The sequence below is a fragment of the Amphiprion ocellaris genome, chromosome 16 (genome assembly GCF_022539595.1).
Source record: "Amphiprion ocellaris isolate individual 3 ecotype Okinawa chromosome 16, ASM2253959v1, whole genome shotgun sequence".
NCBI classification, from domain to species: Eukaryota; Metazoa; Chordata; class Actinopteri; family Pomacentridae; genus Amphiprion; species Amphiprion ocellaris.
Window position 1 is genome coordinate 24821441 of NC_072781.1, and position 71621 is coordinate 24893061.

Consider the following 71621-nt stretch of genomic DNA (forward strand, 5'->3'; position numbering starts at 1 on the left):
AAAAAATCAACTCTTTCACATTTTGAAATGAATCCTATCACATTAGTACTAATCACCAGCATTTTTCACCAGCATTGCAACATTTTTAACAGATCATAACAACAAATCATTACATGTTTTCAACAAATTATTTCACCACATTTTTATGTAATGGCACGGTGTTTTGAATGACAACATATGTTATCTCTTTCTTTGTCTGTAAATGTGTGTTAGTGGGAAGCCTGGCATTGCAGAGCTTATCATATCTTACCTTTACCTTGCAGCTCACAGGTCAGATGGTTCAGTTTCTCAGTTATGTCCGTTAAAAATACAAGGTCAAGAATCCACTCAGTGTCCTCAAGCAGCAAGGTGTCTTCCCCTTTGGATTGCATGAACTCTTTGATTTCGTTCAACAGTGACAAAAAACGCTGCAAAACTGGTCCCCTGCTGATCCATGGGGTTTCTGTGTGTAGTAACAGGTCACCATGTTCAGCTAACAGCTCCTCCAGCAGCACCTTCAATGTCTGGATCACCTCTGCATCGTACAGTGAAGCCTGCATGCCGACGCGTCATGGAGGGAGCCCCGTACGTCGCCACTGAAACACGCTTTTCTAATGGTACATTTTTCTCCACGAAGAAACTTTTCGCCGCGTTGTAAATGCCAAACCTGCCTTTAAGTCCCGGGCTTTTCCTGTCGGTAGTGCGCATCCAGTCTATGTGCGCTAGCAGGTGGCTAGTTAGCATGGAAGCTTTGTAGCGGCTAAAGCAGCGTCTCTCCACATTGTGCCGCTTTGCCGGCGTAATAGTCGCCCTGCAAACAGGACACATACATTTATCTTTCACTGTCGTGAAAAAGAACTCTTCCTCCCAGTCATCGTGAAAACAGTGTTTTCTCTTTCTCTTCTCTGTCATGTTTTGGGCGTAAAAACCACATCTAGCGTCACAAAGTGTCTGCGTCCGGACGCTTCAGCAGAATGACGTGGTGGTTTGACATGCGCAGTGAACTTTGACTCGGACATGGTCAAAGTTCATTTACACCGAAGACATTTTAGTTTTTTTTTTAAATTATAATACATATTGTAATTTAAAATCTGCATTAATGTAAGTATTTCTGATTTAAAAAGAATAGCAACTATAATTTTTTATAAGGAATTTCATGGTGACTAGTGTTATTTTTAGAACATGTGTGGAGGGCAACTCACATGGTCTCTGGGGGCAACCAGGCGCCCGTGGGCACCGTGTTGGCTACCCCTGACATAGAGACAAACAATCACACTCACATTCACACCTACGGACAATTTATAGTTACCAATTAACCTCAGCATGTTTTTGTGACTTTGGGAGGAAGCCGGAGAACCCGGAGAAAACCCACACATGCACAGAGACAACATGCAAACTCCATGCAGAAAGATCCTGGGAAGGCTGGGATGCGAATCGGGGATCTTCTAGCTGCAAGGCAACAGTGCTAACCACCGAGCCACTGTGCAGGCTACCTTAATTGATGTAGGGCTTAAATACATATGCATAGTCATCACAAAGTCTGTGAGTGTAATTTAGATAGGTTAAAAGAAGAGTTTGGCAATTTTGGAAATGACTATTTGCTTTCTCAGTGAGTTTGATGAAAACAACACCACTCTCATGTATGCTAAATAAGCAACAATGCAACTCAGCTAAGACTGGGAACAGGTCATTTGGATCTGTCTAATGGTATCTACTCTCACATAGCCAGACCATCCTCCAGTGCAGACACAATACTGTATAGAATGATCTGACTGCACCTCATCATTATTCAGCTATAGGCATGAGAAAAATCTCTGCCATGTTTGTATATTTTATGCTGCAATGATTTTCAATGAAAATACTGACGGAGAATTGTTTTGGGGGAAGATTTGCATCCACGGAGACGAACGCTGTCATTAAAATGGCTAATTTCCCAAAGAAAAACTACAAGGATAGCCTCACTGTACAAAATAAACCTTCTGCAAAAAAATTCAGTTTGGTAGTTTGCTACCCAGAGGTGGATGTTGAAGGGGATTTTGAAAATGGGAGGGGAAATGTCCAGACTTATATTGCAGACTTATTTCTGCAGTCTACATCTGGTGAGTTGGACTAAAAGGTGACTAAATGTGCCTACTAGCACCTCCAAAGCTCATAATAACTCGTGGTGTGTAATGTGTACAAAAACTGACATGGTGAAAATGACCAGATGTGGCCAAGAAATAGTCTGGCATAAATCTTATCTCAGAATCACCACATTTACATTTTTGGTGCAGATCAGACGAACAGATTCAACGCAAAGCGATCAAGTCTTTGCTGCAGCTGCACCAACACCTTAATGATATGAAAAAAATGTGCTGAATTATTCTCACATTGTTCCCACACCACCATCAGCCTCATTTTTTTTGGACATGCTCTGAGGCTCATTTATGAGGCTGAAATTGCCGAGCACCAGGCCTAATAACACCACGGTAAACAGCAGCTTGGCCAGCAGCATGTTCTCTTCCATCAATCACTCCCAGCTCAACTGATAGGCCTCCAGTACTGTTGGTTCACGTCCACGCACACGGCGACGGTCCCAGCACCATTACCCACCTAAACAATGGCCCCTCTTGTTCGCTAACAGTCGCCTGTTGGAGCTGATTAAACTTTTAAATGTCATTTAATAGAAGCGTAATCTTGCTCCAGTGCGTCTGTCGGCAGCTCGAGGGGGGTTAAAAGGATACCTGGTTGCCCTCCTGGTGTGTCACACTGCCCACTGAATTCCTCAGGTTGTTAGTCATCACCCTCAGTGTGGGCTTTGCTGATGAGAGTGAATGTGACCGGGGTTTAAAAGAGGACACAAAGGTGCAGCACCTCTGAACCTGTCACCTCTTTCTTTGACCTTCTTGCTGCTGGCTGAAGTTTCTCAGGTGCTCATGTTGAACGGAGGAAGGTGGATGGAGCATGGCTCATCTGAGGGCTCAATTTTAGTTCAGCACAATGTCAGAGAACGAACAATGGCTGCACTGTTTCGAGGGTTTGTTTGTTTGGAGACCTTTAGCTGGGACTCAGCATTTGTCCCATACCAGAGCTGGATTAGGAGTATTTTTAAGTAACCTCACATTCTTAGGAAATTCCAGCAGTCTGCCTTCTTCATCATTCTAGAGCTGTGTCACATTTTCTCAGCGTGCTGTCCAGAGTTAGCTGCTAATTTGACGTGCTTGACTCCGGCCCAGCAGCACAGCTGAGTAGCAGGGTCACCTCTTGTTGTAAGTTGCCAAAAATACAGATTTATTCCAGACCCTCTCCGATGTGCTGCACTGCTCGCTGAATGATGACCGGATCTCATTAGGCTGTTCCCGGAAAGCGGACTCAGTGTTTGGGCTGTTTGTATGACCTGTCCTGACACCAGATGTTCTTGTGACCGTAGTAAAACGATCGAAATTCACTGTGCCAGCACATCTTAAATCACACTTAAATCGCATCCCTACCACCCTTCACATGAAATTGTAGCAGAGATGAAAAAGGATCATGTGTTTGCAGTGGGATTTGTGCAGTATATGCTGTGTTGGCTCTACTGCTGGGTGTTGATCATTTTCTCTGTGGGTTTTTATTCAGTAGCTGTCGACACCTTAATGATTTTTTAAAATAATTTTATGTAGAAATAGTTTCAGATACTTAGAATCTTCAGGAATACGCACATGATGGCCCAGTTACTGGTCCACAGAACTCTATGCGCATGTATGTGCACACATGTTTGCAGGTTTGCGCATCAGTTTGCAAGTGCATATTTAAAAACCAAAGGATCACAAGTGCATGTGTGCATGTGAATTCGTTGCATTGTGCGGCTGCGTGCGTGTTCTTTGAAGCAATGTGTGTCTATGAGGAGGAGCTTGATTGACAACGGAAGAGCGGGTGCCTCACCGTGCCTGTGGTGGAGGCAGGCTGTGGGAGATGGAGGGTGTTAAGTCGTCAGTATGAGGCATATGTCAGAGATCAGTGCTGGACTGTGGAGGAGATCACTGAGATGAGAAGGGAGGAAGGGCGCCAGGGGTTGAGAGAGACAGAGATTACTGAAGGCTTGGTGCCTTGACCACAGGCGGAACGGCTGCTTGTTACACACAAACACACACATTCATATCTCTATCATTGCATCTCCCTCACAAGGAGCAGTGGATCCAGAGGTCCAGGCCTCCAGAGGCTGCGTGCAAAGCCCCGTGCTAATAAGATTGTCTCCATCTCCGGGTGTGCTCCTTTGTCTTCACAATAATGACAGCAGGAATAAGAGCCTGGCTCTTGAACCTCTTCAGGCTCTTAAGTGTCAGCAACTGAAGGAAAACAGAGTGGTGAGATTAAAGTCAGCCAAGTAGATGTGCTGTGACAATGTTCTGCACGAGTCTCTTAAATATTGTCCCAAAAGAAACACTCATGTCAATGCAAGTAAAGGATTCAGTTCAAGGCCAAGTTTCCAGAACACTCCTCCGGTCATCTCTTAGCTTAAAAAAATGTTCTTTAAATAACATTCCACTCTCAGTCTATGTTAATGCCTGTTTTCATACAGCTCAGGGGCTCTTCAGCATCTCACAAGAGCAATCCCAGTCAGCTGCAGGGATCTGTAAGGTTAGTGTTGACCTGCTAAGTGGAGATGGTGTTCGCCTGTAACAACATTAACTTATGAAAACCAAAAACAATCTTTAGTAACATCTTTGTCAGTGACAGGTTGAATCTTCAAAGGTACTTTTGTTATCTCACAGATGTTTACTGTCTGTGCTTGTACCTTGATGGTAAAATATTGAATGATACTCTTTGGGGAAATCATTGTGGAAATCCAATATTTTCACAGACTGCACCAGGTTTTCCAATTATATGACTACAAACATGGCTTCAGTTGTCCCCTCACTGGTTGTCTACTGCCGCAGCTGTGCACTTACAGAAGCATTACAACAATTAGATGGTCATTTGGCCATTCAGCTGCAAACACAACACTGCATATCACCTTTATTAATTGGACATGGTAGGCAAACAGCACATCTATCAGACCCAGAGCATTTGGACCACCTAACCAATTAAAGTCCCACATTCACTCCCTGCTTTGGTCTCCACCAACTCACGAGAAACATATTTTGGCTTTGTCTATGTTCAAATACTAGTTACTCAGTCTGTCCATCTGCTGTTTGGTGCTAGACAGTTAACACGGGTAGTTTTTTGAGAACTTTTTTATTCAAACTGAGGAGGATCGTTGAGTCTGAAACAAAATATTAAAGTTCCATACATTAAACCAAAACAAAGAGCTGAAAACCCCCAGAAAACTCCATTGAACTGAAGCATGATGCAGTCTGATGATTATTCCTCTCAGGCTCATCACAAAGAGCCATAACCTTTCACAATATGCAAAGTAATTTAATCCTCTGTGTATTTCAAAATGTTAGTTAATGCAGCTTTAATGTCCATCCAGCAAAGAAATAGAGATGAGAGGAACTGGAGATGGAGATGTTTTTAGTTATGCTTCGAAAAACTGAGGTCACCACTCGGACACAGCGAACTGCTACATAAATGATGAACTGAGGAGACAGTTAATAGATTCATGAACACTCTAGCTGAGTTCAGATCTTCCATCCTCATGCGACTGATTTTCTGTCATTGAAGCAGCTATATTATTGTTTGTTAATGCCATTATGAAGAGTAGTTGCTATACTATTAGACGTGTTGTTATTCATGCTTTAAAATCAATACTAAAATAAAGCTTAATAAGGCAGATTTAATCCTTGGATCAGATAGCGTCGGATATTTGTGCGGAAAGGATGAATATAACTCTCCACTCCCTCAGCGACTGTCGAACTGGCCAAGCCACAAAATTCTGCTGCTCTTTTGCGTTAGTGTCTGTGAACATGAAGCAGCGCTGACAAAGCTCATGCCTGCTCAGCAAAACCCTCAGAAATATACTAATAACAAACATGCAATGTGTTTGCTTTTATTCCTGTACCTATCCCCTTGTTGCACATAATACAGCAGCATTATGCTCCTCATAAAGGTGATTCCTATCTCTGCTGCTCACTGTGTCCCAACATTATTAGCCGTGCTTGTTTGTTTCGTCGAAAGAAAGAGCGAGTATGTGGAGTAGGTAGCGATAAGAATAGCTGTTTTATTGTGTGCCACTGCCTTGGCCCCTAATACTGAATGTGTTATCTGAGGGTGCAGCATGCCACACTAAGCTATGTGCATGTGACGCATGGCTGAGCAGCATTCCTCCTCCTGAGTGCATCGCAGGGCAGAGATAGTAGGAAGGCAAAGCAGCCTGGCTGCCAACAAAGAGGGAGAGAGGAGCGAGAGCAGGAGAGAGGAGAGATGAAGGGAGAGAGCAATACCGGGAACATGTAGTTAAGTGGAATGAAGTACCCTTTGTTGCAGATAAGATCATTCTGCTTCCCTGGCCGGCGTCACTAAAGCGATTTGAGCACAACAAATGTAGCTGATTATGTCGTTGGCAGACCACAAAATCCCTCACTGACATGCAGATAAACATTGGTCCAAGTAATAAAAGACTGGAGGTTTTCCCTCCTTCACACACTGATGGTTTTTACTTTTATTTTTTAAATTAGGAGGGGCACATGTGCTCAGGTTGAACTCAGACAGAATGAGATCCTGGCATTGTGGGAAATAAAGTCCACACTTGGGAATGATGTGGAAAAACAGCTAAATGAGGGATCTGTGACCTCCATAGTCAGACCGCTTCCAGTAAGGTTCATAGGCCCCCGGTCCTGGGGTCTTCTGTGGAAAACACACACACACACACACACACACACACACACACACACACACACACACACACACACACACACAGAGAGAGAGAGAGAGAGGGAGAAATAAACAGCTAGTTTTCATTTCACAAAGAGGTCCCAAAAGAAAAATATTATATATTTAGTTTTTCACTTACTTTCTTCTGAGTATAAAATCACATATAAAGTATTTCCAGAATTAGATCTGTATTCTGTGACCTGTATCCTTATCTGTAAGGTATGTTTTCAGTACTACGATATCTCACATAACTGTGCGATGTTCCGCTTTACAGGCAGGAATTATTCAAATCATAATTAATCTCTTTAAAATTAGATGTTTTCCATCAAAATCATGGTAAGATCACTTATGAATCTAATTTTAAAATGCTTATAATCCACTTTACTTGCTCATCAAGATTTTTAAAATCCTATATTGCAGCTAAGCTGATACAGAACTGTAAAAAAATTTAATTTATGATCCACCCATTATCTGTACACCGCTAGTGTCGAATTTACGGTGAAGGCAGTGGACACCCTGGACAGGTCACCAGTCTATCACAGGGCTGAACAGAGAGATAAACAATCACATTCACATTCACACCTACGAACAAATTAGAATTGCAAATTAACCTCAGCATGTTTTTGGACAGAGTCTCGGTGATTAGCATCGTCAGCTAGAAGATCCCCTGTTTGCATCCTGGCCTGGACCTGGGATCTTTCTGTTTGCATGCATGGGTTTTCTCTGGGTACTCCAGCTTCCTCCCACACTCCATAAACATGCTGAGGTTAATTGGTAACTCTAAATTGTCCGTAGGTGTGAATGTGACTGTGATTGTTTGTCTCTCTTTGTAGCCCTGTGATACACTAGTGACCTGTACAGGGTGTCCCCTGCTTTCACCATAAGTCAACTGGGCTAGACTTCAGCCCCCCTTTGACCCTAATAAGGATTAAGTGGTGTATAGATAATGGCTGGCTGGATGTTTATGAACAGTAGGAGGAAGCTGGAGTACCCAGTGATAACTCACACATGCACAGGGAGAACATGCAAACTCCACACAGAAAGATACCAGTTCCAGGCTGGCGTGAACCAGGGATCTTCTAGCTATGATGCGACAGTGCTAACCACCGGGCCACTGTGCCGCCCTATAAATTTATAGGAACAATGTAAATTTAAATTAGTGGACTCACTGAGTTCACACTGTGGAGTCGAGGCAGAGTAGACTTGAAGCAGGAGGTGATGCCTTTAGCTGGTCTGGTCTGTGGGTTGTAGTGGCATGGAGCAGGTCCCTCTTTCTGAGGTGGTAAGAAAATGTAGTCATTGGTCAAATCATTGGTTTGTGTATTGAGCGATGTGATCAGTCCCTAATATGTTGCAGACCAAGACTAGCATGTATTCTGGCATGTAGTCATTCATAGAGTTGTCTTGTGTGACGACCATGGGGGCAGAGGTAAAGCCAAGGGATGGTCAGGGAAGCCACAGGTACATCAGACTAAAGTCTGGCCCTCACACCAATAGTGAAGCCTGTTAGAAGGTTACACACACACTTCCATGATATATACCAATCGGTCTCAACATTAAAATGATTGACAGGTAAAGTGAAGAACGTCGATCATCTCATTACAATGCAATGTTCTCCTGGGAAACCTTCGGTACTTTGACACCTATCACCCTCCTAAACATTCTTACAGACCAAACACAACCACCCATAGCAATGACATTCCAGATGGCAGTGGCCTTCTCCAGCAGGTCAGTGCATTCTTCCACACTGCAAAAACCGCTCAGGGGCACCTCAAGGAACACAACAAAGAACTCAAGGCCTTGAACCAGCCTCTTAACTCCCCAGATCCCAAACCAGTTGAGCATCTGAATGATGAGTCAGAGCAAGCCCAATCCAAAAAGGATGAAGGATCTGCTGCCGACATCCATAAAGTTTCAACATTATCTTATCTTAAAATCTTACAACTTTGCACTAGCTTATAGCAAATAGTTTGTCCTCAAACCCAATGACCCAGAAGCATCTATATAACTGAGGCAGACTCAATCAACCACAATCTTGATAGCAACGCAGGTTCTTGGGTGTACACAGCAGTTACGGATATAAGACACAGCTAAATACAAGCAGGACTCCAGACTTTACTCAGCTAACACCATGTTGGTGTCAATTATTTAAACCTTTCTGAAGCACAGGTCCTGTTCTCTCAGAAGAGAACATGGAGCTTAATTTTAATGAAGCTTCCAGAATTGGAATGGGATTGTTCAGGCATCCAAACAAAACAAGAAAAAAAGTGTACCGTTTCCCACAGTGTTCAGTCAGCCCACTCCAGGCCTGATGGTGTGAACAAGCTCTTAGAGTTACTGTAAATTTACCTACTGTACATGTTGACCGCTAACATTTTTAAAGCCAAATGAGGGATTAATTCCTCGACCCTTGGATATACTCTTGTGAAAACCTATTGTTATACCATGCTGGTAATCCAGTCATGTGAAGGATGCACCAACAATGTACACCAGATCTATTTCAGGCTCTCATATTCCTGGTTTTAAGACCTACGATATATGATTTCACTCATGGCTTTTTAACCTTTGCCACCAGATCCGTGGTTTCGACATGTTTAGGGTTTGTCTCTGTCAAGTCAGTCGGTCTCTCTCCCTCTCTCCTTCTCCTTGCCTTTCACTTCTCCTTTCCTCTTACCCACTAACACACATACTGGTCATCACCAGCGGCGTGCCATGCAGAAATAGCATCGCCCCTCCTCCACCCTCCTCCCCAGACATAAAACTGTTGCCCTGTCCCTGAACACAGGACCAGCCTTTCATTTTCAGTCACTGATTCTGACGGAGAGGGACAGGATGGTGTCTTTTCCTCTCTTCTTTACAGGGACGGCTACTACCATTACATGATATTTGATCCCAGTTGCCAGTTCACTTGATCCGCGGCAACTGGCCTGTCGGACCCTACTCGCCTGCCTGATGCTCCCAGAGGTGCTAATGCAGGTGCATTACATGGGAGTCGGCGGGCAGCAGCAAAACTTGTGTGCATGTGTGTTTGAGCCAAAGCACCTGGCCTACTTTCCTAGTGTGGCACAGCATGTCAGAAACGTTCCCCTGGGTGGTGAAGGTAACCACCATATGCTGTAAATGTCTCTGAAACTTTGACCTGGTTTTAATTTATGTGAAGAGGATCTTGCTGTTTAGTTTTCCATTCAATCAACTGGAAAATTTGGAGACATTAGGTTCAATTAATTCAATGTATTCTTGATTTTCTTGAGTTATGTAAAAGGGATGCCTTCATAAACATAAAAAATACATCAACTCCAAAGGGCTTTTTCCCAGCAAACAAAAAGACACTGCAGTCTCATTGTAGCTGTGTGAGGCTGTGTTCAGACACAAAGGAGCTTTGAGTCCCAATGACAGAGCTAATATGCTGATCAGGGGTGGATGGATCCAAAAACCCACAGTTCAGATCTTATTGTGACTTCCAAGTGACAGATCAGATGAGGTGGAGGGACATTTCAGTGTTTTTTTTTTTTTAAATTCGTTTGTCTGTCTTTGTTTCTCTGTCATCGGGATTTTGCAAAAACTACCGGGCTGAATGTCATGAAACTCGGTGAAAAGGTGGAGCATGGCCTGTTAAATTTTAATAAAATTGCAAGATAGGGCATTGGCCTTACTGCTGGTTACTTTAAAAAGTAATTATGAAAGTGATGAGAACATGATGATGGTCCAATTTTGCAATGAATCCACTAATCACATGAATGCCAAATTGTAGGTCGAGTTGTCTACAGATTCCAGATCAACTGTGATCTGTTAGACCACTAATGCTGATCACTGCCAGGTGTAACATTTAGCATATTCTTCAGTTTACTTAAGCATGTCATTCTATATTCTATATTTAGTTATTTTTGGTGCAATATAGGCCTTAAAAGGAACTTGCAGGGCTATTTTGGGGCAACGCACATCTTTGAGTGCATTCCAACCGCAAGAACTGCCGTGATAGAACCTCTTTCTGGGCCAATTTCAGGGAAGAAAAAGCAGCTACTGCGGGTTAGGTAGTTCTGAGTGGCTCTGAAACACTGCTGTGTAGGTCTCACCGTTTATTAGTTGAACTCAGAGGGGCTAAGAACCATTTTCTTCCCTCTCCATGTCTTTGACACCATCTTCTATTTAAAATTTACCATATAGACTAACACAACAAACCCATCAATGTTCTATTGCCTACATGCTCAACTGCTCATAGAACTGGAGTTATATTCAGGAGCAACTATTTGTTGTTGTTTTGGCGCACTTAAAATGAAGATCCTGGTTGAAGCTGTTGAATGCCACATCGCAATGGAAACAGAAAGGTTGAAAAGGCCGATCGTTGTTGCAAATGTTTGCACCACATTGTTCCTGCTCCGACGTCACTGAACACAGGGTCCTCCTTGATGATGCAATGAAATCCGCTTTGGAACTTATAATTAACTCCTCCTGTGATGATTTATCTGCCTTTTAGTTTTTATCATATCATTTGGACTGATGACTGATGTGGGAAAGTTTCGTGCTGATTTTAGTAGCACATGTTCTCAAACTATAAGACTACTAATATTTTCTTTGAGAAAAACAAATGGCATTTTTACTTCAGGAATGACAGACATCCCAAAACAGCTTCTCATGCTTCAAAGCTGCATTTAGATATTGAGCTGAAGCTGCCACTACATGAAAAGTGAAAAAGGATTGCCAAATTAATTACAGTTCATCCTGAGGGGAACACAAAAGTCTGAATTAAATTTCACAGCAGTCCATCCAATAATTGTCTACATATTTCTCAAATGTTTTCTCAACCTCATTGTAGCATCAGAGGAAAAGTCAGGAGATTATCAAAGACATGAGGATTCCACCACTGGGCATCCTGAATGTCTGTGCATTTCAAGAAAATCCATCCAATAATTGTTTAAGTATTTCACTCTAAAGTCGTGGACAGATCAAGCGACCAACATGTGTCGAATGTGTCACTTTAAAACTTCCAGGCAGCAGGTGTTTAGATCAGCAAGTTTTCATGCAAAATCACTTTTGTGTTCCAGCAATGGAGAGTAGGATTCATATGAACACGTCAGGGATTATGACTTTAATTCAAACAGGCTTGAATCGCAAGGGAGGATTTGTTCCTTCTGAGCAGCGCGTGCAGTCGATATTGCAAAAAAGCACAGCATGTAAATCTAGGACACACAGTCGCCCCAGGATGGAGAAATTAAGTCAAATCATAAAGGGGGGTGGGGGGTGGGGGGTGGGGTGGGGGGGTGGGGGGGGTTATGTATTGTTTTTGTTCCCAAACATCCACAGCTCACTGGAGGTTTGCTCATGAAAGTGTGGAAATTCTTTTTTTCTGGGCGGTGAGTCAAGACAGAGAAACCTAAACTTCTTGTCTCTCATCTCAGATTTCTCAGGCCAAACATTAAGACACCTCAACTTTGATCTGCTAATGACTGCCACCTCTGTCGGGTCAACCGCCGGGATCATCTGCGGTTTTGGTTAACTTAGCTGTAGGATCGGTGTAGCTGCTTAACCTTTGACAAAAAAAAAAAAAACGTGTCTTAGAGTCACTATGACACCACTAACAGCAGAAAACTGCTCCCAACTCTGCAGTAATAACACCCTCGGGATTTCTTAGCACCTTTCCTTCTCTGTCAACACTCAGCACCTGCCAGCACAGCTCAAATATCCATCAGCTACCAGCACAGACACGTGGCTAAGGCTGCAACACTCTGCAATACGAGCTAAAGCTGACTGGTCAGCCAGCGCAGTGGCAGAACAGGCCCTCCAATGGGGCAAATGATACAATCAGACAGCCTGTGGGATCAGTTTTCTTTGACCCTTGTGGTTGTCATAACTAGCTCTAGTACAGCTCAGACCAGATACACATTAGGTCATGGCTTGTAACCAAAACCTATTGAAAGTATATTGTAATGAAGCCTTTTTGTGGGCAATGGAAACACTGAATGGTACTAATAACTGCTCTTGGTGACCAGATACTTACAGGCAGAAAGCTGATCCGCTGCACAGTCGACCGAAACATCACATGCCTGCAAGAAGAGGAGAGAAGAGAGGAGGAGGGGGTGGAGGGGTTAGCTGTCAAAAAAGAGAGGAAAGAACAATGAGTGGAAGAGTGAGAGAAGAAAAGAATAAGGCCATGCATGATCAGAGGGAGAGAAAATGAGAGAGCAAGTTGGTGATTGCTCCTCCATCTTTGAGCTGCGAGGAAATGAGAGAGTGAAAGAGATGTCGGATGAGGAGGAAGGATTCGGCGATCAAGGGGTGATTCATGGCTCGTCTGCTCTGCTGTGATCTGGGAACTAAAGAGAGGCTGTTTGTTGAGTGCTTACTTGCAGGGAATCTTCTCCACTGGTTTCGCTGTTACGTTGTAGTCGCACGGCGAAGTGTTTATGTCCTGGCAAAGGGAACAAAAGTAAAGAAGTGCTTAATCATATATGACAGTATCGCCATGTGAGTTGCTTCTTTGTGTTTTTTGGCTACTGTGTTACATCACCAGCAACTTCTTCAAAGAGTTGTGTTTCCAGTCTGCTGTTTGTGCATTCTGAAGATCACCTACTGTGCTTTAAGAGAAATACTGGTAAGAATTAAATGCTACGTCCAAATATGCTGTCAAAGCAGTTAATAAATACTGGTGAAGTAAATTACACCCTCAGGCAAAGAAATACAAGGACAGAGGAAGTGTAGACATCTGTGATTGAACAAAACAACAGTTTTTGCTTACTTTACATTGAATGCTAATAGTAAACCTTCTGTCATTGATGCAATAAGTTGTCATGTTATTGATTGTTTTCATACTGCACACTGCAGCCATTTGTGGACCATAAAATAAATTAAATACAAAAAGAATAAATGGTTTAGACTTTACTCTGAAATAAGTTGGAAATGCAAGAATTGAATTGTACTCTAATGTTGGTTTATGTAAGAAAGCCATCGAATGATGATAAAAAATAATAATAATTGGGGATGTTTAGCTTTGTTACAGTATACAGTAAGGTTTATTCTTTCTGCAAATTAAATGAAGAGCTAACATTTTGGGACATACACATATATGCTTTCTCTCTGAGAGTTAAATAATAGTTGAATTACTCTCATGTCTGTAAATGAGGTACAGAATTGGCACACAGAGAGTGAATAGCCTAGCCTAGCTTAAACACTTGCAGTAAAGGGAAACACTTAGCCTGGCACTGTCCAAAGTTCCAAAACACCAATAAAATTCCTTACTGTAATAGAAATGTAAATACAGATACTTGTGTTCTTACAGTTATGTGATGCAACTATTCTATTCTATTTGAAAAACACATAACAGCTTCCAGATATCTTGCCATCTCAATTAAGTTGTTTTGTTTGTCTACAGCGACCAAAACCTTGACATACTACCCAAATGTGGCAGCCCACAAGAGACACTGTACAGAAGTGCTGCGTGGATGGATCATGGACTGTACATAATGAACAAATCCTACATCACTTCACTAATAGTAACTCCTCTCTAGCACTGCTAGTGGTCCAAATCCACAGTGTACATTTAATGACCTGAGGGTGCTATCAAAAATCTCATCTAATGCTCAGAAAGAAAACTAATAAGTGCATCTATATGTGGTGAAATACATGTGCCGAAAGGATTAGTAAAGTTCCTGTCTGAACGTTACCTTGTCTCTGATTCCCAGGGTGATGATATCAGGTCGGGGGCAGTTTTTGAAAGAGTAGGATGCCTGGTTTCTCAGGACTTCCTGAGTGGAGTCGATGTAGTCATACGCCCCGGGAAGCAGCAGATCCCCCTTACACACACCCAGAGTCTGGGCTTTCCTGCCCACACCTTTGAAACCATAAGTCTTTCTTACAGGATTCAGGTCAGCTTCCTCAATGAAGTCCCAGATGTGATAGGTGCCTGGGTTGGGTGTATCCTGGACAAGGGGGACAAGCTTAAGGAATCTTTGACCCACATCACTTGGTGTTGGGATGAACACGGTACTATCCTGTGTGTTTTTGCTTTCCAGCTGATGCTAAAATAAGTGGAGATTGTTAATTTATCTATTACACATACAGCATAGATACATAGATATATAATAATAGTAACAGATATATAATAATTAGGTCCCACTCCGACTGGTCCTACGAGAAACCAGTGCTTGCAAAAGGTTCTTAGGCACGTATTGAATATGCACAAACCGCCATTGGATGAATGGATAAGCTATCTCGGCTGCAGTCTGAATGAAAGTGGTATGTCACGAATTTGTGACAGTGGGCGTCAACGAGTGAAATCTTTTGATCATTTTAACCATTGTAAGATGATAAAATGTTTGTCCAAGTAGTGCTACTAGTATCTACATTACATATATGTACTGTACTCTAAACAGCACACAGTCTGTGGTTACTGGTCTCACCAGTCTCCCTTATGTCTATTGTTCCCTTATGTGTTGTTTGTCTGTTTATCTCTGCTGTGTTTTTCTTTCTTCTCCCCGATACTCTCACCCTGACTGGTTGAGGCAGATAACTGTCCTCACTGAGCCTGGTTCTGCTTGAGGTTTCTCACTGTTAAAGTGAGTTTCTTCTTCTCACTGTTGCCCAAAATGCTGCTCAAAGGGAAGCATTAGATTTGTTTGTTATGATATTGTAAATTCTTCATCAGGGACTGCATAGTGGCTCAGTGGTTTGCACTTCTGCCTTGCAGCTAGAAGATCCCCGGTTCGCATCCCAGCCTTCCTGGGATCTTTCTGCATGGAGTTTGCATGTTCTCTCTGTGCATGTGTGGGTTTTCTCCTGGTACTCTGCCTTCCTCCCATATACCAAAAATATGCTCAGGTTAATTGGTAACTCTAAACTGTCTGCAAGTGTGATTGTTTGTCTCTATATGTAGCCCTGTGATAGACTGGTGACCTGTCCAGGGTGTCCCCTGCCTTTGCATTAAGTCAGCTGGGATAGACTCCAGGCACCCTAATGAGGATTAAGCGGTGTATAGATAATGGATGGATGGATGGATGGATGGATGGATGTTCTTCATCTTACTATAGGAAGTGCCCTTAGATGACTTATGCAAGAATTGGCTCTGTATAAATGAAAATGAATCAAAGCTAACTGAATTAGCCACCATACACTGAGCTCCTGCAGGAAATAAATGCCACTCACCAATTATTTATGCTATGTGCAGTTTAACAGTTAACCTTGCATCTACTCTGGAAACTGTTGCCATCTACCTCTTTGTTGCCACAACTCATGTTTTGTAAATCATTATTAATAGACAGTTGAGGCTGTGACCTTACTGGCTGTAGGTCACATGGTCAAACAGTGACCAATCAAAAGCTCTTTGCTGGCAACAATACCAAACTTTAGACTCATCTTCATCATTCAGTTTAAATGTTCTGGAAGATGATGTGTTATAAATCAGTGTTTGTGCATTTTAAAGCTGCATGAACACTTTGTGTGAAAACCAAAAATCCGAGCCTGTGCACGATTAACAGTGTAGCCTGAGAAATGGGATCACCTTAAGATTAACCAATAATTAATTCTGTCTGTGTGCTATCACCATGAATGCACTGTGGACTCGCTGCAGTAAAAGAGCCCAAATCTGTTTTTTGGCAGACAGCAGACTTTGGAAAGAGACAATGAGATAGTGCTGTGCAATAAAAGCCATTAATGGAAAAACAATACACATCAGGAGAATATGATATGTTTATGAGGCTCTACTCTGTTGTATTATGCTCTAATCACAGCAACTGGAAGCTACCTGAAGAGCAGCTACAGCAGCTGCACAGGGGTTCATGGCTGTATTAACTTGCGGATAGTTTACCACAGCAACCAGTGGTCTTGAGTGAAAATTATTAACTGAGCAGCTGAGGTTATAGAAAAATGTTTGGCCTCAATATTGGTAAGGGTTTAAACATTTAAACCATTTTCAGCAAAAATGCCCCAAGTTCTCCAGAACCACTGTTTTAGGATAGCTTTGAGTTTTGTTTTTTTTTTTTTTAAATTATAGTAACCTCAATATCTTTTGGTTTACTAGTTAGATGATAAACACAAATTGAGATTCCGGTGGTAAACTTACCTTTATTACTATTTTCTGATACTTTACAACCTTGAAAATCTATTTTTAAAGAGCTTCTTAATTTTTTTATTTTTTTCTTTTTCTTTTTTACCTCGTCAAACTGTCCTTTACATTTACTGGAAGACACATCATGAGTGAAATAAGCAGACAGCACCATGGCAGGGCATATTCACCTTGAAACTGCACATATGTACCAATGAAAGTCTCAAACACAGATTCAGATTTCCAGAGTTAGCTATGTAGCAAACCTGTGGAACCAGTTCTGTCAGTTTTCAGGGTGGAACTTTCTGTATCATTATTCTATATGAATCAGGTTCGGCCTGCACAGTGGCTTGGTGGTTAGCACGTTCGCTTTGCAGCTATAAGATCTCTGGTTCGCGTCCCAGCCTTCCCGGGATCTTTGTGCATGGAGTTAGCATGTTCTCCCAGTGCATCCATGGGTACTCCAGCTTCCTCCCACACTCCAAAAACATGCTGAGTTTAATTGGTGATTTCTAAATTGGTCGTAGGTGTGATTGTTTGTCTTTGTGTGTACCCCTGTGATAGACTGGTGACCTGTCCAGGGTGTCCCCTGCCTTCACCCCAAGTCAGCTGGGATAGACTCCAGCCCCCCGCGACCCTAATGAGGATTAAGCGGTGTATAGATAATGGATGGTTGGATTAATCGTTTTCTGCTCAGAGCACGTGGCTGAATTACTACAATCTTAAAACTTGCCATTGTGTAGCACAGAGTTGTTTTGCAGAGCTGGTGTTCACAAGCTGCAGTGAACAGCAGAGGGGTGAGTGGACAAACAGGCAGGGGCTATGTAGGCCTACGCATTCTAAGACGGTAATGGTATAGAGTTACATCTAAGCCGTTTTAAGGCAGGAAGGGAATATTTTCATGGAAAAAAACTAACTCAGATATGTATCTTTGATAAAGACACAAGTTTTTAGTGCTTAAACCAACAACCAGATAGGAAATTTGAACAAAATAATAAGGGATGTTCCAGACTCAGTAGCATTAATACTATCTTGTAGAAAGTTTTCTGTGTGGTAATTACTTGACACATAGAACAAAAAAAAGGGTAGTTTTGTGAAACAAAACAACGTGGACCAAGAGTTCAATATAAATTGAAACAGTTAATGTCTTAAAATGTTTCATCTGATGCTGATGTTCAGCTTCAGTGGAGCAAATTCTCCAAGAAGTTGCAAATGATTAAATTGCATCTACCCAAATGGTAATACAGCCTTGCATGTGCTAGCGGGCCACTTCAAAGTGACAAACTAGTGGCGAGTGTTTGGGCCTGCAATGAAGCCGGTGTAGCAGCCTGTCCTCAGCAGACAGGCTGTGAAACCACGCTGCTGTACGACACCTACTTTCAGTGTTCCCAGCCACCAGCTACACCAGCCACACAGGTCCGCCCTGTCATCACCCTGCAGATAAGAACAAGATACAAGACGAGACACAACTGATTGTTCCTGCTATCATGCCAAGAATGTGTTGATGCATCTCCTACATCATGTGCTCTACCATTCTCCTCATTAAGCACACAGTTACAATGGCTTTAAGGACTGAGCCTTACCTTTTCTCTTCTGTTACAACCCCTGGACATGTCAGTGACTTCACAGATGGCTTTGTTTTTTCATGCGGTCACATCCTGCACTGTACTCATTGTCGTACACTATCTGCTGAACAGGGGATCCAGTGACACCTGACCACCATTAAAACTGTGACTGTTACTATAGCAGCGACTCCGCTATCGATCAATTTTTCAACAAGCGGGCCTGGTAGAGGGCTAAAATTAGACTCCCCGACCAGTTTGCCTGAGAGTAAGACACAATAGTAAGGCAGCACCAAGGTACAGACTGCACATCCTGCAGTTACTTTGTCAGCATCCCATCATGCCACATTTGGAGGAATGCCGAGTATATACAGATAAAACGTTTAAGCGCAGCAAGGCAAACTACAATCAAGTTCAAAACAAAACAAATGGCATGCCTAACTGTTCAGTGTCTGCAGGTAAAGGGAAAGATAACACAGTTGAAAACATTTCAGGTTTGAAATATAATATCTTGAGAAATTCTTTTAAACTAACCCTCTGCTCTGTGTATGAAGCTTTAAGTATCTTACCTCTAGAAGCATATTGGAGTATGGCATCAGGTACAAGCACACATGCACAGAAACTCACTCTCACACTCTCTCTTTCAGTACAGCTGAACCTAAAACCATCACCCGGAGTGAAAATCTCGCTCTGGGAGCAAAAGCGCAACATTCAGCCTTGTTGCCAGGCTACCTGTAACACATGGTTCGAAGAAAGCAAGAATTCATGTTTACTCTGCTTGTCAAGGACATCTCATGTGACCTGAGAGTACCTGAGGAGACACTCAACGAACACACAGAGAACACAGGCAGCAAAGAGGCTGTTGTCTGAGGTTTTCGTCATAGTACCTGATGTACATTCTGCCTTCGTTGCATCTGGACAATGCATGAATGCAGCAGAGGACAGAGACCGTGGTTACATGTGCTGTGTAATTAACAACTTTTTATAAGGAGACTGTGACAACACTTCAAACGCGTTTTAAGTCTTGTTTTGACGAGAGGCACTTGTGTCATCGATTTACACCTGAAATGGCTCTCTCTGTTCTTTTTTTGTTCTGTGCCTTGACCTGAAGCCACTGCAGAGTAAGAAGAAGATTCCGCTAAGATTAAGAAAAATCAAATCAAGGGTACTGCAATTAAATTACCTTCATGGTGTACAAGTTGTTACCTCAGCGCATTTTTGAATGCTCTAAATATTTAAACATGCCTCCACTGGGAGCTCTGAATGACATGCATGACTGGCCAAGCCATAAACAACCTCAGCCCATGTTACTCCCAACGGACAGCCAAAACCATCGCATAACTTCAGATACAAAGGGCGTTTTTCCCAGATTTGTTGTACAGTGCTAATCCAGCCACTGCATGGGATGAAGAGACAAACTAAAGGCAGCTCACATAAAACTGACACAGGAGGCAGAGCAGAGGTCCACAATAGAGCTTTATTTTGTCATTCATCAAAATAACAAACTTAGTATCTCTTCAAGCTACTGTAACAAACTCAATCAGAAAATAACAAAAAAAAAAAAAAAAAAAACAGGTACACCTCTATTTACACTGCAGTTTCTGATGTACGCTCAATCACCTTCACCTCGTGACTAGGGGCAAATGCCGAGTAAGACATGAGGCAGTCAGCTTCTACATGGTGCTGTGCCAACAGTAGCAGACAACACGTGGCCTATGTAGTCAGAAAGGAGGTGGACAGTTCAAGGCTAATCTAATGTTGAGGACCATCGTGTGCACTTCAAAATAGAAGCCTTTGATCCCACTCAGTGCTTTTATTTTAATGACAATACAGATCTGATCTGAGCTTATCTGAACATTAAGAGGCATTGGCTGATGCTCCTCAGTGCTTTTGGAATTTAACAGGGGACACTTTGAATTAGTAAACATTTCATGTGTATTCTAAGTAACAAGAAGAAGATCCTATCAAAACTGGAGCATCCAGTCCTCAATACAAAAATGGGAATTATTACAGGGTATACAAACTCAAGGATCCATTATAACTGAGAAAACAAGACAATTTTCAAATCTGGGTAGATTGTAAATTTTATTGGAAAACAAAAATTTACAACTTGGAATGGATTATTTGAGGCATGACCAGAGGTCATAAAAAAAAGAAAGGAAAGAAAAGTAAAAGTAGTGAGTAAAACATTAAAAAGCAAGATTAGTCATTTTCTGGTATATAGAACAGCAGATACAAAAAGAGTTTGTACGAGTACCTAGGAGATACACCCGTGTCATTTTTTTTGCAGTAGTGCAATGCTGAGAGATTTCCATATATACTTTGTCCGTAGTCCATGCAGAGTTTCAACTCCTCTACATTGTTTCCATGCCAACAGTGTTGCCAAGTGACAACCAGCTGACAGGTTTCCAATGTCGCCATGCGTGGAGAGGCCCCGAGCACACAAGACAGGAAGATTCGAAGTTCTCTGGCTCCCAGGGGCCTCCACGGGCATCTGGTTGTATGACCGTTCCGTCACTCCAAAACACCATGACAGCAAAAGAAAGGGACATGGGGACAAGAGCCTATGCAGTTTACATGCAGTTCCTTTGGACAGCAGAAGGGGCAGGGACGAATGGGGGCTATTAAGATTTTACAGATAAATTACACAAAGAAAAAAAGGCAAATTATTTATATACGAAATCTGTACAAGGCCTTCACTTCGCCGTCATCATTTGTACGAACTCTGCAGGGAAAAGAAAGGGAGAAAAAAATGTTGCAGCCAATAATATATTGAATGAGGAAACCAAACAGATTTAAGATGAAAAGCAGCATCTACCAACCTTCATAGTTGACCTGTCCATCTCCATCAATGTCTGCTTCTCTGATCATTTCATCAACTTCTTCATCAGTCAGCTTCTCTCCAAGGTTTGTCATCACATGACGCAGCTCAGCAGCACTGATGTACCCATTGCCATCCTGAAGATGAAATAGGTCAGTAAACATTTTTTCATAAACTGCTGTGCATATGCACGTGTTTGTCAGGGCAGGCAGTATTTACCTTGTCAAAGACACGGAATGCTTCTCTGATCTCTTCCTCGCTGTCTGTGTCCTTCATCTTCCTGGCCATCATGGTCAAGAACTCTGGGAAGTCTATCGTTCCATTTCCTGATGACAGGAAAAGAAAGCAAAAATGTTTTTTAAAAAAAGGGGAAAAAAGGCATTGACATCCAGCACAGCAATACTATATGTGTGGGTAGCAGGTTTTGACGTCAGACTGAGTTCTCACCATCAGCGTCCACTTCATTGATCATATCCTGCAGCTCTGCCTCTGTGGGGTTCTGGCCCAGAGAGCGCATGACTGTGCCCAGCTCTTTGGTGGTGATGGTGCCATCTCCATCCTTGTCAAAGAGCGAAAATGCCTCCTTGAACTCTGAATGCATCAAATTAAAAAAAAAAAAAAAGTGGATGGACTGTTTTAGTAACAGAGAGATGCCACATTTACAGCTTGATATGCACAAAGTGGTGAGGCGGTAGGACAGTGGTCGTAAACCAAAAGCGGCTGCAGAGGGCTGTACTTATTAAAGAAATACACTGATTAAGAATCAGTGTAAATGCTTTCAGCCCATGTTGGATGACAAACTCCTTATCTTATCCTTGAATCTTTCTATCACATTCAGCCAAACCCTGAATTAGCCCATAACTCAAAAGGGTATTACATCACTTGTGTTTCAGATATAAACTAACTACACCATACTTTCTGTTTTGAGTTCCAACTGCAGTCGTTTCTGGCTAAACAAGGACAGCGGCCATGAGATCGAGCAGCAGGGCAGAGTCAGGCTACATCAGCAACAAATGACAGCATGTGTAGTTTGGTGGAGCCGTGAGGGTGACGAACAATGACACACTCGTCAAGTGTGATGAGGCCATTGGGCAATGTGTAGTGGCACGCAGCAGCTTGTCAGTGTCATAAAAACTACAACCTGCCCTGCCATTTGCAGGGTCAAACACACAGGGCAACACCCTTTTTGTTATGGGGAGAGGCCTTGTCTGCATGAACTGCAGGAAACACCAGGGGGATTTGATTCCTCTGGGGTGGGCCAGTGAAACCCCACATCACTGCATTCATTTACTGCGACTTTCACCGAGTCAACACAGCACATTATTGCATGGTCACGTCATGCAGTTTGCACAAACCAACAATCTAAAAACTGGCAGACGTCAGCTAAACACAAAGCATGGGTTTGCCCACTAAAAGTCAATACCATAAAATACAGCTAGCGTGATCAGCATAATGCGAAACCAGAGAACGAAGCTGGTTCAAATCAACAATAACAGGATGGCATTACAAGGGAAACCCTTACTACTGTTCTGCATTCTTGACATCTGTTTAAACACTGGAAATGATGCATTAAGAAACACTCCTCCTGCATGATTTACAACATCTTGGCCTCATCCTAGGATACCAGTGTAGTAAGCCCATGTTACTGCTGCTTGTTCTTGTAGTATTCCATCTGATGAGTACACACCCAGGGCAAAGGACATATCATGTGCAGCATGTAAACGGTGATTGCCAGCACCTCAACAGAACACACAGCCCTTCCAGATTACATCATTTATTACATGGCAACCATGAAAATGCAAAGTTTTCCATGAGGGAGTCCTTCAGTGCTTCAGAGCGAGCAAGCAACAGCCATTTCTTTCATTCCTGTTTTATGACCAGTAGGCTGCCCTGTGGAATGCCTTAAAAGGCAAAAGTATAAATCCACTGCATGGGATGCAAGGATCCATAATGCAGGCCACTTTGCAGGTTATGAGGAAAGTAGAAGATGAATGCAGCGTTGTCTTACCAGCAATCTGCTCTTCTGTAAGCTGGTCAGCCTGTAAAACACAAGATGAAGCCATTATTAGCACGTGAAACAGCAAAAATCCAGAATTGTTCTTTTCACCTCTAAACTCCCAACAGTCATCCTGGATGGCCTTAAAGATAGCGCCCTCCATGTTATTACAAATACTGCAAATGCATCTCTCTCCTGCTCGTGAAAAAATATCACTAGGGTTACTATGCCTATGGCAGCAGCTCAATCGAGACCACTATACAAAACTGAGACATTTTCGTACCGATTAGCCAACAAGCTTGTCAACGAATTATGGATCGCAAAACAGCTAAACCGTAGGCCACTACATGCTCTGAATGTTAAAAACACCTAAGTTTGAACGATCGATGACAACAGCTCTACCTAAAACAATGAATGACTCACAAATTGGCGGTAAATGTTAGCTAGGAAGAGCTACATTGTGCTAGCTACCGTTAGGTGCCGGCTCATAGACCCAACACTTCACTACACACTTTTAGCAGAATGGCTGACTAATACAAGATTCATCAAAGGTGATACAGCCGTTGGTAAATAGTCACAACGTTTTCGATCGGTCTATGATCACTAGGAGGGACATGAGCTCGAACGCGGTGAGGCTTCCATATCGGAAACATCATAGGAGAACTCAACGGTCGGGCACTATTTCGAGTGTAACATAGAAGGTGTAGCGGCATTAATTCAGACTAACACGTCTTTTGCTAACGCTGTTTTTGTCTAACAAGTTAGCATCACCTAGCAACTAGCAAGCTGTCATTTATTCGCCCGGCACTGCGGTGGTTACAGCGCACAGTTAACGCTGGTTTCAGCTCAGCCCTCGTAGACGTTACGTTTGATTAACGTCAATTCTGCACTAAAAACGACGGGTTCGGAGACTGTTAAAACCTAGACTGGAAAGAAAGTATAACCTCGTTTTTCTTACCATTTCGATGTAGATGCAGTGGCTGGTTCAAGACAAAATCCGTTAATAACCCAAAGCCGTGCTAGCCTGCGCGGACTATCAGCCTCTTTGAACACACTGACACAGAGGCTACTGGACTCAGCTTTAACGGCTATCCTAAACTCCGCCTCTTTTTAATATCGGTCCGCCAACTTCCCTTTTCCTCAGTTACTAAATTCATCATAAATACATTTGAGGAGCTGATTAGCTGCACGGTAAAACCAAAAAACAACTGGAATACGCATATACGACTGCTGTGAAGGTTTCCGTGATGATATTAGGAACGACGTTGCGTATCAGTGGCGGTCTAAATAACGGCGTATGAATACTTTTGCTACTTTGTGATGGGCCACAAGACGTAGCAGAAAGAAATCGCGCTCTGATTGGTGTGTTTGTACCTGCAATGCGTCACTCCCATGGTCTGCCCTGCCGCTGCATCTTGTCCATAGACATCCCAGTCAGTGCTACAGGCTCAGCAGACAAGCTTGTTGCATAGTCTGTATACATATGGGCATCATCTTTAGGGAGGCCCAATAAGATAGTTTTGATAAGTAATTAGCTACCAGGGGCATAGTTTGTTACTAGTAACTGGGGTGTAACTGACCCACTTTGTACTAATCAGTTTCTCTCCTATTGCTTCAGTTTTCTGATTTCTGATTGCACTGCTGATATTTTATTAGCATGTTTATACTTTAAAACTGCTCTTATAAGGTGAACACAAACTAGGTGAAAATTCAGCGTAGTGAAGTTCCTCCTTGCTACTGTGCAAGTCTTCACTTTAGATTTTCTGCATAATTAGATGCAGTGTCAGAGCTGAAGTGTTTGAGTGTAATAGTTTGTAATATTTAATAGCTTGTTCATGTGTGTGTGTATTGTCTGCGTACGTGCACATTTAGATGTGCAATATGTGACTGTAGCAGGTGTTGCTGTCAGGTGACTGGATTCTCAGGTCTAATTGTGCTGCTGGTGTGGATGGGAGTATCTGATAGCCTAATTGCTTATGCCTGACTGCTCCCCTGTCTCCCAGTGACCACCTGTCTGCCCTGATCCCAAAGGAGACATCGTGGAGGAGGAGGTGGAGAAGAGTGGACGATGTGCGAGAAGAATTTGAAGAATCACTCAGAGAATGTACTAGAATCTCCATGTCCCAAAACAGCCCCCCATTCCTCCCAGTATTACTGCCTCCTTCATTGTTAGCCACGGGTGTCATTATAATATAAGTAGAGATCAGGGATTGTAGAAGGCTCAGTATCTCACACATAGATGTAAGAAATCCAAAGTGGTTCCCAGTTCCATCTGCGCTGTTCGCTGAGGTGCTGTTGCCTGTGACATGTGATCTGCTGAGCAGCCTCAGAAGCTGCCTGGCTTTTCCCGAGCCTAACTAATCTGGAGCATATTGGATTCTTTTCATTTAAATCTGTTTTTCTGCTACGGGGTTTTTGTCACTGTACAGATTATGTAATGCCAGAGGTGACGGCACAAAGGCCTAAATCTGTCACAAGAACCAGATAAGCTGATGCATGTGTGAACGACTGTATGTGTAGGTGTATGAATTCACCTTTTGCCTCTTTGAAAATCTTTGACAAACACTGTGAAATGTAACCTTAGATACCAATAAGTGGCTGCCACAGACATTTAGCTGCATTTCCTCTGGTATTCACATGTTTTAGGCAGTAATATGTGATCGATGGTGGATTGCACCAATAAAACCTGTTACGAGACAGTTGGTTTACTGCTGGGTCATAAATATTTCAAAATCAGAATAGCTTTCTATTCAGTCCTCCTGCCCAATTTCTATAGCTGCAAATCATCCAATATGCAGAATCAGCTGTTTGTTTTCTCGATGACATGGCCCTCAATGATCCTTCAATGGTCTCAGAGGAGCTGCTCCAGGTCAAAGGTCAGTGTAGGTTGGAGATTAATATGGAACCCAGGAGACATTACTTAATGGTCTATAAAACTTGAAACCAATCTCCATGATGTAAGCCAAAGGCGGTTTAACTGACACCATGGAGCACAATACAGTATATGTTACAGTACAGTTTCTGCATTGTGGAGGTTAGGTGTTATGGGAACTCTGGAGAATTGTTTTTTTAAACAACTTTTTTTTTGCCTTTATTACAGTGGACAGTGGAGAGAGAGAGACAGGAAATGTGGGAAGAAGAGTGGGGGAAGGACATGCAGCAAATGGCCGTGGGTCAGACTCAAACCCATGTCCGCTGCGTTGGGGACTATAGCCCGTTTATGGGTCGCCCACTCAACCAGCTGAGCTTCCGGGGCGCCCGAGTATTGTTTTTTTTTTTACATGTATGTACACACTATGCTCAAACCACTGTTGAGCATTAGCACTATTATGTTTCCCCTCCCGTTATCAGCTCTGTGAATATATAACTGGCTCACATAAAGCGTTCTTATCAGCCACAACCCAACAGCAGCTTTCATTTCTGTACCGCAGGGGTCAAAGGTGACTTTAGTTCAGTACTCAACCCTCCACCCTCATTAATGTGACCTCCCAGTGGCCCATGATATCACTCCCGCTGATGCAGTTAGCATCGTCCCCTTTACACAAAAGCCTACCATGTGGGTTAGTTCAGTTTTCGGCAATGGGGGCGGGTTGGCACACAGCACGTGAGATACAGTATGTGGTGGTACTGAGCGGCATGGTGGTGTTGCACAGTCATGTTCTAAAATAAAGCAGCTTTCAAGCATAAAAGGCTAATTTGTGTGCCTAAGTGGCATGTGAGGACTTTGAGGGATAAAGTGCTGGTGACAAATATGAGAAGATGTTTACCTGTGTAACTGAAAGACACGGACGCCATCATTAATGGATGAGGATTTGTAATGCACCTGCTGGTCTTGTGCCAAGTGAGTAGATCACCTTTCATGGGAGAGAATGGCAGTTGTCTGGGCATCATGGATGTCAAGCTCATAGTGAAAAGGCCTTTACATTGTGTGAGTGTGCACATGCAGACCTACACCTGCCTGCTTTAGAATGTGTGTTGAACATCTGCACGCCGGGTGTATATGTATTAGCCTATATGCCTTTATGCAAATGCTTCTCGAGATGTTCGGCACAACAGGGAGGAGGTGTGCTCATGTATGCATGTATTTTTTATGACCTACAGGCAATTTCAGCTGCATCTGACCAGTGTCTGACAATTCCTGAATACCAGTAATACTTCCCGGCAACCACGGGCCACACTTCTAGCCCAGTCAATGGAGGAAGTCGATGGCTTACGGCAAACCACTCCTAGTTAGGATGAATGGTTTTACAACCATGCAATAAAGGTGTGAGCTGTATAAAGTTCAACAACAGGCTAGCCGCACATGAGTCGATCCCATTCTGGTCTACCTGTTACTGAGAAAAGACTTGTTTTCCAAAATTACATCATGTGGCAGAAATGATTAATGGCTTTAAATCGGAAAAGAGGATTTGGTGGGGCCTTCTATTCCCTGCCTATTTCAATCATGTTGTGATGAAATGGATATAGTGTTAAGCATGCACTTAGTTTTCTGTCCCCCCCTAACGTGTTTCTGTTCATTGGGCCTGCCACTAAATCATCAAGTGTTTCTAAAGCTGCACATGTCAGTTGTTTTATTTGAAGAGATCTGAGGGACAAAACCACTTACTGGCTGTCAAATAGAATCCCTACTGTTGATCTTCGCTCTCTCACTTTTCATTTCCCTTCTGTCCCCCCCTCTCTCTCTGTCTCTGACTTGATCTGACTCTGTCCTTCTACCTTCCACCCTCTTTCTCTCATTGGCTTGCCTCCAGGTTGTCTACTGCAGTCAGTGTGGAGCTGGAGTTCAAACACTGCAGCCTTCAGCAGCACATGAAACAGTGCTACTTGGAACCTTCCAGAAGTGTGGCACTACAAAGCTGCCTCGGCAAGGTGATTTCATCCTCACTGGCTTTTTTCCCTGTCAGTGCTCGTTACTGTTAGCTGTGCCTTTGTCTATCACAGGTGTCAGAAGCTGTACTTTTTATTCTTTCCCGCAGTTTCCTCTACAAATCCTCTACGTAGTGTTGTGGTGTAATCTCAGTTTACGCTCTCAATCAATCCTGTAGAAAGTGAAACCAGAGGAATCGAGAGGCACTGCAGAGGTTATGCAGGGGTGTTTATGTGGAGAAGTGACAGGGGGGTGAGTGTTTCTGCAGCTCCACGTCCTTGACCCTGCTTGGAGGGTAGGCCAGGTCTGTCTCTGCAGTGGCAGGGACCTGCAGGGCTGCTTCAGTCTGTGCCCCTCTCAGATGATCTCATTCTGCAGGGGGCAGCAGGCTCCACCGCATGCTGTGGCCACTTCCAGATGAAGGCTGCAGAGCAGGTGTCTAGTCATCTCTCTCTCTCTCTCTCTCTCTCTGTGTGTGTGTGTGTGTGTGTGTGTGTGTGTGTGTGTGTGTGTGTGTGTGTGTGTGTGTGTGTGTGTGTGTGTTTGTGTGTGCTGCGTTTCTGCTTAAACCCCACTCATAAACAAATGTGTTTGATCAGCCTTGTGTGGAAGTCTCAGCTGTGACACCTGCTGGCTGGATAAGAAATTGCAGGAAGCTGGCAAAACAGACTGATGTAAAGGGAATACTAATAAGATGTAGTGGTGGAAAATAACTAAATATGTTTAATGAATTGATGTACGTAAATACAATTTTGAAATCTTAGCAGTTTACAGGATTATCTCCATTTAATGCTAAAATTATAGTTACTTTAGGGTCCAAAAAAGTACAAGACATATATCTAACATAAAATATCCATCCATCCATCTATCTATCCATCCATCCATTATCTAAACACCACTTAATCCTCATTAGGGTCGCAGGGGGCTGGAGTCTATCCCAGCTGACTTAGGGTGAAGGCAGGGGACACCCTGGACAGGTCACCAGTCTATCACAGGGCTACATACAGAGACAAACACTCTCATTCACATGTACGGATAATTCAGAGTTACCAATTAACCTCAGCATGTTTTTGGACTGTGGGAGGAAGCTGGAGAACCCAGAGAAAACCCACGCATGCACAAGGAGAACATGCAAACTCCATGCAGAAAGATCCCAGGAAGGCCCGGGTCTGCAAGGTGAAAGTGCTAACCACCAAGCCCCTGTGCAGTCCATCTAACAAATAAAATATAATCGGTTTAAATATTCCACCTAATTCATATCTAAAACACAGTTAAAGTCTCATTATTTTCCATAATGACTACTTTGATTTTGATATTTAAACTACATTTTGCTGACACTACTTTTAAATTTGTATACAGGACTTATATATACTTGTAGTATTTTTTTTTTACATACCTTTCAAGAAGGTATTACTAAATATATATTCTTTACAGAATTGTTTTATTCTAAATTATTTTACAGATATACAGATGGTTTTCTTAGTTGATATGGTGCATTGTAACAGGCAGCATAGATTAATCAGTTATGGGTGACATAGGGCCAAAAAGTTGGAGTTCAGTGGTGTGAATTCTTCTAATAAATCCAAGTATTCTATTTAAATGCAGGCAACAGAAATAGTAAATATGGGACCTTTGGGGTCACTGTCCCAGGATAGCTGCTGCATTGCCATCTATGCCAAAACATATCTAAGTAGTTAAAATGAGCACAATCAGGACTAAATATAACCTTAAAACCCTGTCTACATATAAATGGGTCAGAGTGCATCATGAGTTGGTTTACTTCAAAATTTACGAGCATTGTACTTTGCTCAGTAGATAAATAGCATTTTTAATGCAGAAAAGGCTAGATTTTGACACGGGCCTGCATCACTTTACATAATGGCATACTGTCACACTGAGCTTAACACACTTCAGCTTGCAGGATGATGCTTGCAGAGTTTAAACCTTTGTGCTTCATCAGCCACAGGACTATTCTGTTCTCAACAGAACAAAGCCAGATTCACTGCATTCTCTGCTCTTAAAATGATCACCACATCACAGGGTTGCTAAAGTGGCCTTTTTAGTTATTCACATAAAATATTTACAAATGATTTTAGCTAGCAGACAGACAGCTTTCAGCTGAAACACTGAATTACTCTACTGTGTTAATTGAACTGGGACACAATCCAGCAATGAACAATAATTTAGAGTGTAATTTCCAAAGTAGATAAATGCTTTCAGAAAACAGTGACACCTACTTTCTATGGTTTGAAGTGTTTGCAGAATAATAACACAGATAAATTAAATCAACCATGTTTGGTGGTTATGAATGATGCTGATTTTCCAAATGTGGATACATTACTGATAAGAACCACAGTGACCTCCTACTGAATATAATTGTGAACAGAGGGCAGGAGCCTGACACCAGGTATTCTGATAAACGCTAATGTTGTTATCAAAGAGACTATTGGCTCAGTATCAGCTGGAAACTGAAGACCACTGCAGTGGTTTACTTTTCATCAGCGTCTCTGGCCAAGAGATTGTCGAGTTCTGCTGGGTCAGACTGACTGTAAACTGATGTCCAGGCAGAAAAAACTTCCAGCACCAACTTGGCAGGTCCATCATTCAGCGGAGAGGATTGGAAATAATTGACTTTAAAAGTCACTTGGGTTTAATTACTGATTTTGTTGCAATATAAATAAGGATCATTCATCTTGTCATTATAAAATATATGCTATGACTCCAAAAGTGCTGTGCATTTGTGTTTGCAACTTTTAGAATGTGCTATCTGTAGTGGTGCCTGGGTGTGATGTTGTCAATGATCCGAGGGCTGCTGTGGGTCATGTAGTGCAGAGCCGGGTCTGAGTAGTTGAAGGGTGGAGGGTTGTACTGCTCGTTGATGTAGTCCGGCATCAAGTGGGGAAGGCTGGGAGAAATCAAATAAGCCCATCAGAATGCATGAGAGGAAATATGAAATCACAACAGGTGACAATTCATCAAGATGCTGTAAAGTGATGTGCATATTATTTCTTACACTGTAGATAAGGAGAAGCTGTCTTTAGCTTGGATCAAATAGGTCATTATGTGCTGTGAAGCTGCAGTGTGGTACTAATATTTGCCTCTATCAATGCTAGGTGCTACATTTCTGTACAATTTGTACCTCTTTCTGTGAATCCCTGGCTCTGATTAGTGGCGTCTATATTTCTCCATACAGTAGACAATAATTTCAGGCAAATTTATGGAAATGTTTGGATGGGCAGCAGTTGTTGTGGAATACTCAGTGACTCATGCATATTCATGCAGGCTCTAGCCCAGATAGCTCAAGTGTTGAAAGAGGCTGAAATCTGGGGCTAAAGCTGATTAAAAACATGAAACACACATCGCAAGCGCTTCTCTGGACTCGCCGTTGTCTGATTTGCAGTACAGATGTTTTGGATTGTATATCATTATGGTTGTTCTCTGTGCAAGTATGTATATCCTCGCTGATAATGAGGTACAGACTGTGCAACCTGCTGTATCATGAATCATCCTGTGAATAACAGACCGAAAACAAAAAAAAACACACATCCTGCCAAATGATTCCTTGCAAAGTTGCCCATTGACAGTACAAATCTTTAGAGCCTTTGTTTAATCCTTGTTTGTGTTGTAATGTTTTGGTGCTGCTTGGTCCAAACTGTAGTCCTGAAACTGTACATTATTGTGTATTTGATGCAACTTAATGGGCGCCCTGGAACCTGTGAGTTCAAATCACAGCTGATCCATCATATCACACACATCTGGGACCTTTAGTATTATTATATCATACAGTATAATCCAAGTATCTCTCTATGTCTGTCTTGTTAAAAGAGACAACAGAATAACCACTTCCCTGGCTTTTGCCTATTCACTCTAATCTAACAACATAATCCCACAATGCTGTTGCCCGCCCCCCCACCTCCATTATATCCATAGGGCCTGCAGAAAAAGCAGGCCAGTCATCAGGGGGATTATGTGTCTCCATGGCCCACTAACACCTGGTCCAGATGCCATACATCTGCACACACATGCATGCTGGAGCGAAGGATACATGCACACTGTGATGCACAAAGTCATGAACACATCCTCTTGTACCCACTTTGTGATGCACACATGCATCTGGATATTCGCTGATTCTTATTCGGCGCCGTACAATCAGTTGTGTATTGAAACCCCCGGTGAGCTGTTATTTTTGTATGTGCAATTGAGTGTAGCTTAATCTCTTTATTGTGGCTGACTCTCCAGTTTATGTTGTCTGGTTCAAGGAAATAACACACACTACAGGTTATTATATCTATGTAAAGCAATAGGGTCACTTTCCTACTGAGAGTTATAAAGGATGAATGATGCCGTTCTTCTGTCTGCATAATAAATATGAAGTGCTGAGCTTAGCTTGAAGACTGGAAACACCTTGTGAAGCAGTGCCTGTAAAGTGTTACCACATATTACCATGTTAATTTGTTTTTAATTTGTACAGAAGTGAGGCTGTTGTGGTTCCACCAAAGACATAATTTGGGACAACTGTGGTGCATGCTTACAGTTTGGTTTTTGGATAGAGAGTGAGGTGCAACGTGTTTAATAGTTAGGTGTAGAGGTCACAGTGGATAGATTTTGGTACATTTAGATAGATCTAGCCAAGCTGTTCTCCCAGCTTTTATGCTAAGCAAAGCTAAACTGGTGCTTGCTGTAGCTTCATATTTACCATACAGATGTAAAAATGTATCAGTCTTCTCTCTCAATCTGCAAGAGAGCAACCAGATATTTCAGCTTTTTCGCCAAAAAGTTGAAATATTCCTACAGTTGGATAATATACTGTTTTTGAGATTTTACTTCAAGCAGAGCACCTTTAATGCTGATAATGCTTCAGTTTTTTTCAGCTATTTGATCCTTGTAATTAGCTTGGTTTACTATATATTATATCAGCAATATTCCTCAGCGTTGCCAAAGTGCAGTTTCATAACTCAGACGAAAGCTGTTAGTAGGAAGTGTTTTTGTTTAATATAGTAAGAGAGTGGGCAGTCTGTCCTCCAACTGAGAAGTTAAATAGGAGGAAGACAGTGCTGCAGTAGCACAACAGTGGTCAGGATTTAAAGCCTTCAAGTTGCTGTTGAGAATTGGCTACTACTGTACCTCTGTCTGTGTGTGTCTGTGTGTGTGTGTGTGTGTGTGTGTGTGTGTGTGTGTGTGTGTGTGTGTGTGTGTGTGTGTGTGTGTGTGTGTGTGTGTGTCTGTGTGTGTGAGGTCGTTCTCTGCAGCAGTACATTTTGTGATGACCTGCGTTGAACCCTCACTCTGCCCAAAGGAGCTGCTGACCCACCTAAAAACATGTTTTACTCATTAGCGTTTAGTGCCCCGTGATGGTCTGGCCATTGTTTTGCAAACGTAAACTTTGTCTTAGCATACCTTTGGTGAGGCTGTAAAGCTCATTACAGAACATAACATATGATGTCTGATGTGTGGTTCACACTGTGCACCACACAACATTGTTGTGTAGATGAAAAATGGGGAGACAAAATTACTATTCATAAATCTGGTGGGTAAAAAGACATGAAGTATGGTAGAATATGTTAATACATCAATCAGAAACGCAGAAGCTAAATGTCTCCTGCTGTTTTGGAGTCTCCACTTGGTCTCCTCTTGGGACTCCATAGATACATGTGGACCATCATGGAGAGACCTGATAGTGGCAACATAGTTGTGTGCAGCAAATGTAAATGTCTAACCACAGGAGGTACAAATGGAAGGTTTGTACTCAGCCATATTTAGTAAAACTGTAACTTATAAATACATACTATGTGGTATTGTACAGGATTTTGTTTTTGAATCTAAATAATAGCAATAAAGCATAATAATCAGAAGATGTGATTAAGTATTATTATTATTGCTATTATTATTATTACACTTACTCTCCAGTAACAGTCCTCTTGCAGTAGCAGCAGAAGCAAGCCAGTACAACCAGAAGCAGCAGCAGGAACAGAGGGATGCCAATACCCAGAACCAGACCCAGAACAAGCTCCAACTCCGTTCTGTCCGCTTTTCCTCTGTCTGTAACAGATTCATCAGTACTGAGTCATCACAAACTCCTTCTCTCATCAAAACAAGTCAGGAATGTTTTACAAAGGGAGAAAGTTTGAAATAAATGCCAGCATCAGGCCTGCTGCTCACCTATTAGGCAGGACTGGGTTTTATCCACGTCAGCTGTGCCATTGCAAACACACCTGTGGCCCCCGTAGGTGTTGGTGCACTGGGCAGGGTGGACACATGCCGCCTCCTTGGCCTTACACTCATCCAAATCTGCAGGCAGTCAGACAGTTTTATTAACATGTGAATGGGTGCGGTTCTATATTTTAACTTCATATTACAGGATGTTACATTTATTATGTTGTGTGTAGATTTAATTTGAACATTTTGGGATGGGGGCACATTAAGCAGGGGACTGGGTCCTGAAAATTTTGAGCATTAAACACCTAATTTCTAGCAGTGCAGTGAAATTTTGTGCACTCATTTTTGCCTCTGGTACAGCAATTTATGATGGAAATGTCTTTATGTCAAAAAAAACCAACCCCACAGATACAAAAGGCAGGCAAACGTTTCATTCTTTCTACATAGTGGTGGATGTGTCCCCTGTATCCCCCTTGAAATCTGTGCCCATGTTCACTACTCCACCTCTGTTGCAGGAAACATTATGATTAAGCGCCCCATAAGTCATTTTTCCATTTTTTAAAATGAAAATTTTTCTTTTTTCTAGTTTTTTTTCATAAAACACAATTAAAATACAATGAAATTAAAATGGATCAAAAACATAGAGTACAGCTACTCATTTTATTCAGTAGTGTGAAAGGTATCGTGTCAGCCAACAATATCTGTAGGGAAATGTTTTATGGATATATTTTAGGATTGTATTTTTAGAATAGCTTTATTGTCATCATCATACATGAGGGCGTGATGAAAATATAAATTTAATCATTGCTTCCAATTTCAATTACAAAGAAATCACAGATAAATGAACAGAATGTACTTTACCATCAATGTCTATGCGTCTAATGCCATAGTTGCTGCTGACTCTGGTCATGTAGTCCATGATGTACCAGTGGGGTGTGTCACTGGACACGGCGATACGATATTCATCTGGTCTGGATCCCTGTCCTGGATCTGTCTTAGTGATGTTGTAGTATTTGTTCTCGAAACCTTTCCTGAGAACGTCATCCAGCTGAGGAAGAAACAGATGATCACTATGGGGTGTAGTTGTTTGTTAAACATTGTTATTACCGCTACATGTTACTTGTGTTACCAACATACCCACACACATCTCTCACCTGTTTGAGTCCATCAGCGCTGTTCTCACTCCAGGTCACGGAGACGTTAAACAGGTTATATCCTGTTGACACAGAACAGCAGCAACAGCTGTGTGATGACCTCTTCTTACCATATATGGGCATGTTTACCATGGTAACACCAGAGAAAGAATGACGTGTTAGAGGGAACGGTGAGGGAGCTCATACCTGGAGGATTGGGAGCGTCACCTGCAAAAAAACACACCAGCTGCATTAGAATGCACTGCTGACACATGAAACAATTGTTGTACAGCACAATTACAGATTTCACAAATGCACAAACTGCAGTAACTTAAATGTATTTTTAAGAGCATCTGGTGACATTTACCGAGAACAACACTTAGCGAGCACTTTGAGGTAGTTAGATGCTGGCAGAGATGTACACTTGACACTGCTGTGGAATATAGTGCATCAATGAAAGGTGGTAATTTCTTTTGGAACACACACACGTATATATATATATATATATATATATATATATATATATATATATATATATATATATATATATATATATATATATATATATTGCATTCATCAAGTCTGTTATACGAGGGAGAAATGATTTCAATTTTTGCACATTTGCCTTGTGCAGTGATGTTCTGCTGCAAGAAGAGACATGTCAAATGCAGCATTCTGAATCCTACAAGAGGTATGTTGGGAGCAATATGAGGTCACCATTAATGGGACATGCAGTACAATCAAAAGTTAACACACATTCGCTCATTCAAGGGTCTTTCTACAGAACAGTACAGAAGACATCCAAACTATAAAAACAACACATGGGATTACGTAGTAAACAAAGCATGTTTTCAATCCTAGATTCTTTTAATCATCCCCCTTCATTCAGCTGGGTTTAGGCAGGGTGACTCTCCCTCAAACAGTCCTTACAGAGCTGACGGTGTGTTCTGGATCAACGCTGGTAGCAAACCAGCAAACCAGATAGGATGGTGTTTTGCTACGTGCCTTGAATTCTAAATAGGTTTCCAACAGTATCACCCCCAACGCCTCTCTCTCAACAGTTGATGCTGAGATTTGTGTGCTGCTGAACCCTGTGAAGCATTGATATTCTAATGAGAGGTGCTGTTAGTTGGTGTTTTCTTTGGCTGTGAACTCTAACGACCTACTCCTCGGCAGCAGAGGGAACTCTTGGTCGTCTTTTACCATAGTGGTCCTCAAGAACCAGTTTCCTTGTTTGCTGTTTTTTGTGAGTGAACTTTTCCATTCTGGCTGTAGTAATGATAACAATGATGGTTTCTCTTGACATACACTGCCCGGCCAAAAAAAAATGTTCGAGTATGGCACTCATTTGCTGTGGCATTTTTCGATATTTGTCGTCTTAGAATATGCCTGTGCCATCAGGGAAGAAAAACTCCATTGATGGAAAGACCTGGTCAGTCAGCTGACCTCATCCTTTGGGAACATAATGTTGCTGAATCTGACCAACCTTATATCATAACTCTAACCCCCACAGGCTTGTAGGCACTAGCCATGATGAGTGCATCACTTCAGCCGCCTCTCTTCTTACTGTGATGCGTCCATCACTTTGGAACAGGATAAATCTGAACTCATCAGACCACATGACCGGCCACATTTCTTACTCAAACATGATGGTTCATCATCACCACTATCCTTCAGGTTTTAATAATGCAGACCAATAATTTGACCCTTGTGAGACAGATTAACATCCTTTCCATGACCACAGGATATGTCTTCCAACACGGTTGTTTAAGAAATGAGAAGCTGCTCACTGCATCAGCTAGGGTTAAGTAAGTTGTTTCCAGCTGAAACATATTCCTCACTGCAGCAATTATCCAGTGGAAAGCTCTTACCTTATTGCTTGGTTAAATCCAGGTGGCGACTTCTTTTCTGGCCAGGCAGTGTAATTCTTGCCCTAAATTGGCTCACTACAGTGGCTGAATAGGGATATTTGCTTTAGAACAACACTACCTCAGCTTAACACAACTGATGGTCTCAAATTTCGCAAAATAACTTCTGACATGGTTCACTAAAACTAGCCTAAAACTATTCCAGGTGACAGCCTCACGAAGCTGCTTAATTTATCACCATTTGTGTTGAAAGTTGTCATCAAGGCAAACGGCAGCTACTTTGAGAGCTCTTGGAGGCGATGTAAACTCGAGTGTTTATGCTGCTGAGACAAGCACTGCCAAACAAATATTACTTTCATATTTATTTTTTAATCAAACTTACAGTATTTTAATATGTCTTTAAATGTTTCTGCTGTTGGGATGAGTACTGCAGAATAATTTTCATTTTCATTCTATCGTTATTCTTGTAAACCTTTGAAAATTTTGAAACATATTAGAGTGTTTTAATAATATTATACTGTTTATTTCTATTTTATGATGTCAAATTATTTTTTAAACTATTTATTTATAAATAAATTTTTTAATATTTACTGTGTATTTTAATGTATCAGGTGCTAAGACTAGTACTGCCAAACAAATGTTATTGATAGATTTATTTAAAAGAAATAAAGTATTTTAATGCACATGATAGCAGTTTTCACAGTATTTTAAGGTATATTTCGGTGAGCAAGTTGTGGTTCGCTACATATTTTTCACGTTATTTTGTACTTTCACTGGTAAAGTGTTAGTATTATAAGCTATGATAAGGACAGCTGCCCAGTGATGCATTCAGGTCATTGCAAGTCCCAGTATTTAGTGTTCATGTCTACAATAAGAAACATATGAAAAAGTCACAAACAGTTGTCCCCCATGTCAACCTTTTTTTAAGGTAAATGCTTGACTGTCACGTGAGCAGCTCTACAACCATTCAGCTGCCTTTAGCTGTCTAATGATGGGAATAACTGCATATTGTAAACATGGGAATCTTCCTGATCATTAACCTCACTGGACTGTATTTATGCTCATTTGGACTTTTACTATTAGTGTAACCAAAGTGATCTGGATATTTAAGTGTGTACCTACCACATCGTTTGGTGTCCTTCGTGATTTGATATCTGCAGACACATTCAAAAGAGCCGGGTGTGTTCTTACACTCATACTTTGCGTTCTCACAGGCCATGAGCGCCGCACACTCATCTATATCTACAATGCAGACAAATATTGTCCAGGTCAGTCGCAATAAGTGAATGTGTTCTTATTCATATTGACACGTTGGGTGTTCAGTACCTGTGCAGTTGTGTCCATCTCCAGTGAAGCCTGGCTTACATGTGCAGGTGTAGTTATATTTTGTGCTGCTGCATTTGGCATAATCTTTGTGGCAGGGGAAGGGGAAAGGTGAGCTGCACATGTCTGAGAAGGTAAACGGAGAAGCAAGAAAGAGGCCTGAGATAGTATTTGGAGTCAAAAGCTGATAATGTGAGTATAGATTTCAAAATAAATCTCCATGTGTTACAGACCATGTTTAAAGCACTTGTATCCCTCTTTTCCGATAGAAATAGCAGTACCAGGACACGCTCCACAGGTGAAGTGGCCAGGCTCAGACTCTGACTGACACTGCACCCCTCTGAAACAGGGTTTGCCTCGACATATGTCTGTAGTGTTCCCACAGAACGTCCCACTGAACCCTTTTGGGCACAAACACCCCACCACCTAAGAGGTAGAAAAGGAAGGTGAACACAGATTCAGATACTATCTTTCTTGAAAAGACATCCCACTTTCAAAACACATTACAGCTGACTTAGCACATATTTTAAGATTGGACATTTCACTGGATTTTGGTCGATTTTTATGTGAATGTTCTTAAAGAAAATATTAGAAGTTTTACTGATATATATGTAATCACTTTAGATATTTTTAGGATTTTTTTTTTGGAAGATTTTCACTCATTTTTTGAAAATATTTACAAGAATTTTCTTGCCAAATTTGGGGGATTTTTTAAAATAAAACTTTTCAGGGAAACTTTGAAGGAATTATTGAAAATTTCTTCCTGAAGGTTTTTGCAAATTTTCAGAAATTTGGGGAATTTTTGGATTTTTTTCAGACAAGGAAACAATATTTTTTGTTGCCTGTAAATGAAGACAGCAGGAGGGTTAACACATCTCAAATTAGGAGGCTACATGAAAGCAAAAATCTATTTTTGAATGAAAAACTGCTAATTTTTTTTTTTAGCATGTCTGGCTTGTTTTAAGACACCTAAGCTTGACAATCCTGGTAAAATACAGCTTAAAATAAGTTTTCCCAGCTAATTTTGAGATCTCAAGATTCTAAATATCACATCTTATTTCAAGAAATCTTACCAAGCCATTTTTCACTTGTTCTATTGGCAGATTTTTTTCACTTATTTCAAGGTAAAAGTTCCTTGAAATCAGTTTTTTTTTCTTGTTTTGAGAGGAGCATTTTTTCCAGTCCACTGAGCGGATCTGCTCAACTCTAAAAATAAAGTACCTGGAACTTTCCTTGCTGGTGACTTTCAGCGATGCTGTCATACTGGCACGTTCCTCCATTTAAGCAGTTGCAGACACGCAGGATGGGGGTGAACAGGGAGCTGGTGAGTTTGTCACTGACCTGGATGGTCAGCTGGACAGGCTGGGTGCTGAGGGGCGTCCATGTCAGGTAGCCATCTGAAGAGGAGAGCACATAAGTCTGTAAACCACGACACATCAGAAACACATTCACACAGGTTCATACACACAACAGGACATCATAATGGATATTTAAGAGAACAGTCCCTTGTATTCATAAGGTTTAATGAAAATGAAAATGGTACTCTTCAAACAGTATTTTTTGAGACAGTGTTTTGTGCATTTAGTGAGCCTGTGTGTGTCTGTGTCTGCGTGACCCATCGACTGACTCAGCTCTGAAATGTCCCATCTGCTGAAAGACTGCACAGCAGTAGCGCCTCCATCCTCCGAACAACAAATGCCAACAGTAAAATCATCTGTAACAGTGAAGGATGGAGGGAGGGGAGCTCTGTTTGGTAGGGAGATTTGCAGGCTTTTATGTGTGTTTGTGTCTCACCACTGCCAAGAGAAGCCTGTGGAGGCCTGGGTAAGCGCAGTGAGTAGCTGATGTTGTCTCCGTTGGGATCCTGGGCAACAATATGAATGTTGACCTCAGAGTTGACCTTACTGTAGATCACTGTGGGCTCTGTCACTATGGGAGGAGTGTTACCTGCCCGACCACAAACACACCACATCAAATCAGTACAAGTCAATAATGAAAACAAAAACCCTTCAAGACTTGTGTAGAGGAGCTTACCATAGATCAGAGACAGTTTTTCAAATAGTTTTTGGGCATCCAGAGTCTTCTGTCCCAGGTCAGCAAGGCCACTTGCCAGGATGTCGAAGACACACTGCATGCTGCGCTCACAGGTTCTCCTCAGCTCCTCCACCTCAGTGGGACTGACGGTTTCCAGCAGCTTCTCAGTGGAAACATACTCTAATGCTTCCCGTGGAGGTGAAGAGAACAATAGGCTCTCTGGGACCGGGACTGCCCCTAGAAACACATACAGATACAGGAATAAAGATATCAGGACAGACGTTGGTAGAGATGTAACATCCATAAACTGTGTAGATCACGTCGGTTAAATTGGACTGTGTCGCAGTAAGTTGAACAAGGTCCAAGTGGGCATGGTGGCTTGTGGATGCTATGACTTTAGTATGTCTGGACACTAAAAACAGCACTAATTATTCTTCTAATTACAACTATGACAACATGAAACCCTGTGTCTAATTTTATGTTCCAGGCAGGCTCATGGCCTGTGATTAGACTCACTGATGCATGTATTTAAAGGTGCATCCATAGTTTTTTGCCACTTGGTGGCAGCACAACAAGCTGTATACATTGACATATTATCAATTTTGAATTTGGCACTGCTGTGTTTCAGATGACACGATGACAAATAATAATCCTATTTGTAGCTCTATTTTGTTCTCCACCAACTTCTTGGAAAATATATGGCTATTTAGTTCTTAAATTGCTTCACTATCTTCACCAGCTTGTTGCTAACTTTGCTTACCAGTGTTGGGCAGGTAATGAGCAGTGAGATTTATCTGAGCATTTTGGTGAAGACTGATGCCTGATGTTTGTGCAAATAAGCCTAATGAGAATGGAAACAGTAAAAACTGTAAATCTGTGGGCCATCAAACCAAAACAATGAACTGAAACATCCTAAAACTCCACGTAGAGTTAAGGGAAACTGCAGATTTGGGTGCTCATTTTCTATTGGTTTGTCACTACAGGTCACCCTACTCACATTGCACATACAAATGTGATCCATTTCCAATATGAAAATATAGATTATTGCAGCTTTATTAGCTCATCAGATGCACTAGTTGGAATGGAGAAAAGACTTCAGCTTATGAAGATCAACAATACTGATTGTTGTCTCTGGAATCCACAGATATCATCAGTTTCATATTCATTTCAAATGCAGTGTCCCTATAGTGTACATTATAGTTTGATTGACTTAGCATTTATGCATCATCTGTCAAACGTTTCCCTACAAAAGCAATGTATGTAAGTGCATTATGATCCACTCACAGGTCCAGCCAAACTGACGCAGCCTCTCTTCAGACGGGGGGTTGAGGTCCTCTGAGAGGAGGACTTTACCATTAGACATGAGGAAATCATCAGAGCGGTTGGAGCTCCAGAGACCCATGAGACCCACGGTGTGGTTGTAGTAAGTCTGAGGAACCTCCACCATGACCATCAGCTGATTATAGCCTTCACTTCTCCACACCACCACGTGGAGACCACCAGCATATACAGCTGCACAGCGGTTCACTGATAGACAGCGCACTGCAAAGTCCTTCACATCCCTGTGCACAACATCTGAGAGGACAGCGATGACGCATTAGTCATACAATTAAGAAAGCGGATGGTTTTGTCAATAAATACATACTAGTTTACTTGTTTCAAAAACTACTGACATTTAACTTTAGCTACAGGATTGTCTCATACAAAACAATGATGCTTAAAGTGAGTGTCAGATGTGTGCGGTACTCATTACCAACTGTGACTGGAACCTCAACATCATCTACAAAAACCTGCAGGCCACTGCTGTTCCCTGCACACCTCCATTCAATCTGAAATGAATACATGAATATTAGAACATGGTTAAAGTATTATTTAGAGATAATATTACAGTTTATTTTCACCTGCATTAATGAGTGGGTTGAAAGAAACTTACAAAAACTATTATTATTTCAGATAGATGTTACTTACTTCCTATCACAAGAGGGAAGATTACACATACTCAGTCAAACTGATGTAGGTGAATATGGTATAAATAGATACAACCAAAGTTTAAAAAAATATGCATACCAACATCTCTCAAGTTTACTAGTTATTGTGTTTTTGCATGATATAACCACTTCCTGACAACTGATTATTTATCTGACCAGCTAATACATCTGCGCAGCATCTCTTGTGTAACAATTAAGGAAGAAATAACATGTTATAAGTGAGTTTTCAAAGTTTTTACTAGATTTTCTTTGAAACTTTGGGTGGAATCAGGTTGTTTTCCCTGTTTTTTTATGTTGACTTAGCCAAATCATTCCCAGCTTCATACTTCCAGTAACAAACACCATGGTGGCATATATTGTCTAATTTAACTCTCAGAAGTGAATAAGCACACTTCCCAAATTGTAACTTTCCCAACACGGACTGTCTCCCTTTCATCCTGACCTTGCCAATGCCCTGGTGGAAGGCAGCCATGCGCACCACCACTGGGGATTCAACGATCCCCCCTGTGTCTGTGTGTAGCTTGTCAGTCTGTCCTTGCAGGGTGAAGATATTAGAGCCAGTGGCAGATGAGAGACGGAGTATCACAAACTCTCCCAGGGCTTTAAAGGAGTATTCCGTCCCATCGAAGGTGATGAAATGGAGGCTGCCATACACCATTGCTGCAAGGGAACATTGACAAGAGAGGTTTGCCTCATCAAACTGAACAGACAGACCACAGACACACCATGACTGGACTTACATGGATAGACTAGACGAATTACTTTTAAAACTCCATTAATGACTGTGATGAATGCGGCCTTGTGCTGGTTTTAAATTGCGTTTGGTTGGAGGAGATGCTCACCTACACCCTGTGTCGCCTTCTTGTCGCATGGTCTGGAGTCATCAGGGCCGGTCCAGCTGTAACCTTGGCAACGGTCCACAGGCCTCTTGTGGAGGTAAAGGTGGCACAGAGGAGAGTCGATACAGCACCACTGGAATGGCAGGAGATCTCCATCTGAAAAGAGAAGTTCGTTGAAATACTTGTAGCAATGTGAATTACAGATCAAACAGACTGTCCTCTGAGCAGTAGGTTACAGTTTATCCCAAAGAAATGCATCTCAATTCTGTCTTAAACTTCTAATCCCAAACTGGCCGGTGGGGTTGAAAGGCATGATTTCCTTTGAAAATCTGTCAAAATGACACCATTTATAAGAACAAGAAACAGTAAAAATGGAAAGAATTGTCCGAGTTTTGACTTTTCAACAGTCCTCAAAGGTATCATGTGTGACGCCGCATGACTCAGAATGGTACAGAAAGGAAGAAGCAGTCAGCAAGTCATTGGAAGATGCATTTAGTGGGATGGAACATTTTCCTAGAGTTAATTTATGTGGTTAGTGGGAAAATGCCAAGTTTGTAAAGGTTAAAAACTGTAAACTGACCAAATCAAATCTATCTATGCTATCAATAGCACGTGGAGCCCTTGTGAGTTTTTTTTTTCTTACTATTGGTAACACTTGAATTCGGATTTTTCATTTTTTACTAAACAAATAGTCAAAAAAATGAACTTTCTTTGTTTTGTTTGGATTAATGGCATTTTAACTGTGTCATAGTGAATTCATGTGCTGTGAGTTCTGTCCCTTTCTAGTCATGATTGTACTGTTTCCATAGAGGTGTGGGACTTTATTTTACAGGGAAAAAAGAGACAGAGAACAGTGAATAGAAATGTTAGTTAGTGATGGTGCTAATCTCTTGTATTACCAATATGTTTTTGTAAACTGCGTTGGGAGAAGTAGCGTTCGTTGTACCCAGCCAGCAGGGGACCATCTGGTTCATACGCGCACCTCTTCCCTGAGCCGTATCTGTTGGACAGGAGTGACTGGAAAATGTGCCCTCTTGCGCCCCCCCACCGTTGACCCCTCAGCCTCTTTGCCATTGGACCTGAATCAGTGGTATCCCGAATGAACGCCAGATCCTCCAGAGCCTGGGTGCGGGTGCAGGGACAGATTGGCAACACCTCTGTCCACTCAGCGGGGTCCGGTTCTGTCATCGCCCAGGCCTGGCACTTCAATCCGGGATCCACTTCTAACTCTGGTGGTCCGGTCAAATCATACACCAGCTGGCCTAACTTCCCCAAGGTTCCTTTCACCTGCTGAGGCCTGTATCTGCCCTCAGTTCCGAAAAGGTTTTCCAGGGGGTCGGTGGTCTCCTTGACAGTCAATTTTCCATCTGTGTAGCCAATCAGAGCGTCATGGTTTTCTCTTAACCCGGGACCCCAGTTCATCTCCCCATATCGAAGGAGGGCAAAAGACTGTGCTCCATCTGTTGTCAGGATACACTGGAAAGTGTTGGTCTGAAAATAACAAATCAGAACTCCTTTAACATTAATAAGCACTCTGAAACCTCACAAAACTCTCAAATTATTGTGTCATCAAATACTAGTTTCCAGACATAGATCTTAATGAATGAAGCCACTTTCCCAAAGAATCTATTAGTATGTATAATTATAGTGTAATGTGGCCTGCTTTTAGGATTACTGCTTTTTCACAAGAACAACAGGACAGCAAGCAGTTGAGAAATTTCCCTAGAAAAAGACATGTGGCAGCAGCTATTATCACACACTGCATTCAAGCCCTTGAGGGTGAAGCAGCCCCAAGGTGGCACCAAAGCTAAACAAAAAAGCACAAGTGTTCCAGGAGTTTTGACTGCTTTCTTCCAGCTGACATCTTTAAGGGCTCACATTGCACATGACAAAAGCATTTAAAGTAGGACAAGCGTACAAACAAACAGTAACACTCCCTAATCCATCACATCTTTCACTGAAACTGGTACACAAGAGACTTCTGCAATAGGTAGATCCTCAGTCAGAGACGCTTCACATGGCAATGACATTGATCCCTGAACATCTTTATGGTATGTTTTGTCCTATAGACACTAAGAAACTGAGTTATGCAATGCAGGACATGCATATTTAGTATTTTGCTGTTTGCGATTCATTATCAATACTGTGCACCATGACTAAAATTGTGCCTGTTTCATATTGATCTCAATTTGAAACCATTACTTGTGCAACATTCTTTGCATCTAAATACCCATGTAATGCAAATATGTAAGTCATTTTGGTTGCAACTTTGATTCAGAAAAGAAAAAAACCTCTGAGAAGTTGATGTTCTGGATGGAGATGGGCATCACTTTGTCCCAGGTAATCTTGAGGATCCAGGATGGGCTAAAAGCAGACTTGCCTCTGAGACCCTTAAACTTCATCACCTCATCTGCAGTACGATTAAACACTATCTCAGAATAGACATCTGACACATCCAGCTTATGGTATTCCTGTAAGAGAAAAGGTGGAGTGATGTGAAACACAGGCTGCAAAGCATGACGGCTTGTTTTGTTAATGGAATCTCTGTCATACAAAGACTTGTCTTTACTTTGTCTTTACTTCATTTTTTTTTTTTTAAATAAACACAACCATGGATAACTTTTTTCTACTCCAACCAGACAGTAACCCTGGACTGTCTCACCTGATAGTGCAGTTGCCCATTCCCTTTGGTGAGGTTAGCATCATCCCAGAAAACCGCCAACAGAGTCGTATTCATGTTGTCGGGGAAACCGCTGGCAAAAGGAGACGGGAGCAGAAACTTCTCGTTCTCAGTGACAGACTGAAACTGGATGAGGCCATTATCAGAAAACTAAGAAAACAAAAGGGAGAGACAATGTCAGACAGACATCATGCACTCTTACTGACATCTTCTGATGTTAAATCATATCGAGCTTTGGAAATAATAATAAGACCACCTATTTTTTTTTTTTTTTTTACAAAGTCTATAAGACAGGCTTTCAACACTGATATTCTGTTCGTGGTTAAATAATTAAAGCATCTTCTAAAAATCATTAAAAAGTATATCTTTTTTATAAAACAATGTATGATTAACTGAAACTGTCAAAATTCACACTAGACAACCTAAAACATTTTTCAGTCCTGGTTATTTTGGGCATAAGCTGTATATATGAAATCCACAGAATTCAAGCTAAATTTTCACTCACTCTCTAAACTTAAAGAAGGAAACTGCAAGAAGACATTAAAAGAGCCATACTGGTGCTTAACAAATAAGAATAAAGTGAAAGAACTGCGGCAAATTGGCTTGGAATCAGAAAAAAAAAAAAAAACGAGAAGAAAATGCAGCATGGCTCCGTCAAGAACACAAAGAAAGAGCCAGAAAACAGAAGTCACAGTGGTCTAATAAATATATCCAAAGCTGTATTTATGTCCAATATTGCAATGCCTATAATAGCATGGCCTCCCTATCTGTTTTCAATTTTTCTGTTGTAGTTTTTCTTATAATAGTTAATAGAGATGTGTACATTACTTGCATACACTGCCACTGCTGTAAACCTTTAAATAAACACAACAATAATCATAATTCTCTGTTTATTCTATTCCATCTCATTGCAAATTTAAGCAATGTGTACTACGTCTATTATTGTCCCAACAAATGTGACTCTAATGAAATTTTATCTGACATGAATTGTGCTGTATGTATTATATTGCCACTGTTTTTCAACCTGTATGCATAACAGCACATTTATAACATGTTGGGTCACAGGACAGGGAATTAGTTTACATTGTGAATTCAGGATTCTCTGAAGGCGTTTCTCGATTATTAACTGATCCTATTTTAAAAGAACATTTTGGCAGTTGCAGATAAGTGTACTTAGAAACTCACAAAAATCCTGTAGTACAGTTTCCCCAAGAAGGGGAAACCTATTGGTGGGATGATGTATGGAGAATTTCCATCTTCTGCATCTATTTTCACTTCTTTGTCACCAGCCTCTGCTCCATAGGGGTACAGAGTGCCCTCTGTAGGGAGAGCACAGAAAGTTAATCTGTTGCAAATTTTAAAAAATACATCATATTGTGTATCACACACACTAATCACTTCATTTGCTATCAGCATGCGAGATGATTGTTTAGGATGTCACTTTTTATTTGAAATATGGCATCAAACCCCGTCAGAATGGATGCGACACCACAAACAGAAAAAACGTAGATAAAGGTTAGACTGTCTGCTCACTGTGTAAAACTTACAAAAATTATACCACTAACAAACACCTTGTTCAATGCAGGTTGTTTACATGAATTGCCTTCAAGTTAATTTATATATATAACTTGCTTTACATTCCCCAGAAGGAATGTGCTATTTGTTGCAAGCATCACAGTGAAAACCCTGTTTCTCCTGTTTGTTGTTTAATTATTAGCTCACTCCCAAGTGAAAAACCTGAAAAAATGCATAGTTTATTTCCTACACACTTTGACAATTCAAAAAATGTATACAATGTGGCAGACACACAAACAGCCATCAGCCAAGTCAGCTGATTAACAAAAATAGAGCCAACCATTCTGAGTGATCCTTGTGCACACTGTGCTGCTTCTTGGACAGGAACAGGCATAAGACCCTGGTAGGTTGACACAGGATGACTGGCCAGGACATGGCATGAGTGACACACACTCATCCACATCCACACAACCTCCTTTCCCATGCTTGTTCTCATTGGTGGCATCCCAGCCATGATTGCAAGAGCATTTGAAACTTCCTACATAGTTGATGCAGGTGGCAGCAGAGTGACACTGCCCATCTGCCTGCAGGCATTCATCAATGTCAACGCAAAGTGTCCCGACACTCATGAAGCCTTCTATGCAGACACACACAAATGATCCCGGGGTGTTGTGACACTGAGCCAGAGGGTGACACGGTGTGGTCAGGGCGACACACTCATCCACATCTTTGCACCAAGAACCATTTCCAGCGAAGCCTGTGGGGCACTGGCATGAGTAGGAGCCAGGTGTGTTCCAGCAACGGGCCAAGGGGTGGCAAGGTGAATAATAGCACTCATCGGTGTCGACACATGCCTGCCTCTCCTCGTGATACCCCGTCGGGCAAGAGCAGTTGTACGCTCCAGGTAGGTTTGTGCACACCTGATCAAAGCGGCAGGTGGTGTTGTCGTTGCATTCGTCAATATCTTCACAGGCTAAGCTGATGGGTTTGTACCCAGGAGAGCACACACAGAAGAAGGAACCTGCTGTGTTGTTACAGAATGAGTTGTCAGGGCATGGTGTGCCATCTGGGTCATGACACTCATCCATATCCTGACACTCTGTGCCATTCAGAATGAAACCTTCATGACAGGGGCAAAGGTAAGATCCAGGGATATTGACACATGTGGAATGGATCTGGCACACTGAAGAGTTGAGGGAGTCTGAGCATTCATCTACATCTACACACTCTGTCACATTACTCCTGAATCCTTTGTTGCATTCACAGTAATAGGAGCCAACAGCATTCATACATGTTCCATTGGTGCAAAGCTCCCCAAGCTCATTGTCACTGCATTCATCGATGTCCACACACACGTCACTGAAGCTGGAAAATCCGGGATCACAAAGGCACAGGTAGCTTCCGTTAGTGTTGACGCATGTGCTATGATCACCGCAGGTGGAGTTGTGTAGGCATTCATTGATATCCTCACAGGTAGTACTGTTGCCTTGGTAACCTTCCCAGCACTCACAGACAGAAGATCCAACCATGTTTATGCAGTTGGAGAAATTAGGGCACTGGATGAGGCCAAGTGAGCACTCATTAATGTCTAAACACAAGGATCTATTGCCTGAGAAACCTGGGTCACAGGTACATGTATAGCTCCCTTCGAGGTCAGTACAGGTGCTGTTGTCAGGGCAGGTGAAGTTCCCCGTCGCACATTCATCTATGTTCTGACACTGTGTGTCATTGGTTTGAAAACCTTCCCAACAGCTGCAGATGTATGAGCCATTTGTGTTGAAGCAATAGGAGAAGGCAGGGCAGACTTCATCTTGTGATTGGTCGCATTCGTCCACGTCCCAGCAGTCAGTGCCATTCCCTTCAAAGCCAACTGCACATTGGCAGTAGAAGGAACCCTGGTAAGGATGACACTTGGCGTGTGGGTGGCAGTTCTTACTAGCATTCAGGCAGGTAGCTTCACTCACACACGTGCCTTTATTGTACACCACTCCCAACATACATGAACAGGTGTAGGAACCAGGAATGTTGCTGCAAGTCATGTTGCTGCCACAGGCTGTGGCCACCTGGCATTCATCCACATCATCACAAACAAAGCCGTCACCCTGGTATCCGTCGTGACACTGGCATCGGTAGGACCCGTTGGTGTTGAGGCACAAAGCCTGGGTGCTGCAGTTGTGTGGCAGGGTAGAGTTCTTCTCACATTCGTTCACATCGTGACAGTCAAAGCCATTGCCCTCCATGCCGAGTGGGCAGACACAGGAGAAAGATCCAGGTGTGTTAGTGCAGTTGGCGACTGGGTGGCATCCTCCATTTTGGACTTGGCACTCATCAAAGTCTAAAATTTATTCGAAATGGGACAGTGTCAAAGAAATTGCACCAAATGGTGCTAAAAGAAAGCTCAAAAGTGAGTCCACTTATGGGGTAAGAGAACCAACAGGTGTAATTCATGTTCATAATGAGCAGTTGTTACTTACCAGAGCAGTTCTTTCCATCACCTGTGAAACCGCTGAGACAGAAGCAGGAATGACTTCCCCATGTATTGACACACTGGGCAAACTCGCTGCACACCTGCTGCCCTGTTTCACACTCGTTCACATCTAGAAAGGTTACAAACAAATTAGGAGAGAGGGAGGGAGAAAGAGAGGAAGACAATCAAAGGACATTTCACTATCTGAGTTAATGATATTTGTGTTCTGTTGGAACCAAGTTGAAGAGATGAAATGCTATTTAGAAGTGAAGTAAAATAAATCTATTGGCTTAGTGTCTTCAGACAAAAAGTAAATACGTCAGAATGCAAGAAACAGAGGCACCCTATTATTCTAGCACTGTCATATCAAAGTGAAATGTGTGTAAACTCTGGAGGAGTGGGTGGTGTGTCACTGGAATGAAAGAGCTGATTCTTCTAAATGGTTGTATTATGCATTTTGTGCTTATTTTACTGTGTAATTTTCCTTTCACTTTCAATTTGAATGAATTATCTCTCGACGTGAAACTGACAAGCAAGTGCTTAAATCTGTTTTGATGGATTAAGTCTGAGACAATACATAATTTTCTCACAGTTGCTACAACAACAGATGCAGATGATGTGCAATCTGTGATAGACTGGCGACCTGCCTAGGTGTCTGCTGCATTTACCCTAAGTCAGCTGGGATATACGCCAGCCTCCCCTAGACCCTAATGAGGATTAAGTGTGTATTGAAAATGGATGGATGAATGATGTGTAGTAATAAGGCTGCCTTCCACTGCAGGAACTTGAGGGCTGTTTTAGGGTGGCCTGAACCTTTGTGCGTATTCTCACCTCAGGAACTGCCCCCAGTAGAACCTCTTTAAGGGCTGTTTTCAGGGATTGAAAAAAGTACCTACTCTTATACTTATGAGCAGCCCTGAAAAACTGTAGGATTAGAGTCAACACTAACTGATTAAACTCTCAAAAGACAGCATTGATAAGTTTAAGTGTTGATGTCCTAGTCGCGGGGAAGTCTTTTCTTGATCATCACCATCAACAATGTAAAGTTCACTGTTGAGGCTCCCATAACAAACCCTCTAGTACTTACTATTTGTTGCTGTTATGGCAAACTCTGAGCTAACGGCTGAAGCTGTTGAATCCTACACGACAATGGAAACAGAAAGGCTGAGCAGGCTGAAAGGCTGAAATTGTTTTCCAATTTCATTTAGCAGAAGCTACTTTTTAAAAAAAAATAAAAGCAGCATATAGTACACACAACCTGAAGTAGGTGGGCATGGCAGCACTAAGGACCTTGCCGAAGAGTCCTCACTGGACAACTGACTGGATTTGAATCACTGAACTCCCATGCCAAAGTCAGGAGTGTAAGTCAGTGAGCTATCCAGCTACTACCTCTTGCCAACTTGAGTTTCTACTGTGGAAAGCCACCTTTTCACTAGACTGGACTAATTTAATGGCACAAAAAAAACCCACAAATGAGTTTTTAAATTTTAAAATGTTTTGAATGTAATGACTGCCATCCCATATGACTCAGAAATGTTAATTTTATTGTGAAATCTGTAACCATAATATTAAATGTGATCATTTGTTTATGTTTTTTCTGTCTGGAATGTTCTGTTTTGATATTAGATTAGGACACAGTCTTTTGCACAAACCACAAGTTTTTTGGCATCAGTTTATAGCTATCTGCTTGGTATAGAATGTCAAACACACTTCATTTTACACTTTCAAATTAAGTACATTTTGTTTGAAAAAAAAAAAAAGAGTTTTACCGACACACTGTGTTCCGTTGAGAGTGTAGCCTTGTTTGCAGACACAGGAAAATGATCCTGGGATATTGACACACTCCGTTTCATTTTCAGGACAAATATTTTCACTCTGGCATTCATCTATATCAGAGCAAGTCAGTCCATCGCCTTCGTAGCCAAGGTCACAAGCACACTGGTACCCAACAGGTGAAAGATGACACAGGCCATGATTGTGGCATTTAGGTTCACACAGTGGACTGGGCAGCACACATGTGTCGTTGAAGGCCACTGTACCATTCAAACATGAGCAGACATAAGCACCAGGGGAGTTGATACATGTTGAGAAGGAAGGACAGGTGGTATTTGAGAGGGAGCACTCATCCACATCCAGACAGGAGAAACCATCACCTTTGAAACCCTCTTGACAAGAGCAGAGGAAGTCCCCTATAAAGTTGGTGCATGTGGCCCGTGAGTGGCATGTATCCCCTGCAGAACATTCATCTATGTCATTGCACTGGCTGCCATTTGCTGCAAAGCCTCGTTTACAGGTGCAAGTGTGTGACCCGATGGTGTTGAGACATGTGGCGTTAATGTGGCAGGGGTTGTCTTTACACTCATCCATATCAACGCAGTCCATGTTGCTGGCAGGGCGATAGTACCCAACCTGGCAGGGGCATTCATATGATCCATCAATGTTTTTGCACTCTTCATTCACTCCACATGGATCGTCCATTTCTGTGCATTCGTCTATATCTTGGCAAATCGTCTGGTTAATCAAGATGAATCCTGGCAGACAAAGGCAAGAAAACGAACCCTGACTGTTGACACATTCGGCTTTGTTTCTGCAACCTCCATTATCGATCAAACACTCATTAACATCCTTGCAAAGGATCTTCCCATTTCCAGAATAACCCACCTGACAAGTGCAGTTGTAGGAGCCAGGAAGGTTAATGCAAAGCGCTTTGGAGTGGCACTGCTCAGCCAGCAAGCATTCATCCACATCCACACAGGTGAAACCATCTCCCCTGTACCCTGTCATGCACTGACAAGAGAAGGAACCAGGAGAATTTGTGCAGGATGCATATGGACTGCAGCGTCCTGCCAAACACTCATCCAGGTCATGGCACTCTGAATTATTGAAGATGAAGCCAGTGCCACAGTCGCAGTAATATGACCCACCAGTGTTGACACAGGTAGTGGTAACAGGACAGATGTTAAGTGTTGCACACTCATCAATGTCTTCACACAGTCGCCCATCTCCAACAAAACCATCCAGACAAGAGCATTCATAACTGCCCAGCCTGTTGATACAAGCAGCAGTGGGATGGCATTCATTCTCCGCATTACATTCATTTATATCTGCACAAGTCAGTCCATTCCCTACAAATCCACTGTTGCAGGTACACTGGTATGACCCCATGGTATTTACACAGTCTGCAAAAAGACTGCAGAAGTTGCCTGCACATTCATCGATGTCCACACAGCTCCGTCCATTACTTTCATAGCCACTGTTACATGTGCAGCGGTAGCTACCAGGCAGATTTTTACAGCCTCTATATCCAAGCAACGAAGAACAAACACGAGGAGTCTCTGAACATTCATCAACGTCGAGGCAAAGGTAGTTTCCATTGCCCTTATATCCAGCATTACAGGTGCACACATAAGACCCGGGGTTGTTGGTGCAAGTGGCGTTCCAGTGGCACATCCCTTGGTTTAAGCATTCGTTAACATCATCACACTGGAAGCCGTTGCCCCTGAAGCCAATTCTACACCTGCACTTTCGACTTCCCTCGATGTTAGTACAAATGGCATTTGTATGGCAACCTCCATTGTTGTTTTGACACTCATCAATGTCTTGACAGCTGATGCCATCTCCAACATATCCATTAAGGCAGACACAGCTATAGCTTCCAAGGGTGTTGTTGCAGCGAGCTCTTCGGTGACAACTGCTGAGGCCAGTGAGACATTCATCAATGTCGATGCACATCTCACCATCACCCATGTAGCCAATACGACAAACACAGGTGAACCGATTTTGGAACTTCAAACAATCAGCTTGTGGGTGGCATTTGATGCCTGCATCATTGCATTCCTTCAGGTCAACTGGAAAGAACAGAGGAAAGATTTTTAGAAAAAATTCACATGATTATCTGTCAAATCAAATCATTTTGGATTTGTTTGGGTAACACACATGATTTGGTGTCTGTAATCTGAGTGTAAACACAGCAAAGACATCTTCTCTAAAAGTGAGATACCTATCGAGCAGTGTTGCTCCACCGCAAACAGACTCAACAGCCACAAGAGTGGAAGCCTGTGGGGGCAAAGAGAAGGACATTATGAGAACTGGCAATCATTAGAGTAACACATCTATCAATAGACTTTTTTTAATATTATTATGGCCTTTATATATACTTGGTATCTACTTTTATCCTTATACAGGAAACCGGAGTTTCATCCCCTTTGTGGTTGCTGCAGCCATTCATCAGAATGGACCATATAATAATGACAAACATGTAGTGGTCTCAGTTCCTGGGATTACAGAATGTAGCAGGAAAACTGAAGTGTCAGCTCTGTTCTTAAAACCACTAAACAGACCTACCTGCAGACTGTCTCTTACCTTTCTAATATTTCGTGTTTCCACAGCCTACTTTGATCCCACAGAACAATGGTCGAGGGTCTATTGTTAATGTTGACGTAATACAAATAAACTTATTATCTTATTATGACTCACCACCCACAGAGGTCATTTACTGTAATCCTGCTCCTGGTTATCCAGTGGCACAAGTGGCAGATTAAGTTTCCAAATGTACACAATATTTTGTTATTTTCACAATATCTTATTCACAACATTTATATTCTCTTATATTCTACTTTATTCTCATTTTTACAAAGGAATAAGGCTGCTCAGTTTTTTGCCAGCCACTAAAAATGTGATATTTTTCAAACAATTCATTCACTGTCAAAATAAAAGGGACACCACACTTCGTGTAGCTCTTTAAAATATGCTATTTCTTCATCCAAAGATAAACCTAAAGGTATCTGTGAGTTTATTATTAGTCCTTAAGGCATTCATTCAAAAATGTAAAAACTGTTTCAGCCAGTTTATCAAATTACAGTATAAATAGTATATCACAGAAACAAAGGGATCACTCAGTACTTTATTCAGCAGTTTGTTCTGCCATCAGTAATCACTGCAACTAACAGTGAAACAGCATGCTTAAAGAATCTGATTAAGTGTCAACAGAAATGTTAACATGAAATTTTACCTGTAAATAAAGAACAAAATCCCAGCAAGTAACTTTACAGGACTTTGTCTGTAAATCATCAGAAAATATAGTTTTGCTGCAGGGTGCATTTGTTTTTTGCATGTGTGTTTATTATATTAACTTAGAAACTCCAACAAAATAAAAGAAAATGCTTTGTTGAGCTCAAGAAGGCAAAAAGACTGTAAAACCAGAACACATATGATATGCATAAGCTGTGTGAACATTATTATAGATTTTATCCCTTAGTTTCAAGTCTAAAGGTAGTGGAATTCTGAGAATAATATCAAGAATCTTCTATTTCTTCTGCTTGGGTTATCATCTAAATGCTAATACTCCCTCCTGGTCATGTAGGTCTATTGAGTATGTCTCATTAGAAGGCTCTGGATGAACAGTGAGGCAGACTCTGTTACATAAATCGTACTGTAAATCATATCAGGCCTCCCTGAGGGACTGCAGCTACAGGACACTGACAGGTATGACAGTTTCCATCGAGTTCATCGCTATTCACACTTACTGCCTGAAGAAAACATTTGAAACATGAGGAAATGGTAGTGACATTAAAGAAAGGAGTCTGAGAAGTCAGTCTTTTTTCAAAGCACACATTAATTCAATGCTCAGCTTTTCTCTAAACAGAAATCATTTATTCTTTACCTGAGTGTAAACATTATATATGTACATTTCAGCCACAGCCAACAGTTGGTTAGCTTGGCATAGCACAAACACTGCACACCCACAGATGAGCAACATTAAAATCACCTGCCTAATACTGTGTTGGCCACCAAAAACAGCTCTAGACCATCAAGGCCTGGACTCTATCAGACCCCTGAAGGTGGCCTTTGTGGTTCCAGCCACAAAGACGTTAACATGCTGACGATCTACAGCTACACAACTCCATACACAGAAATCTGCCATGCACTGTGTGTTCTAACACCTTTCTATCATAGGAGCATTAATGTTTCAGCAGTTTGTTCTACAGGTCAGAGGACACTGGACAGCCGTCACCTTTCACATGCATCAGTGAACCTTGGATGTCCATGACCCTGTTGGCCTTCATTTGACATACTTTGGTAACTAATAACCACTGCCTACAGGAAGCACCCCATATGACGTGCTGCGTTGAGATATTCTCACTCCGTCACTCAATTTGTCACTCAGACCTTTATAGTTTCCCAGTTTTCCTTCCTCAAACATATCAGCTGAAAGAACTAACTGTTCACTTGCTGCTTCATATATCCCACTCCTTGGTAGGTACCATTGGAACAAGATGAATAGTATTATTCACTTCACATGTCAGTGGTTTTAACGCTGTGGCTGACTTTTGCACATTTAAAAAAAAACTGTCTTAGCCTCACTTGTTAACACATCATGTCATTTTTGTTTTGTTGGACAAAAGATGTGACAAATGAAGGTTATATGGAGGTTTGGTCAACAATATATGCATGAGGCCTTCTCTAAATCCACAAACTTTAGTTTTGACCCTCTGATTTGTGTATAGATCACACAAATAACACAAGATAACACAACATACTACTGAGCTGTAGGTGTGCTGGTAGGCAGATCTTTTAAAATCTGAGACAGGTAAGCTGTTTCCCACTAAACCATCTCCTGAGAGTTGTCAATCTTCTACAGGTATACTGTATTACCAAAATGTTCAACTATTCTTTGCATATTCAAGGACATTCAGCACCTTACTGTACAGAATATAATGTTATATACTGGCTTGTACCACTAATGTACAGGTGATATTTTTATAGTGTAAATGTTGGATTGCTATCTTACTTTTTTATTTATTTTTTTTACTTTTCCTTGTTTCACTTTTACTTTAAAAAATATATTTCTTGTGTTAATTTATTGTGTTTCATCAAAGGTATCTTTCAAAGCATTTTTTTCATTGTAAAATGTAATTACAACTTTTATGCATACCTAATTTTCTGCAGACATTTTGGTCTAGCCTTCATTGTCAGAGACATGAGTGAATTCAACCTTAATAATTAATAAGTACATATATTAATAAGGGAAACAATAAATACATATAACAAGTAAGTCGCTCAGTAAAAGAGAAATCCATTGGTAAATACAGCAAATAAAATTAATTTGTATATAACAAATTGAAAAAAAATCTGCAAATAAATTGTGGTAAAGAGATAGTAAAGCATATGTAAAACATTATTCATATCTCTCTTTTTTTTTTTTTTTTAAAACAAATAATAGTAAACAGATAGTACATCAAACTCAACATGGGTCATGCTGGTAAAAGTATGACCCATACAGTCTTCATTTGATTAAACTGGTCCATATAGCCAGTGTTTAACTGTTCTTTGTGTTCAAATGATGATTTTCTGTTTTAATCAAATGAAGACTGATCATAAAAACCAAGACAAACAAATTCAGTCGTGGTCACTGAAATGGATTAATGATAACTTCCTATATGAAGTCGGATGACTATAATAGGTCATGACAGTCTGTGGCCACCATGAAAACACAGAACAGAACATTACAAGTACAGACTACTGAAGCAAAGACTTTGCTCACCTCATATCTTCCTGTCTCCTGGTCCTATCTGAGTCTGATGTGGTTGTGAGGCAGAAAGCGTGGACTCGCCTGCTCTGCTGCTCTCTCCTCTTCGTCTATCTCCACAGAGTCGAATCTCTGTCCTCGAGCATCCTTCTTCAGCCCTCTTCTCCACCTCTATCTTCATTCCTCCACCCTGTTCCGGACAAAGGCCCACCATGCCATAATAGCACTCACTGCCCTGACATCTTAAACCTCTGGGAAGGGGAACACCCATATTCCCCTGCTTATGTATCAGCTCAGCACAATAAGTGAACCAGGCCCGAGGGCCTTCGTTTGTCTCATCACTGCACACAAAGGACACCAAAATGGCTTTTATTCACCTGGAAAAATGAACTTGGAGCTTTCTAGTGACATTCTGCTTGCTTGATTCTTCTGCATTTGTTAAAAATATCAGTTAACTCTGGGTTCCCGGATAGCTCAACTGGTTGAGTGGGCGACCCATGAACAGGCTAATCCCTGACAAAGTGGCCTGGGTTCGATTCCTGCTCGTGGCCCTTTACTGCATGTCTTCCCCCCCACTCTTCTCCCTACTTTCCTGTCTGCCTCTCACATAAAGGCCAAAAAAATAACTTTAAAAGATATATATATATATATATATATATATATATATATATATATATATATATATATATATATATTATATATATATATATATATATGTATTGGTTAAATCATGCGACTTCATCAGTGATACAACTTCCGTCATGAGCCATCAGTGCTTCACCCAATCTGAGTTCAAATGTAATGTGAAATGAGTGATCTCGGTTATTACATATGCCAAACGTTCTACGTATCTCCTCTGTGGTGAACTGTGCTGCAACAAAATGGAGCTTAAACCAATCTGAAAACACTGCCTTTATACATATGATAGTTATCCGGTCTTTAGTGGTCAACAGATTTGATCCATGAATCAGAACCACAAATGCATAAAAGGATGCTGGTGTGGAGTAAATCCCACAGTTCTTCAATCTACTCAATTTTTTTTTTGACGCTGCAAGTGTTTTGTGTTACAATGTTAACTTAATTGGAAGTAGTATTTGATTAAATATGAACAACAACGAGGACCTGAATTAAAATGTCACATCTTATTTATCTAGCAATTAAAGCTCTTTGCTCAGTTGAAGAATGTTTTTCTTATTGCAAGGGAAACTAATAAACTAAGACAAACTGTTGAGGAACAGCAAGTGTTAGCCGTGTGGTTTAGGTGAAGTGGAAAGTTGGTCTCATTTTTGTTTGGTTCTGATTGTTCTTGCTGCTAAATGATACCAAACAGAATCAGTGGCTTTGTTGAGTTTCTCTCTATAGTTTTGTGAGGTCTTCATCTTACTATGAGTACTGCCTTGAGATGACATGTTATGAGAATTAGTGCCATAAATGCATAAAACTGGATTTAAATGTTCTAACTTTGTATCAGTTATTATTGTTGTGAAAATATAGTCACATATTTTCAGACATATTTCAATCAGCAAACACACAGTCCTCTTTAAAACAGGGGCGACACAAAAATATCAAGGGATGGATCTTAGCCCTGTGATAGACTGGTGACCGGTCCAGGTGTCCTCTGCCTTTACCTTAAGTCAGATGGGATAGACTCCAGCCCCATCGCGACCCTAATGAGGATTAAGCAGTGTATAGATAATGAATGGATGGATAGATCCTGTCACCTTTTCAGTCACTTACATAGTGGAGCTGCCCGTCAGTCTGTACACAGTAAATAAACAGCAGCTACTGGACTGATAAGGTAGTGAGCAGGTTTATGTATTTCATCATCCACAGGTGGGAGATCTGAAACAATTTTATGGCTTGTCATAAAGATTTAAGTATGTAATCTTTTGGGCCTGTGCAACTGTTTACCTCGGTTACACCTGACTCTAGTTGTGTGTTGGTTATCAGCGTCTGGCTGTAACAAAGGCAGCTTTATGCTGCACTGTTTAGGTAGGTGCTGACCATGGAAGCCATGAAGTTTAAATAAATGGCCTACTAACACAATTAAAGCATAATTAATTAGTAAAATTATTAATATGTGCATTCTTAAAAGAACCTATTTAAAATATTAGTTACCAGCACAAGCGAGTACCATGAGAGGACCATACATATGAAGTTACACTAATTGCTGTTTAGCCAGCAAAAGTAGCTGACCTTACAGAAAAAACTTGACAAATGCTCGGATCTAATATTGCATCTAATCAGTGTTTGGATATTGTAATAAGAGACAGCTGGCAAAGGTTTGAATGCTGAAGACACAACTGAGGTTTTCTCAGACAAGACAAACTACTGATATGTCACAATTTTGCTGCATTTTTGTCTCATTGAGTTTGATTTGAGCGATGCACTGGGAAATTGTTCAAATAAATATTGCAGCAAATGTCATTCATGCCCAGCACGCAATTATTACATAATTTAAAATTATGAATATAAAATATAGAGCTGTGTCTATAACTAAAAATGAATACATATTATATAATAGTGAACTGAAAACTAAGCGCAACTGAAATAAATTAAATAATTACATGTGATGTTTTGCATTTACAGCTTATTAGATTGCCGTTTCTCTACACAAAACAATGCAAAATTTTTGTCATTACAATGGTAGTCTGTGGTGAAAATACACAGGATTCTGCACACGTTTAACAAACAGCTAATCACAAGCGTTACGTCTTTTTTAAACATGCGACCCCGACCCCATACCTACACCTCTGTATTTACAATACAGAGATGAATCTTCTCATCTAACTCTCAGCAGAAAAAATAATAAATATATTTCCTAAATGTCAAACTAATCCTGAAAAATTTGGAGAAAATTGTTAAAAGATTTCTGCTGCCAGCTCAGATTTGGCAATTTGATGTAAGATGTAAAATTCTATTTTCTGTGAACTGAAAATACAAAATGACAGTAAAGAAACACCTCTTTAATCTTTGGAACTATCCTCTACTTAATGTTATTGATGCTACTGACCCTGACACCAGGCTTTTAACTTGAGCCTCTGGGCAATGATAAGATTGACCTTAACATCTGTGATCTACTGACATCTCCATAAACTCTTGACAGAAAGTGACTGATAAACGTGCATATTGATACTTTTGGAATAACATTTGTTTGTTTTGATTTGGACTGAAGCACACCCAGTCACACTACTTTAACCCTGAACTCTGAGTTGATCTACTCTGAGATAGAAAACTCTGTTTTCCTCATTTCAGGGTTAACAAACTCAGAGTTTTCACTAAACCTGCTTCGTGAAACGGGCCCCTGGACTTGTTACAACCGGTGTGATTACTTGTCATTTACAGTGTCTCTGTTACACTTAACTCACTGTTTAAGAACGACTCATTAAACAATATTCAAGCACCTGACAACACTTTGTAGCCTTCAGCTGTTCCAGAATCCATCCTCTGCACTAAGTCTAAGCAGGGTTTAAGTAAGTAATTTCAGTTTACATCAGAAAGAGTCTATTAATGCCATTAACCACATTTAATAACTCATAATTTTACAGTCTTCTTTACTTATTTCTAACAACCAAAACAGTACACTGTGAAATTTTGTGTGTGTATACTAACATCAACAATACACAGTGTGGATATTGGGCCTCTGCAACTTCTCACCTACAACCTCATTACAGCAATTATTAAGGTTATTAGTTAAAATTTTGTTTGAGATTTTGTTAAAACATCAAGAAATCATAGTTTTTTAATGCTATCTGTGCATGAACAGTATCATTAAATTGTTTTTGATAGAATGTTGAATAGTGTGTTACTTCTGCTTAACGGACAAAGGAGTCAGCTGCACTTTAATGTCTGGTTTGTAAGTGTGTCATGAGTGATGGTAACTGGATGAAATACTTTGATCAAAAAGTTGAGTCAAAGACAACATGGATGTTTGGCACATGTTCCAATATGAACTTATTATACTTGTAGTGGTCTGACGTTTTTGAAAATTGTAAAGTGAGCCTACTTTCTGGTCATCACACTATCATAAGAGACAAAACACTGAAGTATCACAGTTTTCATGCTATATTATATGCTGCTATTTGCCAAACATTGTTATCTAGTTTTGCAAAAATGAATGAAAATTAAATTACATTTCAAAAATCTTTAATCATATGTGATAATAAAAGCTGTCAAAATTTCATATATTCATAGATGCCGGAGTACCTGGAGAAAACCCACGCATGTACAGGGAGAACATGCAGACTCCATGCAGAAAGCTCCCAGGTCCAGGCCAGGACGTGAACCGGAGATCTTCAAGCTACAAGGCAGCAGTGGTAACCACCGAGCTACTGTGCAGCCATCACGAATCACTTACATTTAGAAAAACATTTGTTTAAATTAAAATATATTTATTCATGGGGCTGAGAGCTTAACCTTTCATTTTGTGCTGGTTAGAATATTTCTACCATGGATTATGCCAGAGAAATATAGCTGAGAATGAAAAGTTTGCCAACTAACCCCAGTCTCCTCTAATCTCTGTGAGCTCTTCATTTGTATTCATGCTCGGTCTACTGAGAGAGAAGACAAAGAAGAAGCCTCCTTATCCATTTTAAAATGACTACATAGAATTTTAAATGTAAGAATACAGTTTGTGATGGCATTTGGCTGCTTTGGGTTCAGTGTTTCACCTGGTGTTGTCCATGCTGACTTATAATCACGCCATTGCTGCTTACACCTAAATAGATGATATTGTTACCTTTTAAGCTCTTGCCCTTCTACTATGACAAGTCTGAATGTCTGCTTGGAAAAAGACCAATTACCATTATGCCCAAGCTGAAATCATAGCTAGGAGGAAGTATAGTCAGAAAAAGAGGATTATGATATGCAAACTGTGAAAAACTGCTGTTGAAAAACAGACTGCACCGTGTTCAAATGCATTTAATTTTTAACATTTCAGAAAATTTCAGAAAGTGTTTCCATTGATTTATCTGTCTTTCAGTGCACAGGACACAGGCACAGAAATTCGCTTTTGTCGACGGACGTCTACAGCTGCTTCAGACGTATTCAGACCCCTTCACTTTTAGCACTCTTAATAGTGATGTAGATGTACATTTATTTGGATTGGGATGGGCTGCACAGTGGCTTCGTGGTTAGCACTTTCGACTTGCAGCTAGAAGATCCCCAGTCCACATCCTGGGATCTTTCTGCATGGAGTTTGCTTCCTGTACATGTGTGGGTCTTCTCCAGGTTACTCCGGCTTCCTCCCACAGTCCAAAAACATGCTGAGGTTAATGTACGACTCTAAATTGTCCGTAGGTGTGAGTATGATTGTTTGTCTCTATATGTAGCCCTGTGATAGACTGGTGACCTGTCCAGGGTGTCTCCTGTCCACCCTACATGAATCAGATAGACTAATGAGGGTTAAGCGGCTTATAGATAATGGATGAATGGATTGGGATGGAACTGACATCTTACCCATCAATATAAAACTAAAATTCATAATGACGAAATGAAAACATCTTTAGGAATCTTTCTGAATTTGTTATAACTCAACTCTCATATATAAATTGGATTCAGAGCCTGAATACAGTACTTTGTATAGGCTTTACACATTGGGTTTTGGGCAGTTTATCTCATGCTTACTGTAGGGCTTTGCCTATGAGTGAATGAAAACCAAAAGTAGTAAGTCCTGTTGCTCACCTCTCTCCCTCCACAAACTTTGTGCCTCCTTCAAACTGAAACCCTTTCCTACAATGTCATAGTCTGACCTTTTGAGAAGACATTTTGTTTCTTTAAAAAAAAATAATGAGAATGCAGTTTAGTTGTGTAGGATTGTCATTTTTCTGGAGACCAGTCTTTTTGGGTTCTTGGTCATCTCCCTCTGTAAGGCTTTTTTGGCTCAGGTACTCAGTTTTCTCAGACGATTAACTCTAAGATGATCCTGGTAGTTTCAGATGTCTTCAGTTTCAGTTACAGAGGCCACCATACTCCTGGGAATACTCAAAGCCTTAGAAATGTTTTTGCACCATCATTGTGATCTCTGCCTCAGCCCAGTTTTATTGTGAAGGTGGACAGACACTTTCTTGGACATCGTGACTTGTTTTTTGTCATGGCATGCAGGATTAATTGTTAAAAGTTACACAAACAGGTGGGGCTGGGGTAACTGTAGAGCTGCACAGATTGGTTTAGAAAGCAGTGCCACGTGGGGGTGACTGCCACAATAGTGCACATTGTCAAATCTGCTGTTCCTGTTTTTATAAAGTGGTGCACCGAGACCTGGCAAGAGAGCCAGAACTCCAGCGCTGCAGAATCACCAGAGAATCTGTACAAGATTTGTGAGACATTACAACCTGATCCTCGAGGATGATGGACATATGGCGAGTTTCAAAGGGCACACCTGCAGGCTCTTCATCCACTTCTGCCACCAGAGACACTGCTCCCTCCTGAACTACCCCGAAGTCCGTCTGAAAAGGGAATACATGTATATTGTGTGTGAGTGCAAGTGTGCAAATTATCAAGCTAGTACAAGAACTTTTATAAGTAAGTAAAGCAATATTTTCGCAAAATTCAACCTGACAGTCCACATGTGTTTTGTGGATCTGGAGAAGGTCTATGACCGTGTCCCCCGAAGGACTCTGTGGGGGTACTGCCGGAGTATGGGGCACTGGGTTCGCTGATACGAACCATTCTGTCCCTGTATAATCAAAGTCAGAACTGTGTCTGCATACTCGGCACAAAGTCAAACACGTTTACTGTGGGTGTTGGACTCCGTCTGGGCTGCCCCTTGTCTTAGATCCTGTTTGTGATGTTCATGGACAAGATCTCAAGGTACAGCCGGGGTGGGAAGAGTGTCGGGTTCGGAGACCTCAGGATCGCATCTCTGCTCTTTGCAAATGATGCCTCCAAGTCCGAGGCCATGGTTCTCGGTCGGAAACAAGTGGATTGCTTAATCCAGGTTGGGGGGGTGGGGGGTGGGGGGGGTGGGGGGCTTCCCCAAATGAGGGAAAGTTTAAGTATTTCACAAGTGATGGAAAAATGAAATGTGAGATGAACAGGTGGACTGGTGAGGTGGCAGCAGTAATGTGTGCATTGTACCAAACCAATGTCGTGAAGAGGGAGCTGATCCACAAGGCGAAGCTCCCAATTTACCAGTCCATCCATATTCCAACCCTCACCTATGTTCATAAGCAGAGGTGGGTAGTAACGAGTTACATTTACTCTTTTACATTTACTTGAGTAATTTTTTTAAAAAAAAAGTAATTCTCAAAGTAGTTTTTCTCTGCCATACTTTTCACGTTTTTTTGACGTATGATCTTGCGTCAGAATCCGACAACATCAACACAGCTTTAGCATGGATATCTCCGTCTTCGACTTTTGTCTTCTGTTTACTAAAACGGGCGACGTGAAGCATGACGTCAGGCTTGGTAGCCCTGCGTGATACAGCCGGGGTGGGGGTGGGGTTGGGGGGGAGGATCCGATGACCGAATATTTGGATACTCAGGTCCAGCCCGACTATCTACTGAGCCCGTGACATTTGGAGGGAAGTGAAATACAGTATATCTTGTCACTGGAAGTAGTTTGCACTGTTCAAATATAAAAACATTACTACAGGTATTTGTTTCCAAAGTTTTATGTTGTGAAACACTGAGATTTGGAAATTTGTGTTTCTTGTGCCTTAACTTGTCATTTTGTAAAGATGTTATTTATTTTTGCTATTTTTTTATTTTATTATTTGGAAATACCAGAATTTGCGCATTATTTTACATTTTTGTCTGTCTGATTACATCATTTCCAAAAAATTAATCGGACATTACAATCAAACAGTTACTCAGTACTTGAGTAGTCTTTTCACCAAATACTTTTTTACTCCTACTTGAGTGATATTATTTTGAAGTAACGTTACTCTTACTTGAGTTCTCACATGACAGATCTGGCAGTCTGGAGGTAATGCAGGGACCAGTGGGAATGCAAAGGGTGAACTGAGTCCTAGAGAGGATCTGCAATCTATGGTCTGGCAGGGAGTGAATGACTGAACTGGGCTTATATTGCATGAGGTGAGACTGAGAACAGGTGAGCTGAGTGAACAGGTGAGGCGACTAGTACAGCTGTCGCCAATTGTTGCAATCAGCAGACTGCAGGCAGGTGATGCAGGAAGCAGAGGGACACAGGAGAGAGAGAGAGACAGATGACAGATGGATACAGAGACAGGGAGAAGGAGGCAGAAAGAGAAAAAGAGTGAGGAGGACAGGGGCCAGAGCTGGGATCATAACAGTTTAATGTTAATGTCCTTATCAACACACAGTATTATAAACTTGTTGCATGCCTTGTGACAGACTGTACTAAAGTATCTTTAAAAGAAGACTTTTTGAACTGTGTATTCCTGCTGAAAGCTGCATAAGGGGATCAACATTATTCTCCTGTTTATTCTGTCAAAAAGTAAAAAGAATCCACTTACTAGCAGTTGCAAACATTAAGCGCAGATTTAATAAGGAGGAACTGTTTACTCATGTTCTGTCTCCATTTCTCTCAGTGAATGTGGGCTGTTCATGCTGCTTTATTGTCTTCGTCCCTTCCAGTTTTCCATATCACTAGAATTTCAGCTTTGCTGCTGTCATCCAATGATCTGCCTGCCTGTGTTCTGTGAGCCAATCAGCCCTTAGAGCCTGTTACTTAACTCAGCTGAGATTCTGTCAGATTGCTAAACCCGCATCCCTCTTCCTCCTCCTCTACATCTCCACCTCATCAGGGCTGTCCAGTGAATCTCAACCACAGTCTCATTCATCCATCCATCCATTATCTATTCACCGCTTATTCCTCACTAGGGTCGCGGGGGGGGGGGGGGGGGCTGGAGCCTATCCCAGCTGACTCAGGTGAAGGCAGGGGACACCCTAGACAGGTCACCAGTCTGTCGCAGGGCTACATATATAGACAAACAAGCACTCACACATTCACACCTACAGGCAATTTAGAGTAATCAATTAACCTCAGCATATTTTTGGACTGTGGGAGGAAGCTGGAGTACCCGGAGAAAACCCACGCATGCACAGGGAGAACATGCTAACTCCATGCAGAAAGATCCCGGGAAAGCCGGGACGCGAACCAGGGATCTTCTCACTGCAAGGCGAAAGTGCTAACCACTACGCCACTGTGCAGCCCCAGTCTCATTCAGCTATCTGCTAACACCAGCACTAGACTCTTAGAACTCCTGTCCTCATCCAGTATCTTCCTCTGGGACTCCACTCTGTACCATTTTTTTTCTTTACATCCATATAATCTCTCTTTATTGAATTAAAGCAAATCCTGATTTGTTGTGATTTAATGCTTATAGAAATGGCATGTTGTAGTTTATGGGAGGTACATGGCAGACTACTGATCTCTGAGAATTCATCTATAATTTCATCCTCCATATAAATCACAAAGGGTGCATTTCCCAAAATGTTAAACTATTCCTACTCATTTAAACAATTTATAATGTAATCTTTCCAGGTATCTTAAGTGGCATATGTGCAATAAATGTCTTTTAAAACTGTGTGTTGTGACTTAAAGGGACTACTGAAGACAAGATTAATGCAGTTTGAATCCACAAACTTGCACATTATGAAGAGACAGATAGAAAAGGTAACCAGGTAAACTGCAAATAACAATAACATTGTTTTATGTTACATGTTGTTGCATAGTCGGACATTCCAACAAAAGCATTTCTGGCACTGGAGCTCTTCTTGCTAATTCATTCTAGAGTGCAGCACACCATTCCTCAAGTGTCCTGCAGGGAGTGTCCCGTATTGGCATTCTTTTGTGATTTTTGTACTGACATTTTTGGTAAAGTAAGCATTTTTAAGGCTTACATTCACCTTGAGTTCAATCTATGTTTTATGACGATTGCAGATTGACGTCAGCTAATGAGTAACGTTAAAGAAACCGGGAAACCTGCTGGAGAGATTATTGCTCAGATGGATGAGACCTGAGGCGGTGACTCAGCTGTGTCATCCAGCAGAGCATGACTCACACACCTGAGAAATATTTTCCCAACCTCCAGTTTCTGTCATCTCAGATACCTGCTTGAACAGTCAATGATGTTATCATGTCACAATGTTTCTCAGGTTCTAATAAACAACATGTTCTTAGTCACTTACACACTGTATTTTCTGCACATGTTGGCTTATTTTGAGCAAAACCCACAGATAAATGGTTTCTATGTAACAAAACTAGCTGTGGGACCTACAGCAAAATATCTGACAGGAATTTAGTAATGGTCCAATGTTTGCTACATACATACATTTATCTAATGTTTATTTATGAACCGAGGCCATTACACCACACTATTTACAGCCAAAACTAATTTGCAAATCCTGTCCCTAGATGGGGCTGTACAATACATAAACTCAACAGCAAACACAGAAGGGTCAGGACAAAACACAAACTTAGCAATAAATGCATCTATTACAAACATAAAACTCACAGCTTAATAAGGAACAACAATACAAGACACAAACTATAATAGTGAAGCAGCGTAAAACAAGAAGCAGCAGATGCTTGGTGACTACAGGACTGATTTATGGACGGTGTAATTAACTAATATGACAGTGGATGATTAGTCAGCAGCAACAGCATGGGGCACGGGGTGAAGCTTAGTAGTTTTTGGTTTTTATTTATATCTTCATTAGCTGTAGCTCACCCTGCACCTTTTACAGACTAGTTATATTGTATATTAAGAAACTGTTGTTGTTTTGTTTTGCTCTATTTTGTCTTGGAACATGTCTGACATAAATAGAACAATATTTGGTGTATAACATCCCTAAAGAACAACACAATGGTTGGCTAGAATATAAGAAGGACTTTATATATTAAAAGCAGCAATAAACTGTGATAAATAGCATCTTGCAGTATCACAGTTTCATAGATGATCTTCCATGACAAAGCACAGACTATAGAATAAGACAGTTTTACAACAAGAAGGAATATAGAATTGATTTGATTGCTTCTTTTTTGTTTGTTTGTTTGTTTTTTTTAAAAAATCCTTGTATGGTTTGGGTACAATGGTTGCTGTTACCCATCCTAATAGTTTATTGTTTTAAATTTACTTTATTTTTCAATCCAGTTCTTTCTTTTTGAGTTGTTTTGCGATATTTTATATTTATTTCATTTTTGCTTTTCAAATAGATTTGACAAATTTGGATGCAGTTTTCTGTCTTTCTATTTTAATTATTTTTTTTACTATGTTATATTCTTTTTTTAATGTATTTGATATTGATTTTATTTAGTTTTACAAGACCTTGAGCTATTTGGTTTTGTCTTTAACAACTGTATATTTCTGTATTCTAGTTTGTACTCTGTCTTCTTTCTTAGTTAATAAATAAATAGAATCATACATAGATATATAAAATTATTACAATTATTTTTTAAGTCTTTACCCTGTTTTTTGTTTTGTTTTTTTCACTATGTAATATTTATTTCATTTTGTTTAACAAATTGGGTTCACAAGTTCTCTTGGCTGTCTTCGTTTTTGCACATTTTTTTTTTGCTGACTGTTGTAAGTATGCCACTTCAATATTATTTCCGAATGTGCTATACACCTAAATAAACTTAATTTGTACAAATGAGCCATTAATCTACTATAGCTGAGATTTTCTTACATTAGAGTCTCTGAGCCAACACTATGTCAGATATGGAGATGGTTTACACAACTGAAACAAGAAAATGTGTCAACAGAGACAGAAACGCAGACCGAGAGAGCAAATATGGTCATACCGGGAAAAGGTGCGCTTGGTCACGCCCCCTCGCCCGTCACCGTCTATATGCAAATTGGATTTATGGCATGAGACAACCTGTTTTATAAAAGCACCTGCAAACTTTACTCTGTCAGTTGGACATCGATAATCGGAGCTGATATAATCAATAATCAGCTCTGCTCAGAGACACTATATAACTCATCGTGCTCGCGCTCTTTTGAATACTTACCTTTGTGTGCGCGCGCGCTCCAAACAGGTTTGACGGGAACACACCTGAAGAAGAAGAAGAAGAAGAACGACACAGTCTGTACTCCATCTTTGACCTCAGCGGGCGACGGAAGAGACTGCGGACAAAGGAGACCGTTTATTCTATTAATTCCATCGAGATTTTTAGTCATTTCATGATGAAGCTGTGGATTCTTGTGGTCCTCTCTGCCTTGGCGGTGGGAGCCTCTGCTCAGACCTGTAAGTAGTTTAAATTGTTCAAACTTGAGTAAAAACGCAGTTTGCGCTTCATGTGTCACCGAACTTAGACTTGCTGGTGTTTTCAGCCGAAAAACGATAGGAATACAGCCATAAGAAGTGGGAATACTGGAATGCCTCATGCATGCACTTTTGTAGCTTTGTGTAGTTTTGCTGGTTTTATTGTGGGTAAAGTGACTTATTATCTATGACAAATGGACATAGTGGCTTTATGAGCTGCGTGGGTGTGAAACCCAGCTAGCTTTGTTGTTGAGTGGGGGTTGGGAGGATTGTCCCGCTCTGTGGGGACTGTGTGTTTGGAGAAACCAACGCCCAGGTGTTCAGGAAGCCTGCCAGTCTACCTGCTGCTAGACTCGGCCCCTTTACTTCATAGAGTTATATACCCAACAGTGCAATCAATCCTTTATGAAACACGAGCACACTTAACCCTACAGTGTATTTTGTAAACGTTTTGGTTTCTTTTGATTATATCACACTGTAGGGAATTTCTGTGATACACAGCATGTCTTCACAGTGCAATGATGTGAAAAAAGAAGCTATTTGAAATGAGTTTGATTGTGAATGACCAACGCTGTCTATGCTTAGGTTTATGTGAAACTATGAAGTGGGCCACCTGTGAGAGAGATCCATGCCGATGTACGATTCTGGTGGGCAACAATGATAAACAGGTCCTGAACTGCACAAAATGTAAGTAAAAGATGTTAGTTGTGAATAAGCCTTTCCATTTTCTGTCACGAAAGTCTCCCTTTGAGAGCAGTTTTACTCATGATGTGCCTCTGTTTTTCCCTCAGTGATCCCCAAGTGCTTCCTGATGAAGGCTGAGATGTACAGAGCTAAGAAAGGTATGGACACTCGTACAGGAGGAAAGCCGGTGGAGTCGGCCTTTGTGGACAACGACGGCATCTACGACCCCGTCTGTGAGAACGACGGCAAATTCAAGGCCAAGCAGTGCAACAACACTGAGGAGTGCTGGTGCGTCAACAGTGCTGGCGTTCGTCGTACCGACAAGGGAGACAAGGATATCAAGTGTGAGGAGCTGGTGGAGACCTAGTGAGTAGTTTCATCAATGTGTAGCACTGACGTTAGGGTGAATAGTTTACTATATTCAATGCTCATTTATTCCATTTTTTTGTCTTTAGCTGGGTCCGTCTTCAGCTGAAACACAAACCAGTGACAGGTACAGTGGATGAGACCAAACTGAAGGCGTAAGTATATTATATAAACAACCCTACATTGAAAAAGGAAAAGTGCAACCCTTTTTTTAGACTAAAGTTTTGGTATTTAATAATTGTATTTTCTTTCCCTAATAACAGTGCCATTGGGGATGCCATGAATAAGCGCTACAAGAACTTTGACAAGAGCTTGGTGGACAAAGTTGAGGTGAGTTGAATGTCCAGTTTGGAGGGGGGGTAGGGGGGAGCATGTAATTTTGCTACATAAAATATATTTGGGGTGTTAAATTTCCATGAAAACTCAACACTAACAAAGTGTCTGGTCTGTCATTCTGCAGTATGACCCTGATGCCCGCCTGATTGTGGTGGATGTGAAGAAGCCAATGAATGACCGCAAGGTTGACCTGACCAACATGGCCTACTACATGGAGAAAGATGTATGCACAAGATATTTGCATTTGTTTTTAAAATGTATACAAAATAAATGAAAGTGAGGTCCTTTGACTGAGTCTGTCACTTCTCCTCGTCCTGTAGGTGAAGGTGCTGCCCCTGTTCCTGAGCCAGGACAAGTTTGAGCCCACTGTGGGCAGCCAGAAGCTGGAGATGGAGAACATCCTGGTGTACTATGTGGACGAGAAGGCCCCAACTTTCACCATGAAGAACCTGTCGGGTGGAATCATTGCTGTCATCGT

General features: G+C 41.3%; 4 protein-coding genes across 7 annotated transcripts in view; 1 reads left to right on the forward strand and 3 right to left on the reverse strand.

Annotated features, from left to right (window-relative positions):
* Positions 1–6529: 6529 nt before the first annotated feature.
* stpg4 (sperm-tail PG-rich repeat containing 4) lies at positions 6530–19068 on the reverse strand. 4 transcript variants are annotated; one of them, XM_035951990.2, is made up of 7 exons: positions 18918–19024; positions 18164–18220; positions 14412–14666; positions 13095–13159; positions 12749–12794; positions 7923–8027; positions 6530–6726 (listed from the first exon to the last, which is right to left on the reverse strand). In XM_035951990.2, exons 1-7 carry the CDS (start codon positions 18942–18944, stop codon positions 6652–6654), a joined length of 630 nt encoding a protein of 209 aa, XP_035807883.2. In that variant the 5' UTR covers positions 18945–19024; the 3' UTR covers positions 6530–6651. The 4 variants fall into 4 exon arrangements, with proteins under 4 accessions (XP_035807883.2, XP_054874705.1, XP_054874704.1 ...); XM_055018730.1 differs by lacking the exon at positions 18918–19024 and adding an exon at positions 18370–18898 and having other exon boundaries at positions 6530–6723; XM_055018729.1 differs by lacking the exon at positions 18918–19024 and adding an exon at positions 18370–18897.
* Positions 19069–19806: 738 nt separating this feature from the next.
* Positions 19807–24252, reverse strand: calm2a (calmodulin 2a (phosphorylase kinase, delta)). Its single transcript, XM_023278381.3, has 6 exons — positions 24124–24252; positions 23178–23208; positions 21617–21760; positions 21389–21495; positions 21171–21306; positions 19807–21073 (listed from the first exon to the last, which is right to left on the reverse strand). The coding sequence occupies exons 1-6, from the start codon at positions 24124–24126 to the stop codon at positions 21045–21047; spliced, it is 450 nt and encodes a 149-aa protein (XP_023134149.1). The 5' UTR covers positions 24127–24252; the 3' UTR covers positions 19807–21044.
* A 5817-nt stretch (positions 24253–30069) lies between these two features.
* Positions 30070–58091, reverse strand: si:ch73-105b23.6 (fibrillin-1). Its single transcript, XM_035951982.2, has 25 exons — positions 57579–58091; positions 54036–54091; positions 51805–53883; positions 50043–50165; positions 47909–49903; positions 47239–47372; positions 46036–46203; positions 45665–45844; positions 44273–44864; positions 43377–43529; positions 42977–43194; positions 42300–42375; positions 41831–42121; positions 40547–40783; positions 40307–40459; positions 39734–39909; positions 38746–38938; positions 38516–38638; positions 38312–38431; positions 35529–35549; positions 35343–35404; positions 35050–35236; positions 34192–34320; positions 33933–34071; positions 30070–30937 (listed from the first exon to the last, which is right to left on the reverse strand). The coding sequence occupies exons 1-25, from the start codon at positions 57581–57583 to the stop codon at positions 30796–30798; spliced, it is 7752 nt and encodes a 2583-aa protein (XP_035807875.2). The 5' UTR covers positions 57584–58091; the 3' UTR covers positions 30070–30795.
* An 11300-nt stretch (positions 58092–69391) lies between these two features.
* epcam (epithelial cell adhesion molecule) overlaps positions 69392–71621 on the forward strand; it is a 2908-nt gene continuing 678 nt past the window's right edge. Inside the window, exons 1-7 of the mRNA XM_023278371.3 lie at positions 69392–69739; positions 70343–70444; positions 70549–70807; positions 70897–70962; positions 71071–71137; positions 71268–71366; positions 71464–71621. The exon at positions 71464–71621 is cut by the window's right edge and continues 40 nt beyond it. Coding sequence (XP_023134139.2) covers positions 69676–69739; positions 70343–70444; positions 70549–70807; positions 70897–70962; positions 71071–71137; positions 71268–71366; positions 71464–71621 — 815 coding nt within the window. The 5' untranslated portion in view covers positions 69392–69675. The remainder of the gene's footprint in view (positions 69740–70342; positions 70445–70548; positions 70808–70896; positions 70963–71070; positions 71138–71267; positions 71367–71463) is intronic.

What these genes read in the sequence shown, in the direction of transcription:
- stpg4 (XM_055018729.1), bottom strand. Translation starts at nt 18,399, where the DNA reads ATGTCCAGGGGTTGTAACAGAAGAGAAAAG. An exon ending in GGTGGCTGGGAACACTGAAA is followed by an intron (nt 14,667 to 18,163) that starts GTAGGTGTCGTA and finishes CCCCTTGTCCAG; the next exon opens with GATACACCCAACCCAGGCAC. An exon ending in AGCGGATCAGCTTTCTGCCT is followed by an intron (nt 8,028 to 12,748) that starts GTAAGTATCTGG and finishes TTACCACCTCAG; the next exon opens with AAAGAGGGACCTGCTCCATG.
- calm2a (XM_023278381.3), bottom strand. An exon ending in CAATGAAGTGGACGCTGATG is followed by an intron (nt 21,496 to 21,616) that starts GTGAGAACTCAG and finishes TCCTGTCATCAG; the next exon opens with GAAATGGAACGATAGACTTC. An exon ending in CATTCCGTGTCTTTGACAAG is followed by an intron (nt 21,307 to 21,388) that starts GTAAATACTGCC and finishes TTTCATCTTCAG; the next exon opens with GATGGCAATGGGTACATCAG.
- si:ch73-105b23.6 (XM_035951982.2), bottom strand. An exon ending in CAGTTTACAAAAACATATTG is followed by an intron (nt 43,530 to 44,272) that starts GTAATACAAGAG and finishes TTCTCTTTTCAG; the next exon opens with ATGGAGATCTCCTGCCATTC. An exon ending in TAGACGCATAGACATTGATG is followed by an intron (nt 34,321 to 35,049) that starts GTAAAGTACATT and finishes GACTGCCTGCAG; the next exon opens with ATTTGGATGAGTGTAAGGCC.